The sequence below is a fragment of the Vicugna pacos genome, chromosome 11, assembly GCF_048564905.1.
Source record: "Vicugna pacos chromosome 11, VicPac4, whole genome shotgun sequence".
In the NCBI taxonomy this organism is placed as follows: Eukaryota; Metazoa; Chordata; class Mammalia; order Artiodactyla; family Camelidae; genus Vicugna; species Vicugna pacos.
This window is the reverse complement of record NC_132997.1, coordinates 29,486,268-29,557,519: the sequence shown is the minus strand read 5'-3', so window position 1 is coordinate 29,557,519 and position 71,252 is coordinate 29,486,268. Positions and strand designations below refer to the sequence as shown.

The following is a 71,252-nucleotide window of genomic DNA, read 5'->3' as shown; positions in this document are numbered from 1 at the left end:
ATATGATCATCTCCAGGTCCATCCATGTTGCTGCCAATGATATTATTTCACTCTATTTTGTGACTGAGTAGTAGTCATATACACCACGGCTTCTTTATCCAGTCAGCTGTGGATGGACATTTCAGTTGTTTCCATGTCTTGGCTGTTGTAAGAAGTGCCATTGGGATGCATGTGTCTTTTCAAATTGTAGTTTTCTCTGGGTATATGCCCAGGCGTGGGATTGCTGGATCATATGATCACTCTATTTTTAGTCTTTAAAAGATTCTCCATTCTGTTCTCTGTAGTGGCTGCACCAACTTACATCCCAACCAGCAGTGTGGGAGGGCTCCCTTTTCTCCACAACCTCTCCAGCATTTGTTATTTCTAGACTTTTTCGTGATGGCCACTCTGACTGACGTGAGGTAATACCTCACTGTGGTCTTGACTTGGATTTCTCTGATACTTAGTGATGCTGAGTGTCCACTCTTGCGAGGTGCTGTAGGAATCTGGGTTGGAGTCAAATCTGTATTTGATGATCTGGGCAAACTCCTTAACTATTTGTTTGTAGCATGGCTAAATATTTCCAGATGTCAGCACAACATGTAGGCCATGATGTTGTGATTGGAGCACTTTGTGCTGAAAGATTTTTTTAAAATATATATATCAGAAAAACACACAGAAAATCTCCCTTTCTGTCTGGAAGCCACATAAAGATCCTATATTATTTACCAACCACAAGCGTTTCTCCTTGGCTGGGGCACATATTCCTCCCAGCACTTTTTCCAGCTGCTCAAATATACTTTGGCAAAGTTACTCACTAGCTCCAAACACCAGGATCGCCCTATTCGTGTTCAGCGGCTCAGTGATTTGGCTCCCAGAGAAAAGGCAAAGGTGATGTCAGAATTCTCCTAACTGCCCGAGTGGAGTTAAATGATAGTCCCGACCTCAAGGGGCGGTTGTGCAGATGGAAGGAGGCAACGTGTAGAAGGCGTCCACCCATCCGGTGCCTGGTACCTATCGAGGTCTCGGTCAAGGCCAGCTTTCTGCCGTACGAGGCCATGTCACTCGCAACACACTGTCACATCCACCGGGGCCTCTGGGTGGGTGGGCTTGTTGGCAGTTGAAGAGTTGATCGAGAGTCTCGAGAACGCTGGGTAGTAAGAGAAACAGGCAGAAAGCCCTGCGTCTGAGCCGTAGCTTCCCTGCTTCCTGCCTGAGCTTGGCTGGGTCTCGGTGTTTCCACTTTGTTTAAAAAAAAATTTTTTTTGTAGGGGGGAGGTAATATCCATTTATTTTTTTTAGTGGAGGTGCTGGGGAAGTACAGGATTGAAGTACAGGTTCTACCTCTACCGCTGAGCTCTCCCCTCCCCTCCCCTCTGTGTTTCACTTGTAAATGGGAAGAATGCCTTGCTCAGAGGGCTGCTGGGAAGACCAGACCAGAACAGGGGCTAACGGTGAGTGACCAAGCAGCACTTATGATCATGGCTGTGACCTCTCCCGCTTCCTGGAGCAAGCTGTCGAGAGCAACACATTGTCAGATACCTTCCTGGGTCTCACAGAATTGCTTTGCTGATGCTCAATTTCGCTAATTATCAGAGAAATACAAATCAAAACTACAACGAGGTATAACCTCACACCAGTCAGAATGGCCATCATTAAAAATCCTACAAATAATAAATGCTGGAGAGGGTGTGGAGAAAAGGGAGCTCTCCTGCACGGCTGGTGGGAATGTAAGTCAGTGCAGCCACCATGGAGAACCGTATGGAGATTCCTTAGAAAATTAAAAATAGACTCACCCTATGATCCAGCCATCCCACTCCTGGGCATTTGTCTGGAGAAAACTCTAACTCGAAAAGATACATGCCTTCCAGTGCTCACAGCAGCGCTATTTACAACAGCAAAGACGGGGAAACAACCTAAATATCCATCGACAGATGACTGGATAAAGAAGCTGTGGTATATTTATACACTGGAATACTACTCAGTTATAAAATAGAATGAAATAATGCCATTTGCAGCAACATGGATGGACCTAGAGGTTATCACACTAAGTGAAGCAAATCAGACAGAGAAAGACAACTATATGATATCACTTATATGTGGAATCTAAAAAATGACACAGATGAACTTATTTACAAAACAGAAAGAGACTCACAGGTACAAAAACCAAATTTATGGCTACCAAGGGGGAAGGAGGTGTGGAGGGATAAATTGGGAGTTCAGGATTTGCAGATAATAACCACTATATATAAAACAGGTAAACAACAAGGTCCTACTGTACAGCACAGGGAACTATATTTGATATCTTGTAATAACCTATAATGAAAAAGAATATGAAAAGGAATATACATGTATATGTGTAACTGAATCACTATGCTGTACACCAGAAATTAACACAACATTATAAGTCTACTGTAGTTTATCAAAAAATTGCTCTACGGTAGGTGCTGGCCATTCATTCCTTCATTCACTCATGGAACAAGTATTTGTTGAGTACCTGCTGTGTTCCATGTGCTGGAAATGCCACACTCAGCAAATGAAGCTCTTGCCCTTGTGGGTATCTTATTGTCGTGAGAGGAGACGGACCATCACATAAACATAAGCAAGTGAGAGGTACAAATACTCGTACAAGTGGTCAACGGCAGGTTCCTTAGGGAGAATCGGAGTCTGACTTTGCCAAGCTCAGGGAGCCAGCGGCCTAGGAATTCCATGATCTTTATGCCTTTCCAGCCTTGTCCTAGTCGGCCTGGCTTTGCTGGAGGTTGCACCTGAGGTCCTTCCTCTGGTCCCGTGCCTCCTGTTGGGCTCTTGCCTGCCCAGACTCAGCGAGCTCTGTTGCTCTGTGGCTCCCCTCTTCTGTCTTGCTCCCCTTCCAGGAGAAGAGCATTCCTCGAGCTGTCAAAGGCATGCGCAGCTTCTCTTGAAAAATAACCCAGGAAACGAAATCATGCTTCCAGCTTAAGGAGGACATTGCAGAGAGGTCTGATTCCCCTTCCCAGACCCAGACACCTCCTTCACATCTCGTGCAGTCATCCCTTGAACTTGTCAGAGGCTGTCACACTGTGGTGTTTTGGTCAACACTGTACCATCGGCCAGCATCTCCATTCATCACCTGCAAAAGTCCATCTGTCAGCTCCGACAATCCCTCTGTTTCAGAGAGTGTCAGCGATCCTCCAGTAGTCATTCTCCTCTGTTTCTGTTGGTCACGGGACCCTCGAGGCTGAGCTGGGCACAAGGCTGAAAGCACAACGCTTCCCAGGCTTCCTGAAGCTACGTGGCCCCTGGTACGAGCACTTGGTACCTTGGCAGAGCAACAAGATGGAAGATGCCTGGGTCCCTGACATTGAGCAGTTGTCCTGCCAGCCCTGGAATATTGATGCTCAAGCAATAATCTGTGAGAACTAAAGTTTTCTCTCTCTCTTTTTAAGCTACTGTCATTTTGGTTTTCTTCGGTGAACCAAATCTGACATCCTAAAAATGCATCCTTCTCCGTGAAGGCGCCCGAACTTGCCTCTTCCTACACATCCCAAACATGTGCGATTTTGCTGTCATTAGAGCCATCCTTTGGCTCTGATTTGGGATCCAGCAATTTGCACGAGTTTATGGTCCCTTGACAACGCAAGCTCCCCGGGGAGCGGGAACTTGTCTTATCAGATGTGTACCCTCCCCATAACTACCACAGCACTTTTGCTTTTATTATCCGTGTATGTAATGAACGTCTGCTCAATGAATTGTTGGTAAATGAAGAATAATTCCCTGCTTCTCCGGGACTAACGACACTCTTTCTCGGAAGCATCTCTGTCCCACAGAAATATAACACATGCCACATGTATAGTTTCAAATTTCCTAGTAGCCGTATTTTTTAAAACGCCAAAGCAAACTGGTGAAATTAATGTTATGTTTCGTTTAACCGGATGGGTTCAATGTTGTCATTTTCATAAGTAATTAACAGAAAACGAATTACCAAGAATGTTTTACCTTCTTTTTTTTTTTGTTTTCATGCTAAGGCTTTAGAACCTGGTATGTATTCCACATTTTCAGCCCCTCTCAAGTTGGACCATCAGTATTTCAAGTGCTCAATGGTGAGTGGCTTCTGCCCTGGACCGCATAATTTTAGGGGCCCTGATCCACCCTGGGAGTGTGGGGAAGATGTGGACGGCTTGGAAGAACGAGGGGGCAGTGTGAGAGGCAGAAACGAGTTTTCATAGAACTTGTGGGTCCCAGGCCTCGGTGACATAGGCACCAAGACCCAGAGAGTCTTACTAACTGTTGAGTGACCTCAGTGTAGAAAGATTACCATGGGAAGAGAGAGAGCCACTGGCAAAATGAAGAAGGAGATGGAGTTGGGAGTGGGGGCACTTTGAGAGGAGCTTTGGGGGCCATCAAAGGCGTCCGGTAGAGGCCTTTGTGAATCACTTAGGAGTTTGCTGAGCCTCAGTTTCCTCAGGAAGCAACAGTCTGCGGGCACAGAGCAATCCCTTCAAAGGGGCCGGATTCCCAGTGGCACGAAACGGAGATGCTTGGGGGACCAGCTCTGACAACCTCTCGGGCCACCAGGCCTGGCACGCTCCGTGATGCCCCACAGGAAGGAGGGTTTTCTAGAGTCATTGAAGCAACAGGTGGTTTCCAACCAAGGGATCTGGCCAAGGAAGGGTTGATTCTGCAGAAAGTGAAAACTCAGAGGCTGAACGAGGAAAGGCAGCCAACCGTGCAGTGGGTGGGGGGAGGGTGCGGGCAGACATGAGACACAGAAGACAGCAGAGAGTGGTTGCCTTGCCTCCTTCTCCTGGAGTCTCCTTTGTGGGGCTCTGGGGTGTGTGAGGAAATCTGAGCAGATGGGGCGTGAAGGATCTGGGCAGCCCAGGCTGGGTCTGTGGACATATCTCACGTATATCCCTGTATAAGGGAGAGCCGTACGGATCGTTTGAAGGGGAAGCCGAAACACCACAAGAACCCCTTTAAGAGCTCAGCTTTCCAGTATCTTGGCCTGCACTCATCCAGGTAACCGCTTCGGGCGTCTATAGAACTTCCCATGTGGAGACCTGGTCGTAAAGGACGTTGACCATTCCCGCCGAGGCCGCTGTGGGAGGAGGCTGCTCTGCAGGCCAGTTTGGGATTGATTGGGGAGGGGTAATGGGTCTGATGGGAGCTGTGGTCATGGTGACGGTCTGAGAAAAATCTGCGTGTCTGATTCACCGGAGGATCTTAGACATTTATGACTTTGTACTTGGGACGCTGCCAGTCGCTCTGGACGTGGCTGTGCTTTGGGGTGAAAGCAGCCAGGGAAATAAAAGTGTTAGGTCAGGACTGACAGCCTGATGCAAACTCACCAGGCCAGCGCGGTGAGTAAGAGGTTGGCCAACCCCAAGGCCAAGCGTATCCTGGCGGGAAAATGAATTCATTCTCGAGGAGGAAGTCTGTAATTGGGTGAAGTTCATTCTCGTCGCCCCAGCTTGTAGAAACAGCTGCACTTTTACGATTTTTCCACCTAGAAGGCCGGTCCTTTAAGACCTAGCCTCGGCCACATGTGTCCCAACGATTCCTCGTGGTGACGCTTTCCTTGGACGGCCACAGCGGGGATCAAGGAGGAAGTTTCTGCCGGGGCACCTGGAGGGGCGCTGGGTACACGGTGTTCCACAGATGTTTTGTTTGTGCAGAGGAGGCGTTCACAGTGCTCTCACGGGAAGCCTGCCTTTCTTGCCAGAGTCCTAGCACCGTTTTGCTGCTCTTTTCTCTCTCATAAGAGAGAAAATCCAATAGAACATTCTAGAGCATTAGGTTTTTTTTTAATGGTAGTACTAGGGATTGAACCCAGGACCTCACACATGCTAAGCACATGCTCTACCACTGAGCTGTACCCCCACCCCACTAGAACATTAGGGATTTAATGCTTCATCCTGGCCCCGAGGGCCCTGAGCTGAATCTTCAGAACTCAGCCAGCTGAGTCCTCATCCGGATTCTGCCCCTTCCCAGCTGTGAGGCTATAGGCAAGTTACTTGTCTCTCTGAGCCTTAGTTTTCTTGTCTGACAAACAGAAATGCTGATGATTTTTCGAGCTCTTTTCCAGGGTTCACAGGATTCCGTGAAATGATGGACATTACGCCCTTAGCATGGTGATCCCCACGCGGCAAGCACTCTGGCGCGGCAGGCTGGGGAAGGATCTTCAAACATCTAGGCAGCCTTTTCTCTTCTGCCTTCCAGGGTGTATCACCTGCAGGCTAGCTGGCTGGCGCTGGAGCAGAGGGAAGAGAGGGGAGACTGGGATTGGATTCATCCCAGGAAGCCCCTCCACTGTTCGCTCTGGTGACCTCCCTTACTCAAAGGGTGCTGGCTGGCCAGCTTCCATGAATGCAGGGCCAGAGCTTGGATCTCAGACAAGGAGACTCAGTTCTGGGGACACAGCCCTTGTGGTGATGGACAGGGGTCCGAGCTGTAGGCCGGGGCTCCCCTTCCTCTAGTGTCTGCAGAACAGGGTGCGTTACCTGCAGAGAATTTTAAAACAAAGATTAAAATGAACCCAGATGGAGTGTATTTTTTTATTGTCATAGGCAATTTTAAACCATATCCGTGACCAAATAGTCCCCCTCCCCAAATTGTTTTTCTAAGTTCTAAACAATCTGTACAGTCACTGTTGAGTTTTGATAAAATGTATGTTCATTTTCCCAGCTTATTTTTACTACTTATCCCTTAATGAACACTGGATTCTTGGTGGAAAGTAATTTGGAGGTCCCTCACCCCAGTTACGTGGCTGGCTTCCCAATGCACACTTACCCAGCTCCACAGTTCATTTTGAAAGTAAATGGGTAATAATCTGGAACCATTCAAGTTCACTTTGGGTACAGTTCATGTCTCCAACCCCAGTGTTACAACATATTCCTTTTTTAAAAAAAAAAGGTGTATCAATTTAATGGACTGTTATGCAGTTATCAGCAAGAATAAGGTAGATCTGCATATGCTGACATGAAACAGTCTCCAATAGAGTGTTAACGAAGTAAACAATATACAGAACATTCAAACGCATTTTAAAGCGATGTGTGACGTCTGCATGTGGGTAAACCACGATGACCCAGTGGTTGTAAAGACATATTCTTGAACTGCTTCAATTCTGTCATTCTGTGTGACCGCTTGAAGATTCTGTTTATGCTAAAAATTTAACCGAGTGAAAGCAGAGTGTGAATTGCGAGGTGTCATATTTTTGTTTGGTAAGAGCAAATTTCAGTTCATACGTGAAAGGGTTTACTGAATCGGAATCATGTTTTTAACGCATGAGGCATTTTACTGAATGTGACTAATATCTTTAACCCTGTCATTTACTTTTTCTTTCTAAATTGTCTTGTTCATTTCAAAGCTAAAGAACGCGCCCAGAGGGTGATGGTTATTACTGATTATTCTATGATTCTCAGATGAATAATTTTGTGGCATGAAGGGAGTTTTAGAAAATGATGTGCTCTGGGTGTCTGATACACTCTGTGCCACTGACTTGTAATCAGAACTTAAAAATGCATTTTGGCGATTATTTTTATTTTATCCTGACAAGGTTTGCTGGGAGGAGCGATTAATTGACATTTGTAAATCGGACACCTTTGAGGCCATGCCCACCTTGTTAATCCTCTTCTTGTGACTCCTATAAAAAGAGCCTTTCATTCTGGAGATGAAAGATTAAACACGACGTGGCGTTGAGATGGCATCTCAGGACGATAAAGGAGCACCACTGATGGGGAGCACTTCCGGTTTTGGTAAAGGGAGAATTTGCTGAGCTGGCGGGGCATCTCAGAACCGGAAGCAGGGCATGGGTTCCATCTTGCTGGGAAAAGGGAATCCAAAGAGGAGACCGGGAATAAAGGCTAGGGCCCTCTCTCAGGTTTGCCCTGTTTTCCTGCAGATAGGCAGGGACATGTCACGCCACTCCCGGCAGCTCCTGCCTCTCCGCCTCCCCTTGGTGAGCTGAGTACCTAGAACTATAAGGGACCTTCCCCCACCTCTACCTGGGACTTCATCAGTGGAGGCTTCTTCCTGCAGCAAAGCTTCCCAGCTGATGGACTGAGGCTTGTACCCACCGGATTTCAGCTGAGTCAGCAGGATGTGACCCGCCCACCTCCCTGAGCAGCCGGGGGTCCTGGGCTTCGAGCTCATCCTTCAGCGGCAGCTTCCCACCTGGCCCCATGTGCCGCAGAGATGCCTTCTGCACGTGTGCTGTCTCGTGCAAACGGTCAGGAAGCACCGCCTCAGGGGCAAAGACAAAGCTACTCCTGGCCGTTTTGGGGGGGAAATGGATCTGTTCCACGCAGATAAGAAAAAGGTGGTTTGGGGGGATGTTATAGCTCAGTGGAAGAGTGCGTGCCTAGCATGCATAAGGTCCTGGGTTCAATCCCCAGTACCTCCGTTAAAATAAATACATACATAAACCTAATTACTGCCCCCCTCCAAAAACAAAATACAACAAAAAAAGGAAAAGGTGGTTTGACTTGTTTCTTCACCTGGTGAGAACCACCTGGTGGGGCTACCTGTGGCTTCCTGACTCAGCGGAGTGTGCTGTTACTTGGCGTCCTGCGGGGAACATGCAGCTCGCTGACAACGCGCCCCTCTGTGTCGGCAAGCTCAGGAATTGTTCTCTAGCTTGGGTTATGTATTTTTTTTCGCCTGTTTCCATCCACAGCCTCTCAAGACTGTCTCGCTGTGAAGTGCTAGAGACACAGCAGTGCTGGACACGGGGCAGGCCTTTTTCTTCCCGAAACTGAGGCGAGGCCCCGTGGCTTTGGTGCCCTGTGGTGCGTGAGACCCAAGAGGTAGCGTAATACGACGGTGTGGCCCCCCGTTCCTGGCCTTCACGCACACGCGGTTGAGGTTTCATATTCTCCTGCCACGTGTAACGAATGAGGTGCATTCAGCCAACAGATATTTATTGAACGTTTGTCGAATATTGAGTATTCAGCAAATACTTACTGAATGGTCCAGATAATGATGGCCTGTGTGCGGGGCAGGCTTTCCTCGGCCAGACACAGTGACGAGAGCTGTGACAGAAGCCAAGGGAGACTCCTGTCGACAAACGCCGAAGGTGTTTTGAAGTTACCTGAAGGTGGTTCTTTAAAGGAAAATGTAGAACGGAGTCCATCCTCCATGTTTGCACGTACGTGTGGCTTAACGCTCTAAACTCGTGGACCTGCCTCTAACATTTGCAGGGCCCGGGGCCGGGGTACAAACGGAAACCATCCTTTGCCCAGTTAGTCAGGAATATGAATCAAGCCTACAAGGGGTTCAATAAAATCTGCTCTGTCCTCTTCCTTTTAAAAATATACATTCCTAAAGGCAAAACTGAAAAATGTGTCAAGCTATAATATTTGCATGACCGGAAGTCGGCTGGCATCAAAGGTGACTGAGCTAATTATTGCTGCACGTGTTGGAACGTTCTTCAGTCCTCTTTAGATTACTGACAAAATGAACACACACGTAATTTGTAATTACTTTCTATTTATTTCCTTAAATATTCATTTGCATGATTTCATTTCAGCATGATCACAAGTTCTGTCATTATCCTGAACATTTCCACATACTTCTGTTCTATGGATGGCAATGAGGTGAAGCATTTAAAAAATGTGCATGTATTTAAAACAAGCCATTTTGGAGTATATTTTCATCAAAATGTGAAAGTACCTCTAAAACAGAAAAAACAATTTTTTTCATATACAGTTTCAAAGAAAACAGTTACTTTTTCTTATACAATATAAACATTAAAATTTAAAAGGCAGAAGTACACATGAAAATTCTCACACAGAAAAAATATTAAAACAAAATTACTAACATCAAGCAGAATTTTAAATGTAATTTTCTGAAAATGAAATGAAATCTTATTAAACAGCCTGGTAAACCGTTCACATTTCCAGCACTCAGCATTCCTCTCGTCACAAATAGAAAGGACCCGTGCTCTGCTTCAGACATTTTACCTTTAGACCTACTCAGACGCCCCCTGAAGGGTGACGGGAGTTGTGAGACACTGCGTTGTGGCTCTCAGCTGCTGCGAAGACAATGTCAGTGCTTGAGTATCCCCAGGAACAGGACTGGAGCCGGAAGAGAGCGAGGAGAGGGGTGCGTCGGTCTCCTGGGAAAGGACCACTTGTTAGGCAAGAATCTGTTCGGTCCTGCCGGCTGAGGGGAAGGAGCTGACATGGGGACTGGTCTTTGCTCTCACCTGCCTGCATCTGCAGCTCAGTCCTCTCCGTGCTCTGAAATACCGTCCTGTCCCCTGTCAGCTGCCACACTGCAACCCACAGACCCTACCGGCACTCGGAGCTTTTTCTTTTTTCCCAGTGCCACCTGAAAATTGGCACTTGCATCTGCATCAAGGGCCACTGCAGTCACTGACCTTCAGTGCATCCTGAAAGGAACTCGGGATGGAGATCAGGAAAGGGGTGCTCTGGGCTCTGGGAAAATCGGCAGAGCAGGCCTCCAGACAGATATTTTTAGGAGGAGATTTTGTGACCCAAATTCTTGTGTCTTCCTCATATCTAAAAAGGCACTAAATCATTAATGGTGACATCTGCTCCTCATGACTAGCAGCGAGCCTCTGCTGAAAAGTGGTCTGGACTGCATGTCCCCCTCTCACTAAAATCATATATGACACTGAGTTCCCCCCACCTCTCTGGAGCAGTTCCTCAGAGTGATCTGAGATGCCGTCTCCCAGGCTATCGTCCTTATTCTGCCCCAAATAAAACTTAACCCACAACTTTTACCTTGTGTGATTTTATTTCAGTCAACACCAGAAGCATAGGGCAAAAGAGACAGAGATGCTCTGGAAAAGTGGTTTCCTGGGACCTGAGCCATATTATTTAGTGTTATGAGTGAGGCTTTGCCAGCACAGAGCCTGGATCCCAAGTGACAGAAGGCCCATGTTTTAAGTGTTAATACAATTACATTGTTTCTTTTTCTTTTTCCTTTTCCTTTTTTTACTTTTTACTAGTGTGTCACTGTCTAAACCACAGGGACCAGAGTCCCTTTTCTCTGAGTCTCATATGGAACAAGTTCCCAGTGAAGATTTCCCACCCTATCCCAGCTCTGCCCAGACCACCTTCAGGATGGGTTCTGGACCGGCATCCTCCATCCAGGCTACTTTCAAGAGGCATGGCTTGCTGTACATTTCATGTCTGACCTGGCTGGCTCTTTTTAAAAATTCTTTCAAAATAGAGGTACTGGAGATTGAACCCAGGACCCCGTGCATGCTAAGCGCGTACTCTACCACTGAGCTGTCCCCTCCCCAGCAGCTGGCTCCTGAAGAGGTGCAAAATTAGGGTAGAAGTAAAGATTGTGTGTTTGGCCCGGAAGAAGAGCATCCTTTTGTGGTTTGCAGAAAGGTGCCGTGTGTGCAGGCCTTGTAAAGAGACATACTCTGCTTTCTGGGGGGCCTCTGCCCTGGTGTCATGCCAAAGCTGGCTGCACTGTGATCTTCCTGACTGCAGCAGAGTAGCTATTCTGAACCTGGCTGAGACCCTCATCTCCAGGCCAGGCTGGCACTGACTGGTGGCAGGCATGGCAGGTGCATGGTGCGGATTCTCAGTGGCGCTTTGGTGGTGGAATTTACAGATATGATTAAGGTACTGTGTTTTCATCTGTCTTGCCGCTGGTTTCAAAGCTGAGCTGGAATATTCTGCATTGCGTATGAAAAAGAAGTTACGTTTCATTGCAGTACTGCCTTAAAGGGCTCTCGTCCAACCAAGGTGGGGGGCAGGGGACCTCACTCTCTGACTGTGGTGTGGGGGATGGGATCGGGAGTTGGGAGGGGCCCTCAGAGATTAAAGAGGAAAAATTTAAAAAATAATGAGAGCAATTGCAGCAACTAACAGCTTTTTTTTGGTTTTTTTTTGGCTGTAGGTCCTGCAGAGAAGACAGGCTGACATGCAGGTTGAGCAGACAGCAAGGCCTACAGTGAGCTGGTGCCAGGCCAGGTAGGCCCTTCCTCCAGGCCCTTCCTCCCCACTCTCAGCCAACCTCTTGGCCGCCTCCCCATCCGCACCCTGCTCACACACGTGAGCCCGTGGTAAGGCTGACACGCAGGGTCTCCAGGGAGAGTCGTAGGATTCCACGCCCAGCCCTGCAGGGTGAGGGCTCCCCCCGTCCCTCTCCGGTCCCCTTGGCAAAATCTTCCAGGGTGAAGGTTCCAAGGCTCTCACAATGAAAACCCATGACTGGAATACCTCCCTCTATTCCTTTGTCTCCTCCTTAAGTTGAGCTTTGTGCCTGGCGGAAATGAGGAACGTCCAGCAACATGTTCAGACGATACTTGAGTTGCACTGGAATACGTGGTTCTCAAGGAGACCCCGTTTCTCTGGCTTCATTGATGTTTTGGTTGGATTTTATTTTTAAACTGCCTTAGTTCAAAACCTCTTCTCACAGAAACAGCAGGCTCAGTTCAACTCAACATTTCACTTTGGACACTTTGCTTGACTTCGTTCACCGCCCCATGCTGGACCTCAGTCTCCCCAGGACCCTCATGCTTCCTTCCCCCTCATTAGCATCAGTGGAGCCACTGCAGACAGGCTGGGGCCAAGGGGAAGGCGGACCCCCGTGGCTGGGCTGCAGGGCGAGAGCCAGTGCACGCCAATCACCGTGAATGGTGTTTTGCAAGCCCTGTGCTGCCTTAGCTCGCATTTGTATCACGATACACAACATCTCGTTATCCAACAAGGCCAGACATAACACTCAACGGTGGGAGATAGCGGCCGCGGGGAGGGCAGCATCTCCTCCGTGCACCTGTGGCTGCCTGGGTGTTTAGTCTGGCAGAAACACAGACCAGAAGGTCATTTCGGGGAAACATGACAGTGTCTGGTGTCGTGGACCGATGGGCTGATTCAGAATGTAAGGAGATTCTCTGTGCACTCCAAAGCAGAAAAATATTTGGATGTCTGCTGCCTGGCTAAATTATTCCTCCAGGAACTGAGGGGAGATCTTCAGGCTACGCCCAGTTTACCCTCATGGGCTTCTTGAGCTGAGGATCCTCCAAAGCTGGAAGCCAGGTGGGGAGGAGGGTTGCAGCTTTGAGACCCCCTGTGAGAAGATGTGGCTGAGACAGTGCAGCGGAGGCTGACCCCGAGTCCGGGGTGCCTGGTGTCCTGCTTTCCCGGGTGGGTAGGAGGGTGGCCAGCAGGATCCTGACAGCCACACGCGTGGTCAAGTTGGGTGTCAGGGAGCGGGTGTGACTTAGCATCATGGCACTACTTGAGTCATTGTTTTGTGACTCTGGGGGACTCGCTCCTGTTTCAGGTTCAGTAGAGCTAAGATTCCAGTTCGGGTTATGCTGTGGTACCGGTGAGAGAGAAAAGCCCTCTCCTGGCTGGAAGTCAGCCACTCCCGCCCTGCGTGGGAACAGGGGTGGAGGAGACGGAGACCCTTTGCCTGGTCACACCCACATCCAAATCCCGTGGGTCGGGTAGGAGCTCTGCTCTCCCTCAAGTCCCCACAGGCAGGAAGGGGTCAGGGCATTGAAACGTTCTTGTGTGCTAAAAGCAAACCCTTGCTGGGAGGAGGTGCAGGGAGAACTTCAGGCCAGAGACTCCATAGCGGGCTGTTCTGGAAACCCTTAAAGAATGGAGCTTCATGGTCTGGTTCTCCCTGGGCAGAGGCATGGCTGACGTCTAATGAATTTAATGCAAGTGTCTAACGAGGGAGCTGGACTAGAGGGTTTTAAGACCCCTCTCTGGACCTGAGAGTCTGTAGTCCGTCAGTGGGTGAGTGCAAGCTTTGTCTTCTGGGAGACTTGCGTTTAAGTCTCATGTCCCTGTTTTTTGCTTTGCTGTGCAGCTTGGGGCAAATTGCTTAACCTCTCTGAACCTTAATTTCCTTATCCCAGAAGTAGACAGCCGGTATAAGAAGGAGTCAGCCTCGTGGTAGGACCTGAGTCAGGGGTGGTTGCTTTCCCTCCTTCTCCTTCTTGGAGTTGGCAAAAGCCTGTGGGAACACAGTACTTCGTTTCTCAAGTGCGCTCCTGTCAATCACAGACCCAAGCTTCCTTCCCACACCAGGAGGGGAGGACGTTCAGCTACAGCGAAATTCACATGGAAGGCACTGGTTCTCTTTGAGGACAGGTGTGGCTCAAGAGTCCACTTGTCACCTGAGAGTGTCACCAAGAGTCCCTGGCCTCTGTCAGTGCTTGGGAACTTGGAGTGCCCGTGACCCCACACCCTCACAGGGGGCCGGCTCACCCACCGGCAGCAGCGCTGGGCTTTCTCAGGACACTCACTGGCACATGGGAGGCATCAGATAATAATATCCTTGTTATTCAGAGCAATGCCCTTCAATCATGCTCCTTAAATAATTGAAACAGAGGTTCTCAAAGTGCGGCCCCTGGACCAGCAGCATCAGCATCACCTGGAACTTGTCAGGGATGGACATTCTGCACCCCACCCGGGACCACTGAATCAGCAGTGGGGGCGGGGGCGCACTGTCTGTTTTCACAGGCCCCCCCACAAGGGGATTCTGATGCACAACAGAGATGGAGAGCCCCTGAATTAGAATATCTTTCAAAACCTGTTGTCTGTCTTTCAAGGGTATTTCTTTGGCCTGCCTGACGATGCTCGCTGGCTCCTAGATGTGATTTGGGAGGTTACAACTTGACCAGGCTCATCGAGGCTGGGCTGGTATCTATGAGCCGGGTTGGGTGACGCCTCCCCGAATGCGCGAGAAGGGCTCCGGAATCCTTGAGCCCCATCCTCTTCCCGGCGTAGACAAGGGCCTTTGATCAACGGGTCACGGGGGGCGGCTCTCCTTCCTTCGCAGGGTAGCAGAGGTGTGCAGACCCTGTGCTGACCTGTTTTCTTCCGGCCCAAGCAGAGCTGTTTCCCCTCGTCCTGGTTCTCGCGGTGGACAAGTGCCTCTGAGATCACACAGAGATGCTGCGGGAATTGTGTTCTGCAAATGGATGCCGCCAGCGTGGCCCCGCCGGCACTGAGCCGGAGCCCAGGCAGCGGTATGAGGACCGTATGGAGGCTGGAATCGTCGGGGAAACCTGATGCCTGGGTGTTGCCGTGTTCTGCCAAGCCGCCTTCTGAAGGATGTGCTGGTTTCCATCCCGCGGTCTGTTATCATCCTGTTCACGGATTCACTGAATGAGGGCACATCCAGGCCACAAATAGCACTTGACTTTGAGATCTAGGACCAGCTGTCGTTCCTGAGGGTGCCAGTCCCTCCACAAGGACTGTGAAATGTTTAGAGTCTGGGATGGCCTCTGTTCTGAGAACCAGACATTTCAAACAGCTGCCCAGAGTTTTTCTAATATCCTAGTATTTGGTGTTATAAATGGACTTGGCCTCGGGGTGAGTCCCTAGACGTTCCACCTCTCTTTTCAGAGGTAGCGTGATGTTTGTTTGTTTTTTTAATATGTAAATCATTTTTTCTTTTGGATGTTTGTTTTGGGGGAGAGGTAATTTAGTTTGTTTGTGTGTTTATTTATTTATGTATTTGTTTATTTATTAACGGAGGGACTGGGGATTGAACCCAGGACCTCGTGCATACTGAGTGTGCGCTCTACCACTGAGCTGTACTCTGCCCCCCGGAGGCAGTGTGGTTTTGGAGTGAAGCAGATCTGAATTTAATTTTGGCTCTGCCACTCGCTAGCTGTGTGGCCCAGGGAAAGTTACCGAATGTCTCAGAGCCTCAGTTCCCTTACGGCTCCAAGGGAGATAAGAATCCTTGCAGAGCTGCTGGGAAGATAACCAGAGGCTTACAGCGTGATGCCTGGCACGTGGCAGGTGATCTTTAAGCTGTAGTTATTATTGTGGGCTTTGCCTCTGGCAAAGCTTTGGGGAAAGAATCGATCTCACTGCATGGAAAAATCGCTTTGAAGTAACTGTTTCAAAATTTTAATGGAAGGAAGATGAAAAAGCTTTCAGAGCAGCAAGCAGAAGTCCCTCCAGCCACGTTTGGGTATCCCGTTTCCTCGTCCGTCACAGCACCCTGCAGGGGGAGTCCTAGAGGGCGCCCCTGCTGGGCACCCGGTGAGGGACTGGAGCCGCCGCGCCGCCCGTCAGCGGCTGTGGGGCTGGCTCAGGGTGCCGAGCTTGGCTGCTGCTTCCCACCCTGACATGTCTGCCCGGGACGCGGACTGACCACGCCAGGAGCTCCGGCCCGCGGAGCCAAGAGTTCTAAGAACTGATTCTTGACATTTCTCTGTGATCTCATCGGTCAGGTCACTCGAACCCTTTGGGGTGGAGAGTTGTCCATTTGAAAGGACATGTGAGACAATGTCCAGAGAGTTCTGTGGGCTTTGCAGAAGGAAAGCGTTGGAACAGAGCAACTTGGCTGAGGCTGACGGCTCAGACACCAGCCTGGCCCAGAGTGGGTGTTTGTATTTCCTGAGGGTGCTCAGCAAATCAGGGGCGTTAAGTCATTAGGTGACATCGAATGGGCCAGTCTTAAATATTCAGCAGAACAGCAGAATAAACTTGTAAAACCTAGATTCTTTTCAGCCTGGTGACAGTTTATTTCACTGGCACTCTTGGGGGCATGATTTTTACTGCGGTAAAATATACTTACTGCAAAATCGACTATTTTAACCATTTTAACGTGTACGGTTCAGTAGCACTAAGTACATTCACATTGTTGAGCAACCATCCCCACCCACCCACCCACCCATAGAAGTTGATCATCTTCCCAAACTGAAACTCCGTCCCCATTAAATACTAGCGCCCCCACCAAGCCCTGGTGAGCGCCATTTCTTCTACCAAAACTCTTGTAAAGATCAAAGGAGGCTTCCAGAAGATAGTAGAATGGGCTTCCAATAACCCTCGCCTTCAACAATATATTTAAGAACGCTGTCTTCTTAATGTGGGACCTCTAACTCTTCAGATATAGAAACAAAACAAAGGCTCAGACACATGCGGAAGTGTTTTGCCCCTTCGGAGTAACTGTGGATGTTTTCATTTTTCCCTTGCTGAAAAGAGCAATATAATGTTTAGAAAAGAACACTTGCAAAGAAGAAAGGCTTGGAACACACCGCTGCCTTCCTGAGTTGCTGACAGCTGTTACTCAGTGGAAACCTCAGTGGAAACAAAGAAATATTGCAGCATTGTTTTAACATGAACATTCGAAGTGGCTTCCTTCCAAAGCCTGGCTGATTTAGGGACCTGGGATCTGCGGCCAGAGCCTCCTGTACCGTCTTAACTTCTTCCCCATGTCTCTTGTTGATGCAGCTGTGGACGAGTCTGGTGTGCATCCTGAATCTGCAATTGCTTCCCTTCTCTGGGAGTCAGATGTTTCTAGGCTATGTTACTGCATATTCCTGGACTGTCGCCTCCTCTGTTTCCAGGGTGTTTGCTGGATTGAGGAATAAGCAAGCTTTGCGCTGCTGGGAAGCTTCACGAGCTTTGCTCAGAGTCCTAGGGGCAGGTCTGGCCAGCAGAGTTTAGTGCAAAACCATTGAAATTTGAATCGGGGGTCATTTAAGAGAAATTGAAGCATTTTCCCCCCAGGAGGGACCGTATCTCCACAGCATCAGTTTTCTTTGCAGAACTGGCGGCGTGCGGTTGGCCTGTTTTGAGCCCTGGAAGCCAGTCACAGACCTGCTTGCCGAGCCTTGAGCCTGACTCACCGGGTGCCCCGCTGAGTCATTTCACCGCTTATTTTTTCCCACCAATAATGGGGCTGATAACGCCTGCCCTGGTTGTAAGACTCAAATGAGAAAACATATGTGAAAGTGATTTGACATCATACGGCTCTTTCCAAGGGAAATGCAGCGGGCCTGGTGGTGACTCATATCGGTCCGTCCCAGCGAGTTTGGGGCAGAGCCTCCTGACGGGGTGCCCAGAGGTCAGAGGTGTGTATGAGGGGGTGTCGAACCCCTCAGCCCTTGAACTGGGACTCACCTCCTAAGAGTATTATCACTTCCTGAGCAGGCTGTGACCAATGACAAAAATGACTGGAGAAATGCTATTTGAGAGGCCTGGTGGGGAGGACCCACCAGCATTAATAAGAGGAGCTGAGATGGGTCCTGGGCGAGGGCTTCCGTATGACACACTTACACTAGTCATCCTGGCTCAAATGCCACTTCCTCCAGGAAGCCTTCCCTGAGCTCCAGGCTCAACATTTGCCCAAGTAACCCCCTCCCAGACCAGACAGAGAATGTTTTCCCCACCCAGCGAGTTTCTTCACATTCTTTTCTGGGGCTCAGCCCCGATACTCGCTCTCAGGCCTCCACTTTCCTGATTTTGAGCACTTTGGGTTGGTTTTGCCGGTTTTTGCGATCTGTGCAAATGGAATTGTAGCGTCATCCTTCTTTTGTGTCCGCCGCTGCGTCTGCTGGGAGGGAATAGCTCTTTGCTGTCCTGAGCCTCCTCTGAGGTGCCCCCAACCCCGACCCCATCTTAACTCACTTCCCAGGGAGCCTCTGCTCCGGCACCCCTTCTCCCGCCCTGCTTCCCAGTCCTTGTGGTCGGGGGAGGGTGGGAGGTGGCGGCCACAGCGACAGGAGTGGTGTCTCCTGCTGTCCTCGGAGGAAGTACCAAGGGCAGGAAGAGATGGCTTTTCTGACCCCGCCAGAGGGGAAGACCATGGCCTGGAGTTCGGAAGAGGCCGGCTGGCATGGTGATGAACTTGAATACCAGTTCTATGACCTTGAGAAAGTCATTTGACCTTGCTGGGCCTGTTTCCTCCTTCCCAAAATGGTGGGGTCGTTTGGATGAGATGTTCTTTAAGGTTCTTTTGGATCCGCCGTCTGTGGCCCTGAGCCCTCTCTGCTCTGGACCATCGATACATCCTCTGCTTGGATGTAGTTCCCAGGTGAAAAGTCTCCGCCGAGTGTGTGCTTATCCCACCTACGAGTCCAGCATTCCTGTAGACCTGGTTCATTTTATACCCTGGGTTTGAAAAATATTTCAACAGTGGGGATTCTAGACTCCTTGCACGGATTGATGGAGGAGGCGCCTTTTTTCTGCCAGCTGACCTCAGGTCCTTGCCCCTGCCTACGGGAAAAGGGCTATCTGGTGATCCTCTCTATAGAAGTTTCTAGAAAATGGATGAAAGGACACTTCTGTTTCTGGAGTATTCTGATGTCTTGGTTCAATAGTTTTAGAAAATCTTTAGACTCTGGAAAGTCTGTATTTTTGGATTCCGTTCAAAATGGGGCCCCCAGGGAGGAGGCAAGCTGTGTAACAGTGATGCTACCATTGGCGGCCAACTGTGGGCCAGCTGCTGGCCGCCACGGCTCGGAGTTTCCCGGCAATAAAGCAGGGAGCAGCCTCTGCTTTATCTTGCAGGGTTGTCTTGAGCAGCAGATAAAACGCAGCCCAGAGAAAAGGGCATCATTACGATGAATCTGGTGGAGCTGAGTAAACCTTGGGCGGGCAAAGGGTCAGGTGGCTGGTGAATTAATCCTGGGCTTTTGTTTCCTGGTCTGATCAGAGCCCAGTGCTTCTGGAGGGCCCCTCCAGTTCTTCTGCACAGCTGCCCCCCCTCACCTTTTCTTTCTTCTGTCCTTCTTTTCTCTTGAACACCTCCCCTTTCAGCCCTGCTGCTGGGGGGAGCCTGCTGAGTGCCGAGCGCCCCTCTCCCTCTGCACCCCCTGCACCCACGGCTCCCTGGCAGGAAATCCCGTGTGGCCCAGCCCCGGGATCTGACCAGCCCTGCCTCCCAGTGCCAGGGCGGGGACGCCCCAGGGGCCGCCGGTGTGCCTGCGTCTCAACCCTCCAGCTGGCCTGGGATGTTTAGAGCCATGGTGCACGATGGCCAGATGGGGCTTAGAGCTCCTCGCTGAGGCCCAGACAGGCCAAGCCGCCTGCCCCAGGTGCCTGGACGGCTTGTCTCCCGTCCACCTTTGCCTGAGCTCCTTAAGCCTACAGTCTCTGCCCCACATTCATTGATGTGGGTTTGCCTGGTTTATAACTTTGAGAATCTGGACAAAGCCTCACACAGATACTCATTATTTTTGATCCGATTGAACAGTTAATAGACATATGTTTCATTGAATGGAAGTCTGCAAGAATTGATGTATCCAGGAACATGATCTGGCATATGAATTGCCTGTATCTGGAAACGCCTGGATACCCACTGGCCCCCTTTCTGGTAATGCCTTCTGCCTCTATGTGTAGCAGAGACGGTCAAGGCGAGAAGTGCAGAGGAGGGAAAGGGGTTAATCTCCATCCTCATCTTCCTCCTTTGCCTCCTGTTCTCCCAACATCCTCAGAACATTCCCTGCAAGTCGCTAGAGATTTAAATCAAAATGTCAACCTGCTCTTCATTCCCGCTTACTGAGCTGGCCCCCGGGGGATGGGATGTGTCGCTTTTACAGTGGGCGACATCCTTCTTGACACATCTTCTGGGGGTGGCCTCATCCGTGGAGCGGCCATGGCACCGACGACAGGCTCATGGATCATGGGGGCTCGGATCTTACCCCTTCGTTATGTCACTGGTTCCCAGCTTCTGAAACTCAGCATCAAAACATAACCAGTTTTCTGAGTTGAGCACGGCCCCCAGGTTCTTGGGGAATGTGTAGAGCTTGGCACCCAGAAACCTCTCTGTGCTGGGTCATTAGCTGCAGCCAAAACGAAAAGCATTTCTGTCGAGCGGCCGGGCTGTGGGTGGCATCCTCTTTTCAGCAAGGCTGAATGCAAAGGGATTCTTTTCTGTTTCCAGCGTGGGATGGGGTCTGCCTTTCTCTGCTGTGTCTGTGTGAGATGGTCCGCTTAGTTCAACAGCTCTCTGGGTTGGCTCAGAAGATGGGCTTTGGGTCCCCTAGTTCCCGGTGCTGCCGGGAAGCTGTATTGCACTAAACCACGGGACTCATGCATCATTCGAAACCAGCCAGCTCCGTCTCTGTAGATCCAGATTAGACGTGGTGCTGCTCATTTGCTTAAAATAGAGATACAAGTCCCAGACATGGAGGAAACTGCCAGTGGTTACTTCTCAACCTTTTAAAAGAGATCTGGAGTTGCCTTTCAAGTGATAGAGACATAATTTATAAGGGTTTCCCCCAGACTAGTTTCCAAAACAGTGGGGCTATTTCATGGTCAAGTTTGCCTCACCTCCAAGGTCCACGGTGGTTCAGGATGTGGGGTTTCCCCTGCAGGGGTGGGATCTCACAACTTCCAAACCCCTAGGGCTGTGGGGTCTCTTGTCAAGTCCCTGAGCAGTGCTGATGCCCCCTCACCTCTCCGCAGAGTTACCACATCGGGGGGAGCTGAGGGTGTTCCAGCCGCCAGTCCAGACCCCCTCTGCTTCTCAGCAGGGCCTCGTGGAGTCTCCTCGTCTCCTTTTGTTTGGACCAATGTGATCCTCTTGGAATACTTGCATCCATGTGTCTTAGTCTGTTCAGGCTGCCAGAACAAATCCCGGTAGACTGGGTGGCGTAAACAACAGGATTTCATACCTCACAGTTCTGGAGGCTGGGGAAGCCAAGACCGAGGTGCACTGATGCACTAGGACGGGGCAGGAGGTCAGAGGTCAGTGCAGGCACTAACTACTACGGGGGCTGGAGAAAGCAGCTCGCCATGCAGGGTCTGTGTAGGTGCTGGTCCCTGGCTTTGGGGCCTCTGTGTGCTGGTGGCCATGTTAACTCCAGCATCCAGGGAGTGCATGGGGAGAGGGGGTTGCATGCTGCAGGCCGTGTGGGCAGGGGCAATGGGGCCCTGGCTTGTCTTGCTCTTGTTCAGCGAAGGGCCAGCCCCTGCCCCGGGCCCTGGCCAGCCCACCGTCTCTGCCCCGGACACAGCCCGCCCAGCCGGCCACGTGATCAGGGAGGCATTTCCACTCAAGTCCAGCGTGGGCCCCTCTGCGTGTGGCACTGGGGCCGCCCCCTCCTCAACACGCCTCCGCGGCATTCTCGCAACTCAACTGTTGCTCTGCCAGCATCCTCGTCCAGGCCCCCGCCATCTTTGTCCCAGATGTCGCAGAAGCCTCCTCGCTGGCCCCCCGGCTTCTATGGTTGCCCCCTTCCGCTCCACCCAGCATGCGGTGGAGTTTCCCATCGGCTTCCTGACAGCGCAGCAGATTCAATTTCGGGGCAGAAATGAGAACTGAGCTCTAAAGCTCCGATAGAGTCAGAGACAGAAAAATGTCCAGCAGTGCCACTCTCCGCACTTTTCTTGGTGGAGAAATGGTCTTCTTTTAGAAAAATATGGTGTTTACATATGAATGTAGTAAGTTTACTATTGATATTTTTCAATGGATAAATAAATATTAAAATTTTGTCCATTTAGTTTTGAAGACGGTCCATTTTGAAAGACGTAACAAGCATAAACAAAAGCTCGTATCTGGGGAGCTCCATAATAGAATTTTTTAAAAGGTTTTTTCAGGGAAAGGTAGTTAGGTTTATTTATTTGTTTGTTTATTTATTTTAATGGAGGTACTTGGGATTGAACCCAGGACTTTGTACATGCTGAGCACACGCTCCACAACTGAGCTATACCCTCCCCCTGATAATAGAGATTTTTAAGGGTGTAAAGGGCTCTTGAGATCCCAAAGTGTGAGAGCTACAGGTATAGAGTGTTTCTTAAACTTACTGCATCCAGAATCCCCCTCCGTCACCCCTTGGGGGTCAGGCAGCCATCGTCAGCGTCTGAGGGCAGAGGTGTCCCATTTGGGAAGCATTGGAATCCGTGCTCTCTTCTAGGGCGGGAAGGGCAGAACATCGAAGTGGATAATTTGCGGCACAGAGTCAGGGAACCTGAGCGCGGATCGTGGCTCTGTCGCTTAGTGGCTGTGTGGCTCTGGGCACAGGACCTAACCTTTGGGGCCACGGCCCCTCCTGTGTGTGATGATACACTAGCGCTTCTGCTGGTACCACCAGCCCTCCAGGTCTGCTGAGAAGACGCTGTGCGATCTTGCGTGCAGAGCGCCCGGTAAGGAAGTGCTTTCTAATATTACCACTCTGTTTCTAATAGAGTTGTAGTTTGTGTTACATGGTAGTAATTATATATTATATAGTAAATATACAATATAATCTTACTATGTAATAATGTTCCTACTAGAGTTGTATCTTAATTTAAAACAACCACCATAATAAAAGAAACGTTGACTCAAAGCCTATGAGAAATGGAGGAAGAAGTTAACCCGAAAGTGAGCAAAGAGGAAGACAGTGGTGCTCGGAAGAAATGGCTTCTCTGGGGCGTGGCCTTGAACCCCCAACTGAAAAGGCTGGAGGTGGGTCTTCACAGCTGGGCCACTGGTTGGCTGAGGGGGGCGGGGAGGGGGCTCGCCTTGGCCAGTCTTGGTATAGGCGGGATTTAAAACGAGAGTGATTTTTCCCCACTGCTTGCCTAGCCCAAGCCTTCGGGGGCCTGAGAGTGTGTGGTGGGGCTCTGCCTCCCCAGACGGAACTCTGGTGGCTGCACCTGAAAAACAGAACGCAAAGGAAGTGCCCCTCCGTCCCGGGCTGAGCAGCTCTGCGGCCTCTCCCTGGTGGCTGCTCCCTGCTGTCTGCTTCTGAGTAACTGCTTCTTTGGCTGATGGAGTGAAACTAAGAGACGCATTTGACCTTGGTCTATTTATAGCCAGGAAGTGTCATGAGTAAAACCAGAGCAGGGGAACCATACGAGGTCCCGGGGGATGGGTTGCATTTGTGTGAGTGTGTGTGTGTGCACGGTTTGGCCAAAGGCACGATTATCTCTAGAAGGAAGCCCGAGAGGCTAGGTCAAGAGGACGACCGGCCTTTCTTCCCTTCTCCGAGCTTAGTTTCACTGTCTGTACAGCGGGACCGCGCTCACGTCCTTGGTGTCCCTCTTGGGCACACGGCGGTGGAAGTGACATCATTCTAAACCGTTGTAAACATCAAGGGCTCTGGAAGGCATGTTTTTCTTATTTTCCAATGAGAAAAACCACAGAATTGCTGGCCGGGGAGGGAAAAAAACGTCAAAACCTCAGCAGCTCAACTATCCGCGGCATCCTGAGCCTTCTTGCAAGCTTCTCTCGTCATGGTGTGATAGCAGCGGAGAACAGTCAGCCGCAGGGCTGCGGAGCCTCCGTCTGCTGGGGACAGAGGGTTCTTGGCTCTCCCGTGCCCCTCCGCAGACGGAAGCTGCTCTGAGGTCGTGGGCGCCCCAGTTGGGGGCAGCTCTGGGCGAGGCTGCGGGCCGGGCCCCCTCACGCTGGTGTCTGCAGGGGTGAGCCTTTGGATGGAGCTGGACGAGGGAGACATTGGAGAGGCAAGAAAATGATCCCCCAGGGCTGCAGCCCAGGGTTGCGTCCCCAACCCGAGGAAGGTTTGTGAGCACATCCGGGCCCCACGCTCTCCGATAGCCCTTCTCTTGTCTTGAAAGCCATGCCCAACCTGGCGGCAGTGGAATGGGGGATAATACCTGCATGAGGTGATGTCTAAAAGGTCTGGGCCACCTTGAAATGACCTTCACCCCAGCTTGACTGGATGGCAGAGCTGAAGGGGTCCCACTTGGCCTGGAAGTCTTTTCTTCCACCACCAGGATGCTTTTTTGAGAATGAAGGGAAGTGCTATTAATAATGACTCTGGGGCACAGGAATACACTGAGACGGTCTGGGTGGAGGGGACATATGGTCACCCACCTGGAGCTCATGATGGCCAGGTGGAGAAGCTTACCCCGGGGGGCTTCCCATGGGAAGGAGGCCAGCCACTCCCCGAGGGTTAGAGAAAGAGCCCCATTCTTTCCGCCTGAGGAGGGGCTGGCCAGCGGACATCTTGGGAGAAGGGCCACAGGACGTCGCTCCACTGATGAAGGAGGCCTTCTTGGAAGTCTGGTTTGGTGTCATTATAATACTTCACATTTTCCTAGGGTTTCAGACTTTTCTTTTTTTTTTTTTTAACTAAAATATAGTTGATTTACAATGTTGTGTTAATTTCTGGTGTACAGCATAGTCATTCAGTTATACATATATATTCCTTTTCATACGTTTTTTCATTATAAGCTATTGGAAAGTATTGAATACAGTTCCCTGTGCTATACAGTAGGACCTCATTGTTCAATCTATTTTATATATAGTAGTTTGTATCTGCAAATCCCAAACTTCCAATTTATTCCTCCATACCCGCTGAAACCATAAGTTTGTTTTCTATGCCTGTGAGTCTGTTTCTATTTTTTAAATAAGTTCATTTGTGTCATTTTTTTAAGATTCCACATATAAGTGATATCATATATTTATCTTTGATTTATTTCATTTAGCATGATATTCTTTCGGTCCATCTGTATTGCTGCAAATGTTATAATTTTATCCTTTTTAATGGCTGAGTAGTATTCCATTGTATAAATATACCACAACTTCTTTCTCTAGTTATCTGTCAATGGATATTTATGTAGTTTCCCTGTCTTGGCTGTCATAAATAGTGCTGCTGAACATCTGGGTACATCATATTTTCAAAAACACTTTCACAGATCCACAATTTGATCAGAAAAATCCCGCCCAACAGTGCCAGGGTGGACGGGGCCCCTGCTCATTGTTGGAATGAAGAACTCGAGTTGCTGATGGGCTCAAAGCCATTGGCCTGCGAGGAGCGAATTCGTTTCCCGGTATCTGGTTGATCAAATATTCTCTCACCACGCCACCACCAGGACAGTGGTAAGGTCCAAGGGTCTCATAACACATTTCTACCAGACTAGTAACCTTTGAGAGGGTGCAGCAAATCAGGCAGGAGAAGCCTTGCTTTGCTGTGGAGCTGAGAAGCCCTTCCAGGTGGAGAGGGAAAGAGAGCCTGTCTGGATGTGGGGCTCAGCCATCCACGCAGGTCTCTGGGTGCCCTCGTGGTCTTACTGTAGCAGCCGAGCCCAAGACCCATCCCTGGTAAGAGCCGCAGCAGTGGGGACAGCTGGATGAAGGATGGATTAAATTCCCAAGCCTTCCGGGGAGAGTGACTCACTCCCCCTGTGATGCCATGGGATGGCAGAGAGCGGCCTTGGTGGTCATCTCCTCCAGGCCCTTTATCTAAAAGAGAGGACCTGACGCCTGGAGGAGGAGGCGGCGGCCAAGTGTGCCTACCTACTGCCAAGCGTCTCACTTGCGCGAATCTCAGTGAATCTGCAAAAACTTCTGAGATGGGAAATACAATCTGAGATCAACTCTGTTGCTCCAGCTGGCAAGTGGGGAAGCAGGATTTGAACTCAGTCCTCAGTCTGACCCTGAAAGCCCCGCTCTGGGTACCGCCCGTCCCCGCCTCCCCCTGAGGCTCTTCGTCTGGAAGAAGCCAAGCCCAGCTGAAGGTCCGCTGACCCCTGTCTGGGTCTTTTCTAGGTCAGCTCTCATTGTAAATATTTTCTCTTGGATTTTGCAGCCCTCAGCATTTCCTTACCAGGGCTGCAGCGTGGAGATAAGCCTGTAAGAGAGGACACTCCTTCCTGGCCAGGGTGAACCACGGTGATTGCTGATATTCTGCAATGACCCCAGGAGGTGAGCAAGGAGGCCACTGGTGTATGGGACCGGGCTCATTGTTCTAAAATCATAGAAAATCCGAATTAGCCAGAGGCCAATCAGGCCCAGAGATGAAGTGGTAGGATGTGGCGGCAAGTCTTACAAGCCCATCCTGTCCCAGCAGAGGCCCCCGAGGGCCCCTGGGGAGGCGGACAGGGCTGAAGTCCACTGATGGGCCAGCAGCAGCAGATGGAGGCCCACTGGCCGCCCACTTCTGTCCAGAGACAGTGCTGGGTGAGGCGGGATCCAGACAGGGGCGGGAGGAGAGGTGAGGGAGAGGCAGGTGGATGTGCCCCTGGGCGGGTGTCCTCAAGGCTCACTCTTAAGTGGTCCCCTCTGATCTGTTCTCTCCAGAGATGCTGGAGGATCCAGAGGGGAAGGGACAAGGGAATCTCTATTCCCAAAAAGAGAGAGCCCAGAGCCCCCAGGTCGGGGCAATTGGACAAGTGGTGAAGGGGGCAGGGGACTGTCCTTGAGGCAAGAGTCAGCCCTGTGACTACAGATAGTTTTGGGAAATTATCTGGCACCCTCTGCCGCAGCCTGCATTCATGGCCTGGTATTCGTGGAGTCTTTTGCCTTATTGCTTGGATCAGCATCTACCATATCCTTGAGAAACAGGTCAACACAGGTGGGTCTCTTCACCCACCAGGCCAAGGTTTGGAGCTCTGATCTGCACAGAGGCAAATCAACCAGGTTCCTGAGCCACTGCCAGCCCTCCTGCCTCAGGGCCACCCCAGTGACGCTCCTGTCCATTTCCGTCTGAGACATTCTACTGTTACCAAAAATGCAAGTTCGAGTGCCCGATGCACAGTGAGGCCAAACTGAAACGCTGGAGCTTGGAGCAGAGAAAGGGTTACTGCAGGGCCGAGCAAGGAGGTTGGGCGGCTCGTGCCCCAAACCCCAACCCTCTCCACTGCCCTGAACTCCCCGAAGGGTTTCCACTGAGCACTTGGAAAGGTGGCGGAGGGAGGGGGTGGTCCCGGGCTGTGTGATCAGCTGTGCACAATTCTCTGACTGGTTGGTGGTGATCAGTCCTTAGGTGCCAAAAGGTCTGGGGGCCACGTGCTCATGGTCATCAGTTAATTTCTTGTATTTGGTGGTGGGTTTTAGGATGAGGAACTCAGGAAATATGCATGAGATACTGCAATCTGGGTCCTTCAGAGAGGAGCTACCACAGAGGGTGTGGGGGAAGGGTCTGTCCCGGGAAGGCCCCCCAGGGTCTTGCTCAGTCACCCTACTTGCCATTCAGGGCTCAGCTGAAAGTGTCTCTTCTGCCACATGCTGCTGTATTTTCCTTCTTAACCTTTCCAGATTATGAACATCTCAAACACTTCCCCAAGTAGAGAGCGGGGCACCCCGACTCGAGATGTCAGCATACTTGCTCTGCTTCTGTCTCTGAATTTTTCAAAGCATCGTTTCATTTCCCTTCTACACGCTAGATTTTGGGTCTCTAAAAAAGATGGGCGTTTCAGACGTAACGGTATGATAGTTATAGACCTGAACCTTGCCATCACCCAATACCCAGTCCACATAGGAAGTTCTCCAGTTGTCCCACGTTTTTCTAAGAGTCGATTCTTTCGAATCAAGTCAACCATTTGAATTGGCTGAATTTTCGAAGGAGCGGGGCCAGCTGTTTGGGAAGAACCTCCCAGATATGGCCTCCACCTCCCTCTCCCCTCTGATGCGCACCTCGCAGCTCTGACCACAGGCGTCCTCAGTTACTCCCACGGCTGGACTGGCCTTTTGGCACCTTCTGCCTCGTGAGCTTTCTGAGGGCAGGCGTGCCACCTCCTCTTCATCTTTGTGTTCCTCCTGGTTCCCAGGGAACTGCATTGTGTGTAACGAGAGTTCTACTGATTCTCAAAAACATTACTGTATCGGAGGAATCTCAGAGCGAATTTTTTTCTTTGCCAGTTTAAAACTTAAAGTCTTGAGATTTTGAACCCCCCCCTTCCCTGCTGACTGGGAGTAACTGGCTGGATCCAGAGATATTGTCCACAGAGCAGAGGGTAGACCAGTGACCTTCAAGACCCAGGCTGACTCTGATCCTGGCAGCTGCCGGACACTGACTTTGTCCTCCAGCTTTGTCCTGGGATTTATCAATATTCTCGTGGTTCGACTCCACAAGCTGGCATGATCTGAGGAGGCAAATTAGGACATGCTTTCTGGCCACCACTTTTTACAGCTTGCCAAGGGGCAGGAAGGTGACCCCCCCTCACTGCGTTGCGTGTCGTTCAGTGACGTTGCCTGGAGCCAAAGGCCTGGTGTGTCAGGGTGGTGGCACCTCCAGCCCCTTGCCCTGCGCTCTGACCTGACTGTCTGAGCTCATAACCCCCAACCTGTTATTTCTGAAGATGTCGTCTATGTGCCGCACTGCAAGTCAGTGAGAAGACATGGGCTTGGATTATGGAATTTAGCCTTATGTTTCATTTGTTCAGCAAGCTTTTTTTGAGCATCGACCAGGTGCCATGGCCTGTCTTCCTAGGTTCTGGGGGTCCAAAAGTGGTCGAGACCCACTTTGCTGGGAAGGAGTTCACTGTTTAAAGAAAGAGACGGACCACCAGTGCTGTGGCAGAAGGGAGCCCAGGGACCATGGGAGACAGAGAAAGACACCCATCTCAGTCTGCTGGGTGTGGGAGGCCTTCCTGGAGGAGGCAGCGTCTAAGCTAAGTCTTAAAGGGCCTGTAGGAATTTGCTGGAAGAAGGGGAAGAAGAAAGGGAAGAACATTGCAGATATATTCCAGGGAACAGCATGTCAGATGGGAAGTTGAATTTACTGTGGATTTTAAGAAACACTTGTCATGTAATTCATATTTCAGAAATATTTTTAAAAAATGGCCTCATGGAGGTTGAATGCTTTGCCCAAGGGTGGAGAGGAGGGCAGGGTATTTAAAATTATGGTCACAGTTTCTCTGAAAAGCTGTTCAGCATCCTGACTTCATTCCATGCCCACGTAACACCCGTCCCTCCGTTAGGTAACTACAAAACCCTCATCTAAGCCAGTTGTGGAAGGGCTGGCCTGGAGGGTTCAGGGAGTACACGGTTGCTGCATTTGGGGAAGAAGGGTCAGGCCTGGTCTACCTGTGGGCAGAATCACCTGTGGCCCCTTCACAGCATCCCCGTGATGCTCCTGGAGACTGGAAACCCAGCTCAGAGAATGGAGCCCTTTCTCCTCCTGAGGTAGATACACACTGTTTTATGTTGGCTTCCTGACAAACTAGCAATGCCAGGCTACTGACCGACAAAAATTATTTGATGGTTTAAAGATTATATGAAACGCATGGTTCACCGTATAGACATGAAATGTTACTACGTGTGGTTAATCCAACAACAGCCTTGAGAAAGACCGAGGTTTTTCTTCTCTTCTCCCCATCGGATGATTTTTTTAAAATCCCTCAGAATATTAGAAGTAGATTCATGCTCTCTTTTGAAACCCTTTGACCCTGAAGGCTTTGGCCCTCAGGCCATCAGCACAGCAGTGGGCGCTTCCCTTTGAAGATCTCTTGATTAGAGGAAATAAGCGAGCTAACAGTGACCCAGCCCCCAGTGCATGTCAGGCATTATTCTAGAAACTTCCAACACCATCCTCTTTAACTCTCACCGATCCTGTCAGATACACTTGCTGTCAGCCCAGTTTTGACACAGGAGGGAACCTGTACTCTGAGAACTTAAATAACTCGTCAGGGTCACGGAGTAAGGAGCAAAGCCAGAATTCTGACCCCAAATCTGCTAAGGTTATACTTCATGCGTGGTAGGTGGTGCCTGAGATTGACTTCTCGAGCCAGACTCTCTGGGTTCAAACTCAGGCTCCAATAATTACTTACTCTGGACAAGCTACTCAGCTCATGCTTCAGTCTCCTAGTTGTAAACGGGAGAATAGGGGTAACTTTTTCATAAGAAAGAATTAGGAGCCAATTCAGGCGAAAGGCTCAAAGCAATGCCTGGCACCAACGAGCACCCCCTGAATGTTAACCACAAGTCCAGGGACTCCTGCGTGAAATCCAGCTCGCCTCTCACTGTGACTCGTCTTCTCTGGGGAGAGCGCAGCATGCTGGCATCTCTTTGAGGGCAGCACAGTTGGCTCGGGCTGAGCCCTTAGGAAAGCAGTGGGCCGGCCAGGCCTGGGCTTCTCCTCGCACAGCTGGGGAGGCCTGGCCGGTGTGTGGGGACCCCAGGACCCCGGAGGAGCTGACTGCCTCTGCTAGACCCTGGACCCACCTGAGAGGCCAACAATGGGAAAGCATAGGGCTTTGGAGACAAGGCTCTTGAAAATAATTGAAAGTTGAAAAACCTCTCTGAGTTCAGTGATGCCACACTTTTCCAAAGGCCGTTCCAGGGGACTCAGAGCATGGCAAACCTGTACGTGATGGGACAAACCAAAGCCGACCCCAGAGAGCACAAAACAAGGGCTCATATCAAACGCTCCAGTGCCCAGGAATTGGTGTCACGAGTGGGATCTTGTCTGCTGGGGTGTTGAGGGGACAGTGTTGCCAAATGAGGAACAGACAAGGACTCGGGGCCTGGCTTGGCTGAAAGAGCCAGGCAGGGTCCATGGGGCAGGCAGACAAAAGACAGGGGTGGTGGCCAGTCAGTTAATGGGAGCAGCTCCGGGCAGGGAAGCAGGTGGCATTGGGCATGAAGGAAGATGAGCAGAGCCACACTCCCAGGGCAGAGAGGGGACAGGTCCTGGGCCCCAAGGAGAAGGTGGGTCCCAGGCAAAGCCAAGGAAGACAAACAAGGGCGGAGCCAGACTGCAGGATGGGCCCACGTCAGAGGGGGCCGGTGGCGGGGGGCTGGTATCTCCAGCTCTGCCGGTTGCGGTTGGGGGTCCAGGCAAGAGAGGGGCTGGCTGCTGCTGTGACCACATGGCGTGAAAAGGGCACTGAGCTTGGGGGCAGAGGCCAGGCACACATCCAGGTCCTCCACTTGTTAGATGAACACGTAGGTGGATGTCCTTCAGCCCCCTGGAGTCTCAGTCTTCCCATCTATTCACTGAGGATGAGACTCTGCTTTACGGGGCAAAGCATCGCCATCAAAGAAACAAGGCCTGTGCAGGTGCTCAGGGACCCCAGCCCAGCCCCTCCCGCCACCCCAGTTCTTCCACCTCGTCACTTCCCCTCCCCCAGTCCTGTCTCATCTTCAAAGGCAGGTAAAAGTAACAACCTCATCTCATTGCACATGTGAAGATTCTTGGTGCCAAAAATGTTAGAGGAATTGAATCTGAGGCAGAGTGAGCACTCCTGGAGGGCCTGGGGGGCCCAGGAGGGAGCTGCACCCCTGGAGTACTGAGCCAGTGACAGCAATGTGGCGGGGAGCCACGTGCCCTGGAGAAGGCGTGGCTGCTATGTCGCTGTGCAGGGCAGGCTCCAAGATGCCGCCCGAGGACCAGACAAGGCCTCTGTGCGCCAGAGCCTGATGGCACCTGGGCAGCAGTGAGCCCGCGGGCCAGCTGCGTGCAGGTCAAGGTCTGTGTGTCTGGTGTAGGCCTCCACCTGCCATCGAGCCTCCGCCACGCTTAGACACAACGGTCTCGCTGGTGGGACTGAGCAGCAGGCCCCCCTCCTCCGGGTGGTACCTGCAGGGCGGATCTGAGCGTCCCTCAAGGTCTCTGACTCCTCGGATACAATGACAGTTAGAGGGACAAGGTAATGGTGATCTATGCGGAACCCCGCCAGCCCGTGAGGCGGGCGCCTTTAATGGCTATCTTGGAGGTGACATTCCATTAGGGGTGATTGAACTTAATTTTAATGGCAGGAAGACTTACTGCTTCATCATCCTCTCCGAGGCCTGAAGGTCAGTGGGAAAACTCTTTCCTCCTGGAATTGCACTCCAAAATCCCCGTAACACCGTGCCAATCTTGGTTAACGCTACAGCCCTGAGCTGTAAGGAACCCGTCTGCACAAAAGGGGTTTGTTTGTCAATGTGGACCTCTCAGTTCAGTGACCTCAGAGCCAGATGGTGTAGGACTGAATGTTGGCTCCACCGCTTGCTGGCTGTGTGGCCTTGGGCAACTTACTTAACCTCTCTGTGTCTCAGTTTCCTCATCCGATAATAGTATGTGCTTCCTAGGGTCGTCGTGAGGATCACACAACTTGCTGTGTGTAAAATGGTTCAAATGGTGCCTGAAATATGGAAACTGTCGTGGAGACGTCAGCCCCTGTCATCTCTAGGGAAGGGAAGGAAAGAAACAAACATTTACAAAACACCCACAGTTGAGCAGACAGTCGATCTGCGGCGGGGGGTTTGGGGAGGAGGAGGCGAGGGTGGAAAAGCAGACTGGAGTTGATGGGAGAGCCATCGGAATGGCAAGCGCATGGGTTTCAACCGCTTCCTGAGTGATGTGCCATTGAGTGGGGAGCTTCTGAACGTTTCCCGAGAGGGAAAGACAGTAGGAAAGAAGTATTTTTGGAGGCTCTTTAGTGACAGGGGGAATGGAAAGAAATAAATACATATGAGGCCGTTACGGAGGAAGGTCCTGCAGGACCTTGGGGCTAATTGGATGGGGGAGGAGGAGCGCGGGGTGACTTTGAGGGGCTGAGCGAGGTGATGGCCAGAGGCGGGCGTTGTTGCCAGAGCCCGGGAGGAGCAGGTCCGGAGGGAAGGGGGTGTATCGGTTTTTGGAGAGAGGGAGGAAGTGGCCATTGATGGTCCCCTTGGGAGGTGGGTCAGGGCCGGGGGTGAAGATTTGGGATGCCATCTACTGAGCTCAGCGGGGTTTCTCGGCTCCGGAGAGTGAGCAGAGAGAGAGGAAAGCTTAGGGGATGGAAGTCAGGCACAGAGCACCTGGGGGGCCTGAGCCGGTGAAGGGAAGAGCGGAGTGGGAGGAGGACCAGAGGAGGATGCAAGCCGGGGCTGTGCTGGGGGAGTCGGGGGCGAAGGAGGGGTCGGAGGCTGCGGAGGGGCCCAGGGTGGGGGGTGAAGAAGGCACAGCCTGGGTGAGTTGTTGGGGGAAGTGGGGCCTGCAGGAGGGAAGCCCTCAGGGTATGGGGGTGTCAACAGTGACAGCTAGTTTTAAGAATTCCTGCGAAGTGTCAGATGTGAGAAGACATCGTCTCGCTCCAAGGAGAAGCAGCAGGGTGCCGTTCTGTTCTCCGAGCTGCCTCCTGGAGCCCGGACCAGGGAGCAGTGAAGAGGTGGAGAGTTTGTGGCTCTTGGTCACGTCATTTTGAGCAACCAGACTCCCCATCTGTGAAGAGGGGCATTTGGAATGGGTGGTGCCTGGTGTCCCTTCTGCCCTCTCAGCCCTGAGCCCCTAAGTCGTTCCTGTGCTGGGCTGACCTCTGACGGCTGAGTCCTAAGCATCAGGGGTCCTGACCATTGGCATTGCAGCCGTCTACAGTGTGCGGGCCGTGTGACTCTCGCCGTGCCCAGAATAATTACCACGACATACAAATGTATAGACTGCAGACTGCTTACGCGTGAATGCGTGAGCTGGGTACCATACCTTGTTTGTACAGCCAAGAAATTTGAGGTGCAGAAGCTTGACCAAGTTCACACAGCCAGTCCGCGACAGAGCTGCAATTTGAACCAGACACTTAAATTCTCTAACTTCAATAATCTTTTTTTTTAAATTGAAGTATAGTCAGTTTACAATGTTGTGTTAATGTCTGGTGTCAGCATCATGTTTCTGTGACACATACACATGCATATATTCCTTTTCATACTCTTCTTCATTATAGGCTATTATAAGCTATTGACTACAGTTCCCTGTGCCGTACAGTAGGTCCTTATTCTTTATCTCTTTCATAGGTAGTAGTTTGTATCTGTGAATCCCAAACTCCCAATTTATTAATACTCTTTCCATCACAACACACTATTTTGAAATTTAAGTGGATTAAAAATAAAACGTCTGCATAGTGTGGAGAATTTTGTGTAACTCCCTAAGATGGCTCACACAATGGATGTGGCCACTGTGAGCTGGGACCCCCTACAGGACATGGGGACATGTGGCTTCTCCAGCATGGAAACAGTTGATTGTAACCTTTTGTTTCTTGTTTGCAGGTGGGGAAAGCGAAGTGTCTCCCGCTCAGCTTCATGCTGCTGCTTCTAGACTTGGAAGGTGGCCGTGATAACTTATGTTCCCCCAGAGCACAGCTGTCCCCATCCGGGGATGACGGTGGAGCCAACAGCAGTGGGCTCCGGCTTGGAGTCCCACCTGCATAACTCCTGGAACTGAAGGCTCCCTTTCTCCGGAAGGTAAGGGTCCCGAGAGGACTCAGAGAGTCTCCTGGGTGGGGCACAGTTTTGCACGACAGCTGCCACTCCAGAGCCCTTGGCTGGTCTGTCCTGGCCTCTCCTTTGTCACTGGGCTCCTTCCTCCTGGTGTAGGCTGGCTTGGATGTGACCCTGAGATGAGCCGCTGCCACACTGGGATCTCTCTTCCCGTCTTCCTGCTGTTGACCTCATTGTTCCACCGTCCAGCGCCGCCTGATGGGAAGAGAAGGCAGCCCCTCTCCCAGGTCCAACAGCTCAGACCCTGCTACCAAACACCGGTCCCTCTTCCTTAAGGATTATAATCCCAAGTGTCATTCACCCCATTTCTTTCAATGTCACCGGTCGTAGGCGACGTTGAGGGTCATGGGCAGAGCCCTGTGAGCCCAGGGCGCAGCCCACAGGAGGCACTGGATGGATAGCGGTTGAACCAGTGCACGACTGAGAGGCCGTGGTCCTCTGCCCTGCTCAGGGAAACCTGGGGAGGGGTTTGCTCCAAGGGGCTGACGCTTTCAGAGGCACACGGGAAGGCCAGAGCAGGACCAGGGAAGTGGATGGCAAGGTCGGTGATGGGCTTCAAATTCATGACAAGGGGGGAAGGACGTAGGAGCTGAAGACCATCACTCTGCAGGGTGAGGGCTCCTGGGCGCATCATCTGGGGGTGTCATGTGCTGGAGGGTGCAGCTTGCCTTCTAGGGATGGGGGGTGCAGTGTGTGGGAGGGGCCTGGGGGCAGACGCATTGGGAAGGACATCACGCTGCTCAAGGCACATCCAGGTGGGTGGCAGCGGTGGCGGGGTGGGATGAGCTGCCCCTCCCAGGAGTTAAGGGGTGGGGGTCGGGGGAGGACCAGCCTCTCCTGGAGAAGGGGAGTCCCCTGGGCCCTAGACCATGCTCTGAGGAATGCTTTGGAGGCAGCCATTCCACTACTTGCCTGCTGCGGACCGTCCCTGGATGACGGAGGAAGGGCCCATGCTCCCGGGCCTGCCCACAACCTGCCGGTGAGTGGTCTGGCTACTCCAGACAGCACTGGCATATTTGTCCCTTGCCCCTTTTGCACTTCCGTGGAGAGAGGAGAAAACACGCCACAGTGCCTGGCCCCTCCCCAGAGCAAATCAGCTGGCTGTCCACTCTGAAGGTGGAGCAACCATCAACTCCAGGGGATCCAACATCCTTTGCTCAGGCATTGAGCTTGTGAACCAGGACTGAGTCATCCTTCCTTCTGCAGTTTTTAATCAAGGGGAAATCGTGGCCTTGCAGAAACTGGCACTGTGACTGTGGACAGGGAGGGACCCTGGACTTGGCCTTCGGCAGCAAGGGCGGGAGGGGGCCAGAGGGCCACAGCTCAGTTTCATGCCAGGGACGTGGAAGTCCAGCCTGCAGCCTCCTGTCTCGTCTCAGAACTGCTCCGTGCCCCCCCCACCCCCATCAGGCCAGATCGTCCTCTGGCCCTGGCAGCACCAGGCTGGGGCGAAATCTGTTCCATGCATCAGTAACAGGACAAATGCCTTCTCCCCGTCTGCTCCCAAAGCCCAGGAACTGGCACCTCCCCAGAGCAATCAGCTGGCTGATGTGAGCAGAGCTCAGGCAGGTGGGAACTGGACACTTTGTGGAGACACTGGCGTCCGCCCCCTCCCGGCACCTCCCCACACCTCTCAGTGCTTTTCCTTGAAGTCCGAAAGAGCGGAACAGGCGGCTTCTCTCCTGGGGCGGCTGCTGTGCGAACTTCCAACGTGCTGTGCTCTGCGCTCATCAGATCAGAGGAATCAAGGGCGAAGCTGCCAGCGCTCAGCCCGCGGGGACAGGCGGCTTCCGAGGCTCCAGCGGGCTCTGTACATTCCATGTGCGTCGGATGCGCCCCTCGTCTTGCAGCGCCTGGGCCAGCTCTTGCCCATACACAGGGGAAGGTAACGCAAAACTGCGGCCAGGGCCCCCGAGGCTGCGCAAATGTTTAAAGCAGGGGTGATGGGACCATCCCGGGGGCTCCAAGAGACATGCAGGTAACTAACCAATGCGAAGAGTCGTTGCACGTGTGTCATTCTGACACGAAGTTAAGTCAGGCCGGGCCTGGGCCCGCGCTCCGGCTGCAGCCCTGAAGGCTAGCGAGGGACTCTTCTGGGCCTGGGAGCCGCCCTCTCCTCTGTCTTCAGAGAACTGCAGGAACCGCCTGTCTGTCGTTGAAGGCGGTTCCTTAGACACCCTGCCTCCGTGGCCGCATTTGCTCCAAAGCAGGCGTTGGTTCCTTGTTGAAACACCAGCAGCCCCTCGGTTGATGCCACCCTTTACAAACAGGCAAGAGAGGCCGTCCGCACGTGGCCTCCTCACGCGCCCTCTGGGCACCCCGGCTGCCCGTCCGTTCTTGACCTGGACCCGTCCCTCCAAAGTCAAATTTTGCCTTTGAAAAATACTCGGCAACTGCAAAAGCAGTAGGTTTAGTGGGAATCTGAGGAATTGGCGGGGAAAAGCTTCACTTAGTTTACTTTTCTTTTTGGACAAGTTCATTCATTTTCTTGGTTCATAAGTTAAAACGCTAAAAAGCCCCACTTCCACACTTGCTCGTATCAGCCCCAACGCAGGTGAACGCTGGTCTCGGTTTCCTGGGCGTCTTCGGCAAAAACAAGCAAGTGTGTGTATCTATGTGTCAAAAACATCGTTTTTCCTTTTTCTTTCCCTGTTTCACAGAAAATGAAAGGCCAATAGTCTATAGACGAACGGGGACGTCCTCAATCTCACTGACGTTAAGAAAAACGCCAACTGAAATGACAGTGAAACGCGAGTGCGGCAGGGCCAACAGATGTTAGTGTTCTGTGCGGGCTGTTTGGGACTTGGGTCTTTCCACGCAATCGTGTACCTTGGAGATCTTTCAAATTGGTGCCTAAAGGGTGTCCTGTATGCGCTGGGACCTCTGTAGGATAAATTCTGGCAAGGAGGATTGTTGGGTCAAAGGGTAAGTGTGTTTGAAACATTTATAAGGCTTTCCAGGCACCCTCCGTGGGACAGTGCAACACGCACAACCACCTGGGGACAGTTCAAGACCCTCCTTCCCCGCAGCCTTGCTGCGGAGGCGGGTCGTTGCAGTGTCGCTGTGGCTTCTCTCATGCAACGTGAGGTCGAGCGCCCCTCGGTTCTGTTAGGGACCGTTTTCATTTCCTTCTGAGTGGATGAGTCGCCTCTGCCTATTCTTTGCCCTGGAGGTTGGCTTGATCCGTTTTTCTTGATAATTCCTGGGAGCTCTTTCTCTGTTCAGGGAAGAAAGGAGTAGCAGATGCTTACCCCACGTTACTGTCTTTTGATTTTGCTTATGGTGTGTGTGTGTGTGTGGAAGCGAAAAAAAATTTTAGGTGGTCTCAAAACACAGAAGGGAAACGCCCATGGCTGATTGCGACGGGAGGCATGGCTCTCGTTGGCTACAAAACTGATGCCTGCAGAAAGGAGATTTCCAGGTGCACGGGCCACCTTGGGTCAGGGTCCTCAGCTTCAGAACTACTCCTAAGAACCAAACCGTGGAATGATCTTAGAACACGGGAAAAGGAATGGGGATCCATCGCTCATCTGCTCCCTTGGAGACAGAAGGAAGGTTGGAATTGGGGGGGGGCTGTGATGACCCAGGAAGAGACAGTTACCCCGGTCTGCTCTGTCTTGGTTGTGGTCTGAGGATGAGTGGGTGGGCTCAGTTCCAGCACCCCAATACCTTTGATGTCTCCCATAGAGTTTAGTCAACCAAAGACTTGGGGGTTCATCTGAGTCTCAGGGACCTTTCATGGGGCCAAGTTCAGTTTCGTCTTCACGTTGACCTACTACAAATAAGAGGAAGGGGAGAAGCTGTTACCAGTCAGTATGCATTGTGCTTGGTTCCATTTTCAGTCAATCCTCTAGACAGTCCTCCAAAGCATCCTCTCTGCTTTGATGGGTGAAGAGATGGAGGCTCAGACAGCCCACGGGCTTGCCTGACGCCCTTCAGTGGGTCGGTAGCCGATGCGGGGTCCCAGGAGGAGGATGGAAGAGTGTCTGTGGACGGTCCTTTCCTCTTTGTCAATGAAATCAGCTCTGCCTTTATCTGTTTTGCTTCTGGGCTTCTCATTAAGCTTTGGTTTGAAGAACGGACCTGCCGCTAAAGAGTCTGTGTTCTCAGCACTGGGTTTTGTACCGGCAGCACCACCCCTCTCCTATCCCTGCCTCTACTTCCGTGCCATGACTGTCGCCCACCTCTTGTCCAGCTGATTTGAGGGGTCCCAGCCCACTGAGGGACATTACGGGGGGGAAGCTCAGAGGGGGCTCAGGGCTGGGAGGGAGCAACCGCTCCACCTGCCCAGCCCCGCCCTGGTCCTCCTCCAATCCACTGCCACCGCCAGCTTCATGCTGCAAGACCCTGCGATGGCACCGAGATGATGTTTTTCTCAAGTGCTATCGTGGGGACAGCCTACCCCCAGCCACCCCCTCCCAACTCCCCGCCTCCCCACATCACAACAAAAGGAATCTCCATCCAACACTGCCAGTTACTCAGTGGTGTCTTTGGTAAGAATTAGAAACTCAGGGATTACGCAAACCAAGCTGAAGAACTTTTAAAGGGGCTTGAGCTCACTGTCTCCTTTCACAGATCACATTTCCAGGGGAATGCAATGACCTTCCATCAGGCTTAATGGGAAAGGGTTCAGCTTTGGGGGACAACAGAGGTGCAACAAAATGACCAAGGATGTGTCACCCGTGGTCCACGGCTGGGGAAGATGCTTATTCTCTCAACTTAATGAACACCTGGATGGTGGTCTCAGCACTGTACACATATCAACTCATTTAATCCTAACAGTTATTGTTCCCACTTTATTAGTCCTAGTTTCAGATGGGAAAACTGAGGCACAGGGAGGCTAAGGAACTAGACTGAGATCACAGTCAGTCTTTTGCAGGGCTGGGATGGGAGCCCAGGCCATATGGATTCAGAGCCCACGAGGCACTCACTATTCACGAAGCATCTCTCACACGCTCTGCCCGGTGGCACTGGGCCGTGGAGATCAGAATCCAATCCAACCTGGTCCCTTCCCTCTAGCAGCTTATTGTGGATGAGGAGCTCACATTTTGAGAGACATTTTGCCCTGGAAAGTTCTAGATCTCATCTCCTAGACCTCATTCCTCTCCGCAGCTGCACCAGCCTCATGCAGCTACAGGGATTACAAATACTACAGGGAAGTGATGGTTAATTTTACCTGTAAACTGGGATAGGCTATAGTACCCAGATTTGGGTCAAATATCAGTTTAGATGTCACCTAGAAGGGTTTTTTCAGATACGAGTAACATTTAAATCAGTAGACTTTGCAAAAAGCACATTACCCACCATAATGTGGGTGGGCCACATCTAAGCAGTTGAAGGCCTCTCTCCAAATGTACACATATGAAACATCTCCACACACAAGGGAGGGGGCTGGGAGTTCACATGAGATGATTCTTGCAACAGCTCTGAGGGGCAGGCATAGTGGCTTCAATTTGCCCATTTTCTAAAGCGTCACAGCCAAGAGCTGGCTCTTAGCCATTTCTAGCTGCAGAGATGGTTGCCCCCATCTGCAGGGGTGGGGAGGGGTTCTCTCCCATTCTTCTGATCAGATGAGCAAGATGTAGAAATTGCTAATGGGGGACCAGTGCGGGTACTGGTCGATACAGTGCTCAAGGGAGTAGCTGAAAGTACTCCCAGGGACAGAAATGGCCCCGAGGGATTCTGCTGGGGTCTGAGGGTGTCTGGTGAGAGAAATCTGCAAATAGCCCTGGCCACAACTCACCCCGAAATAGTACAACACCAGCCCGTCCTGTGATGCAAATCAAGAGGGAAAAAATAGCTTTTACAAAATGGGGACAGTGTTTTTTAGCACCATATTATGGTGAGAAGCACTTGGACCTTATTTGAAGTGAAAGTCAAAAGAAACCAGAAATTTGCCTCCCAACGAGGCCGTTCCATGTAACAGACCTGTCACCCAGTGAGCCTGGCTGTCCCCACGGGCCCCTGGCTACACTCTGGAAGCACTTTAGCAGAAGGTTTGAAGCCTTCCTGATTTAACGCGCTGTATTTCCTTCTGCTTGCGCCGTGGCCAGGAAAAGCTGTGGCCCGTGAGTGAAGCCTGTCTGCAAAACCCGTGACGGAGCTGGGCCCCCGGGCTTCACTGAGAGGAATACAGGTAGAGCTGAGACGGCCGGTGGCTCCTAGCTCTGCCCTCAGCCGCGCTCCCTGATGGGGCTGCCTTGGGGCCCACTCACTCCTCAAAGCATGGTTTCTTTGGGAAAATGCACTCCGCATGCCTGGGTTGGCTGGTTCATGGGCCAGATGAGAGTAACCAGGAATGCCAAGACCCTTCTTGGGATTCAGCTAGCCACAGCGAGTGATGCCTTGGTGGGAAGCAGGGAAGAGGGACCCGAGGTGCTCACTCGAGGACAACGCTCCAGCCGGTCGTTTGCATGTGTCGTACCAGGGCCAGAGGCAAAGGGTAAAGGACAGGAAGGATTCCTTACTCACATGCCCCCTGAAATGGGAAGATCAGCCAGAAAGCAAGTCTCCCCAAGTCAGAGAGGGTTGGGCTCCCCTGCCTCTCAGACCTTCAGCTCTTTGAAGGCATGTCTGTCTTAGATATTTTGGGGGGGCTCGGTCCACTTCACAGTTGAGGACCAAGCAGCTAAATCGATCTGGGCTTCATAGAATGAAACCAGCGTCTGCTCTGCTGCACCTGCTTTCTTTTTGGTTTGGTCCTCAGTGGCTAACAGAGCCTTGGCTCCGTTAGAGTCTTGGTTCCAACCAGGACCTTGGGATTGACTGTGTATTTTAGGGAGCTGCTCTCCAGCGAATGGTGTGAGGGTGTTCTTGCCCAGAGAGCTCAAGGCCTGCACCCTGCCTTGGCCTGGAGCAGCCCGAGAGGCTGGGAAGGGAGGCCGATCTCAGCCTCCGGGAAACTCTTCAGGTCAGGGCCAACCCTGTGTTAGGTGAATAGAGGCTGGAGGCGTGGGATGCCAAGGGGGACGTCTGCTCACGTTTGGGGGACAGCGCAGGGCTGCGGACGACAATGGAGAGGACACTAAGCACCACTGCCCTCTTCCTGCACCCGTCTTAGCCGTCCATGGTGGCCCCACGTTCGTCTCTCTGTTTACGAACTTCCGACGTCGACGCAGTTCTGTACGTACGCTCATCAAGTAGTCTCACAAACTTGGTCCGTTCTGGCCAAGGAAAGTAGGTCTGTAAGTACCCTTGAGTCAGACTCACTCATAATTATTTTGTCTAAGGGATTTCTCTGCTTCTTTCTCAGAGATCTCTATTTTTGTCAACTCTTAGTGACAAAACTTGGACGAGAGGCTCAGGTGTGGGCTTCCCGAAGAGGGCACGGGCGGGATTGTATTTCCTCCTGGTCCCCTTGGGAAGGCGGGATACTTACTTTCGTTGGTAATTATAATAGGAATGATGTTAACTAGCATCACTGGGCACTCATTCCGAGCTCATTGTGGTCCCAAGCACTTCGCATGTGCCACATCACATGATTCTCCCAGCGGCTCTACAAGGCAGTCTATTTCCCCCCATCTTTAGAGATGAAGGAGACTGAGGTTTAAAGGAGTTCTGGTAGCATGTCCAAGACCGCGTCTTAAGTCAGGCTCCCAGGAGCAGACCCCGAGCTGAGGATTCGTGCACAGGTGATGTGTCATGAAGTGCTTCCTGGAGAAACCTGGTAGAAGAGATAGGGTAGCTGGACCAGGAAGGGAGCCCAGCAGGGACGGGGGGACAGTTCCTTCCCGGGACAATTCCTCTGGGCGGTGGGCCCCCGCGAGCCCACCATGCTCAGTCTGGAGCCGCACGGACTCCCTTCAGGTGTTCTGTCCTCGAATATTTTCCAGCAGAACACTAAATATGTATGTTTTTCTACTTTGTCATCGCCTATGTATTTAAGAAAATGTAAGTCTTCTGGCTTTGAATCTTGGTACCAAGTTTCTCAAACTGGGCATTTTCTGTTTAGCTTTCAAAGAATATTGACAACGTACTTGTCCCTCGGCTTGCTGTGCCCATGGCTGCATAGACACACCTCCTCCGTCACGTAGAGAGCTGCCTAAATGCAGTTAGTCATACAGCGGGCATTCCCAGTGAGGAGGCTAAAGAAGCAATGCCCTTAAGGTTTGGATTGCTTTGTGATTTGTACCACCTGCAACATTCTGGAAGTGTTCAGACATTTCCTGTATACCTGAATCATGTCTGAGAAATGAGCCTCTCTGCCCAGTGGGCAGCAGCTCCCAGTAACTTTTAAAGACCTTGACTGGGAAAGCTGGGCTGCTTGTTCTTGGCTCACTGTCCTCACCAGCTAGACCCAGTACGGGAGAAGGATGTTAGCCAGTGACTCTCCCAGAATGCACCACCAGGACTCTGAAATCGCTCTCTTTTCTTCCCTCTGTCTTCATTGTCCTGTTGACCCATCACTAACCTCATCTTGTCCTCTTCCCCTTAGCACTTGTGCGGTGTGCTTCCTTTGAACTTTATTTAGGTCCAGTTCATCGGACTGGCCATGGTGATGCACTCATTTCAGTGAAACACATCCAGGGGGTTTATCCAGGGCATCTGGCTGAAAACCAACAAGCAAGCCACTGCCAAACTTTAGGCTTCCTTGCGTGGGAAAGTGGCAGAAACACGTTCTCTTTTTTATTTCCACAAAATGTACATCCCCAAAGCACACAGAGAAGCACATGCTAGCTAGAAGTGTCATTGTTTACTCAAGATGCCCTACAAAGGCAGAAAGAGGAAGAAGTGGACCTTTGACCGGCAACGCCAATCTGGAGGAAACTTCGAAGGAGGAAGCATCTAAGAACTGGGCCACAGTGAGAAGAACTTTCTTTGTGTCTTTGGGCAAATTCCGATCCTTGACGTCACCTGTTTGAGGCTTCCATGCACTAGCATCTTCTCCACCTCCCACCATAGCTTGTCCTGGGAGGGGAAGGAACTGGCCAAGACAGCCATCTGCAGGGAGTTCTCTGGGGAAGGGAGGGAGGGGGGAGTGGAGGGAGGGAGATGTTCGTGTGCAGCGAGATTTGAACTCATCCTTCCTGCCCCCAATTTCCACTCCTCACACTGAGCCACACAGAATATAAATCCTAGCATGGGAATAGTGTCTTGCACTCCCGCAGAGTTAAATTATTTTGAAAGGAGACTTCCAAAGGAGACTCCACATTCTCCTAATATGCGAATGACTCACTAAAGGAAACCATTACTTGTATTCAGCGGGTTTCTTTTCAAATGCTCGTTAACTTCACTTCCTAGGAAATCTTTACTTTCCACCTCAACGCAAGGATCAAAGGTGATTCCTAAAGAGCTGTCTTCCAATCGACTACAAATTCGGGCCCGTGACCCAGTGTAGACTTGAACCATCTTCTTCGTTCTGCCTCTGTCTCTCTTCCTCTGTCTCTGTCTTTCTCTGCCTCTCTCTTTCTGTCATTTTCCATTTCGCTTTGGCTCACCATCTAGTTCCATCCTACCCCGCATAACCTCAGAATCTGCAGATGAAGTTTCCATTTTAATTCCGATATTACAGGGCTGTCTATTCTGCAACTCCAAATTTTTAGTCCTAAAAATGGTACTTTCGCATAGATGTTTGAGACTTTTTTTTTTATCTAATGGACCAAGATGGCTGCAAATATAGTACAAATAGACCAATTAGCTCTGCACTGCTTCAAAAGTCAGGGTAAAAGTGAAAGCTATTTTAATGGATAGAACCCATTATCATTTATAAACTTGCATCTTTGAAAAAAATAGTAAATCTTATAGTTTCATAGTCGTACTGCTACTGTTTCCTGCCTTTTAAGGCATCTTCTAATGTTACCAGAATTTTCTGAGAACAAAAGAATTAAACAGTAAAATTCATCATGATACCCTTTTTAAAAAACTGAAATATGGTCCATGTACACCGTTGTGTTACTTTCTGGTGTACAGCACAGTGATTCAGTTACACACACACACACATACTTTTTCATTATAGGTTACTACAAGATACTGAATATAGTTCCCTGTGCTGTACAGTTAGGACCTTGTTGTTTATCTATTTTATATATAGCAGTGTGCATCTGCAAAGGCCAAACTCTCCATTTATCCCTCCCTCCCTTTCCCCTCGACAACACATGTGTAAGTGCCATCGTATGGTATTTGTCTTTCTCTGTCTGACTTACTTCACTTAGTATGATGATCTCTAGGTCCGTCCGTGTTCCTGCAGATGGTATTATTTCATTTTTTTTATGGCTGAGTGTATTCCATTGTATATTTATATACACCACATCTTCTTTATCCAGTCATCTTTTGGTGGACATTTAGGCTGCTTCCATGACTTGGCTGTTGTAAATAGTGCTGCTGTGAACATTAGGGTGCATGTATCTTTTCAAGTTAGTTTCTGTCTTTTCTGGATACGTGCCCAGGAGTGGGATTGCTGGGTCATGTGGCAAGTCTGACATCATGATACCTTTTACAGCAGCTTTTCCTCATCACCACCTGTTACAAGGTCCTTGTCTAGTTTGAAGGACTAGGGGAGTGACTTCCTCTAGAGCTTTTTCATTGGTGTCATTATGTTTCTAGTGTCTGATTTGTACCAAGACTTCACCAGTGAAGCTGATGAGTGTTTCTATCACTGTGTTTGGGAAAGATAACTTCCTTCCCACTGACAGCAGTCTAACTTTATCCGCATCTCCTTTTTTTGTTCAGCTCTTTGGTGCCTTGTGCAAATTACCTGACTTAACAGATGTTCACTTTTTGGTGACTTTTTCACACCTTCCTGGTACTGCCCCTGATGGAGCCTGGTTCCCTCTCCCCTCCCCACGGGCAAGAGACTTGAGCACTTGTAATCGATAAACCCTGTCAAATATATTTGCATAAATTCTTCTTTCTGTCTTTCAAGCTACAAGACCTACATTTCTCTGCATGTTTGCTTTGTTTAAATGAACTTGATCATGCATTGTAGAGAATGCTGCTTACTTGCTTCTGAATGGTGCTAGGTCCTCAGGGCCTGCACCCACAGGCAACCGCGTAATTTGTAGGGCTCAATGAAAAATAGAACTGCAAGGATCCTTGCTCAATAGTTACTTAAAGTTTCAAGTTGGTGACAGCAGAGCGTTGGACCAAGAGCTCACCTCCATGAAATCTTGTTATTCCTACATAAATAACTACTTGGGCATGATCTTGACAGTTTGCAAATTAAAAATAGCAAGGAAGCAAACTAAGGCTAAATAAGATAATTCTGTCACTTTCAGAGCCTTGAAAATCTTCCACTGACTTCGGATTTCTATTGTTGCTGTCAGAAAGTCTGCTGTCAAGCTAACTGTTGCTTCTTCGGAAGGATTTTCCTCCCTGATTCATTTTGCTTTGCGGCGGCGTTTCCTTACAATGTATCTAGGTTTGGGTATCTTGCTTTGACCTAATTTTGCTTCCTGAATTGAATTTTCTCTCTGTTTTAGAAAATTTGCAGCCACTGACCTTAAGAATATTGTCTCTTGCTCTATTTTTTTCTTTCTGGAGGTTCAATGTGATGCATGCTAGAACTTTTCATGTCTTTAACTCCTCCCCCCACCTTCATTTTGAAAACCACTTCATCTTTCTGTGATGCACTCCAGGTAATCTCCTTCTGAACCACTTCCTGGATCACCAGTTCTCTCTGCAGCTGTCTAATCTCATCTTTAAGCCCATAAAGTTTTTATTCTTTAATGACCACATTTCATTTCTAGACATTCTCTTTGGTCCTTTTTCAAATATGTCTGTTTTTATTTTTTAAAAGATTCTGATTATGTCTTATAATTTTGACCTCCACTTTCACATTTCAATCATTTTGACCCTAATTTATAGCCTCTTTCTGATCGTTTCATTCTCGGATGTTCTCAGAGTTCCTTGGGGTGGGAACCCACGCTGCTTGCTGTATCTGTTGACTCTGGTTCTTAGTGGATTCTTGCTCACATCTCCTAAAGCATTTTGTAGTTTTTAATTGCGAGCTTCTCTTTCAGAGAATGTTCACTGTGGGAACCTTGTGTGGCAGAAGTTGAGAATCTGTACAGGGAAGTTTTTCATTTGCTTTAGCAAGTGCCCCTTTGATATTATGAGACTGAGACTCTTAAAAAAATTTTTTTTTGTAGGAGGAGGTAATTAGATTTACTTATTTATTTTTTGGTTGAACTCAGGACCTAGGACATACTGAGCACATACTTTACCACTGAGCTATACCCTCCCCTGGAAATTAGGACTCTTTTGTGTTACTTAATTGGCTTGGGGCTCCTAGACCATACGGGTGAGGAAATTTAAACCCAGGCCTGTGGTTATGAAACTCAAGGTGACTTTTTTCCCTGCCAGAGCCCCCACTGCCCAGACAGCCAGTGTCAGCACCTGGCCCGGTGTTCAGCCAGCTCCAGTCTCAGGGATTTCCTTTACTGATCTCAGCTATGCTCTTAAAACCATGTTTGTTATTTTTGTAGGCATATCTAGGTATTTTGTGGCCGGAGGTTTTTCAGATTCTCCTCATGATATTGCCACAAATGATAGTCCCTGTCATTCTGAAGTTCTGTGCTCAGAAAACGCTTTCTCGCTGATTACGTATTTTGACATCACTCTAGATGTCAGAAACCTCTCAGGAAGCAGGCTGGGCGCCCTGACCAAGCTCATGGCACCTCTGTTGTGCTCATCAGAAAGTACTCCTGATTTCCATGAGACTGTGGTTTTGTTCTGCAAAGAAAACAGCTAATGTACTCTTTGCTAAAAATGACTGGGGCGCACAAATGGCTGGATTTACTTAGTACCAAAATTTGAGCTGTTTTAAAAAAATCTTAGGAATCCGAGGACTAGGGGAGGGTTGCTGGGCACTGGAGGGAAAACAGAGGAAGGGAAGTATGTCGGTTTCATGGGGCGTGCATGTTCCTAGCTTTGAATAATGTGAAGATTCATCTCTGCTGTTCCTTCCTTTGGCTGTTGAGTTTCCTGCCCCTTAAAGATCTGTTTTACCAGAAAATGAGAAAGTCTTCACCCAAAGAGGCACCAGAGAAATGAAGTCAGATTACTGTAAAAGGTTTCACGGCTGAGCCAGCCGGAGGGGAGCTGGTGGTTACTTCCTGTCTCACCCTGGAGGAGGGGCGGCCCAGGAAAGGGGTGTCTTTGCTGCAAGGATTCTCGGGGGTTCCCGCACCTCTCCAGGGACCTGCCAGGCTCCCGGCAGGGACTGTTCTGATATCCAGACGGGGAGCACACAGCCCTGTGGGCCAGCGGAAAGCCATTCCCTTATTCGTCCATCCATCACCCTGCCCTCTCAGAGTGAGGAGAGGGCTGTGTGGTGAGTTTGGGAAGGGGACTTTCAGGGTGACTAGTACCTGTTCTTCACCCGTGTGAGGGTGTTTGTGGGTGTTTTTTTTTTTTTTTTGGATCGAAAACCTTATTGACTCTGAATGCAAAGCCACATAATGTTCATTGTTTTTTGTTGTTGTTAAAATTCTGTTAACATGTTTTTAAAAAGAATGTGGTGCAGCGGCCCGACCTTTGCCAGTGAGGGAATTCTGGGCCCACTGGTCTGTTTATTTCTTCTGTTCAGGGATCACTTACCCAGCATCACATCGTAGAGGGTTTTGTCCTAGGTGCTGTGAGCCTAAAAGAGAAACTACCAATAGCCCCTGCCCTTAGGATTCACCTTCCCCAGCGCATCACGCGTGTGAGCAGGAGGTCCTCAGCCCAGCTGCCCGCCAGACCCCCTGGCCCCGCGGACCCCCTCCCGGATGCGCGCTCTGCGCTGGGCCGCCGATCGTCTTTCTTCCAGGGCCGATCAGACACCCGCCGAAGGGGCACCATCGCACCGACTGCCTTTGAGCCCTTGTAGCTGAGCTCTGCTGTGCGCTGGGCCCTCGCCGGGGTCAGGGAGAGACCTGGCGTCAGGAGGAGGCCCGGGACAGGTTTCCCGCCGTGTTTCTGGGGCACCTGGACATGCAGTGTCGTGTGGACTTTACGGTGAGTGTGGTTGGCTGAGCCTGAGTCAGCTCCGGGAGTCTAACTGCCACAAACAGAAGAGCTCGTTTTCTTGGCGTCCACTTCTCATTCCACCAGAATACAAGCCCCTTGAGGGCTGCTCTGGTCACCGCTCTGCCCTCAGCCCAGAAGAGGGCCTGGAGCAAATGCCTCCTCCACATGGGAGGAAGCTTCCTGTTGTCAGATTATTTACTATGTCTACATACAGAAAATAGTGTTGTTAGGAGCCAGAAAATGATACCACTGATAAATGCACACGTGCTACTTAGTCAAGAAATATTTCCAACCATTCTCATTCTTTAAAAAGCCAGAATAGAAAAAAACACTCTCAAGGGGAGGGTATGGCTGAAGCGGTAGAGCGCGTGCTTAGCATGCGCAAGGTCCTGGGTTCAATCCCCAGTCCCTCCCCTAAAAGGCAATAAACCTAATTACCTCCCCCTACCTGACAAAATAAAATAATTAAATAATATGGTAGTAAGTAAATATTTTTTAAAAATTCTTTTTCTTTAAAAAAACTGTACTTAGTTGTTTTACCCTAAAATAATATTACTGATGGCCTTTTTTCTTAAGAAATTTCATAGCTTCTTATGGTTGCATCAGTGAAATACCTAGAATTGAAAAGGGAACTTACTGGTTTGCGTTTTTAGAATGTTTGTATCTCCTGGGTCTCTGGTGTAGTTAAATGCTATTAATGTCTCTGAAAACTGATGCAACTTTCATGAAGCAATTGCTGTAACATGGCCTCTGTGTAACAGTTCCTCGTGTAGGCTTGAGAAAAAAAAAAGAAGAAGAAGAAGAAGAAGAAGAAGAAGAAGAAGAAGAAAAAAAGGCTTAGGTCTTGGAAAACATTAGAAAAGCGCCTCTGTCCAGGCCTACCATGTAAGCCCAGAGCTTTCGCTCCCCGAGGGACCATGACCGGTTTTGATGGGCAGTTCCTCATTTGTCGCTGGGCTTTGGGCCTCACTTCTGTTTTCTGACCACCGGCCAGCCCTGCGGTTGTCACAGGAGTCATGCAGTGGGAGGTGATGTGGGTGTCACTCAGGCTCTGGGGCCTCACACAGATGCCAAGTCTGTTGCTGGCAGGCTCTTCTCCCAGACACGGTGTTGGGAAGCCGTGTGGTCCAGCAGAGCCGGGGTTAATGACCAGCTCAGGGATGAAGGCTTCCTTTCTGTGTATCCTCAGTGTCACTGGCGGAGGAGGGGACCTTGCCTTGCTTCCTTCCCCCTTGCATGAAGGGTTACCAGTATACATCCTTTTCATTGGCAGGGCTGTCTCTGTACAAATCAGTCCAAGGCTACACTCATGATTGAAGCAACATCCAACATTCCCCAAAGATGAGGGGCTTCTGATTATCTGCAGCTCATTAAGAGGACCCCTCGCTAGAGGACAGCTCTTTGTGGGGTAACCACCACGTTCCAGGGAGCCTTCTGGGGTCCGGTGGTGCCGTGGTATACAAACCCAGACCCCGTCTCTGCTCTCACAGGCCCACACCTGGCAAATGGGTGAACGCAGATCAGTAATTCCATGTGTCTTGTGCTCACAGAAGATGGACCACAATGTATTGGAGTGGCTAATTTTTAAATTTTTGGTCAGATTGAATCCTTTTTTTTTCTTAATTGAAGTTTAGTTGATTTACAATGTTGTCTTAGTTTCTGGTATACAGCAGTTATTTGGTTTTTTATATATATATCTATCTATATATTATATATGTATTCTTTTTCAGTATAGGTTATTACAAGATATTGAATGTAGTTCCCTGTGCTATACAGTATGATCTTGTTGTTTATCTATTCTGTATATAGTAGTGTGTATCTGTTAATTCCCAAACTCCTAATTTATCTCTCCCTCCACCTTTTCCCCTTTGGTAACCATGTTTGTTTTCTATGTCTGTGAGTCTATTTCTGTTTTGTACGTAAGGTCATTTGTGTCACTTTTTTAGATTCCACATATAAGTAGTATCATGTATATTTGTCTCAGTCTGACTTACTTCACTTAGTATGATCATCTCTAGGTCCAGCCATGGTGCTGCAAGTGGTGATAGTTCATTCTTTTTCATGACCGTGTAGTATTCCACTCTGTATATCAACCACATTGGTCAGATCCTGTTCTACCAATCACCACGGCACGGTCAAATCTACAGAACACTGGGAACTTTGTAGGGGACAGAACATCTTCTAGGATACGGAGTATTTTGCAGCTCCCATCCTAAGCCCCACCTCCAGCCCCTCTTTGGGCTAGATAGCCACCTCTTTGGATTCTTGGGGGGCTCATCCTCCCCATCCGCAGTGTGACTTGACAAGAACTGGGATACAAATCAGTGAGGGAGGCTGCCTGCCACCCAGCAGGCTCCCCCAGAGGTGGGCTGGTTGGAAGCAGGGTGGGGTTCATGTTTGGTTGTGCAGAGCACATGCTAGGGTGCTGGAAGAGAACTGAGGTGAAGCTGAGATCAGAGCCTTCCCTGGTATAGAGATTCTCGGTGACATTGCTGATCAGCTGGTGGCCATGACAGCCTGTCTGGGAGGCCACCTCCACCCTCAGCTCATCTGAGGAGGTGCTGCAGGGCCGGGAGTGCCGTCTGCACTGACAACGCTTGTGTTTCTGCTCGGCTTCTGTCCAGGGACCCCTCTGGGCTGCTTGCTGGGGCTGGCCCTGGCAGATCTATGGTGTGGTTTAGGGGGCATTTCAGCGTGGAAGGAAGGGCACGGGCTGGAAGACAAATGGCCCTGGCCTCCCAGCCCTGCACTTCATGCTTTGTAACCTAATGACATTCTGATGCTACCTTTTAGTTGTTGCATGATGTGGGGTAACACTTGGAGAGGTAACAAATAAACCCTCGAATTTCAGAGTCTGAGCACTGATATTTACATCTTGTTCAGGGCAGTGGGCGACTCCCCTCAGGTGCTGACTCGGGGAGCCAGGCTCCTTCTGGCTCATTGCTCAGCCATCCCCTGGGGGCTTGGGGACCTCTGCGTGGAGGGAGGAGGTGAGGGAGAGGACACCTCTTACCACATGAACCACACAAGTCGCTTCTGTTCACATTTCCTTGAGTTGGAGGACTGCGAAGTGAGACCCCAGTGAGGATTCTCTCGTGTGGGAGGGGAGCGGAGTGCTGCTGGACCGTTAGTTAATCCATCACAATAAGGGGTCAACTTCTCAAGCCTCAGTTTCCTCATCTGTAAAACAGGCACGTAGAAGCCACCTCCGAGAGTTCCTGTGAGGATCAGAGCTAGTGTATGTAGTGTGACTAGTCTAGCACCAGACATAACCCTTGGCCGTGCTGACAGCCCGCGAGAAAGGGGCTCTCCCATGGGTGGGATTGGGGATTATCCAGTCTCGTCCCCCCCGGCTACTGGGAGGGCTTTGTCCATGCCTGGGCTTCTGCCCAAGGTTTCATGACGATGTGAAGCAATCTGCATTCTGTATTATAATTATTATGTAAACGCAAGTGTATGTCGTGATGATCATCACGTAATGTATGTTGTGATTATTAGGTCGATGCAAATGAACATCTCACTCTGACATACGTTCACGGCCTAATATTCCCGGGGCCCTGACCTAGGCTTTAAAATATTTCCCCATTGTCTGCTATCATTCAAAAGGCTTTTGTTATCAAAGCAACATAGGTCGTTGCAAAACTTGCCAACCTACCGACACCTATACAGCGGAGCTTAAAAACTTCCTCCCCGGGCTGGGTGTCCCCTCCCCTACCAGCCCAGCTTAGATCTGCAACTGTCGTTACCAGTTTTGGTAAATCTGTTCAGGAATACTCTGTTTATTTCCCAGTGTGTACAAATCCTTTCTTTTTCCACAAAAGCAAAATCAGGCTGCGCTGTGCTCTGACGCTTTCCTTTTCACAGCCACGTGGTCTCCCATCGTGGCCACAGTTTATTTAACCAGAGACGAGAGCTTTAGTGGTAAGTGAAAAGGCGCCAGACTCTTCTTTTCGCCGTGTGAGCTGTCTAAACTCCCCAGTCCCCTCCCCGTCAAATTGCAGTCCCCTCTTCCCTTCTCGCCGAAATCACAATTCCATCTGGCTACATCCTCCTGCCTCCCACTGGGCAGCCCTCACCACCCCTGGAAGTGGACAGGCTGGTTCCAGCGCTCTTGTTTGTTCTGTGTTGAAAACCCACAGGGACCCCTTCCCTGTACCTGTAGCTTCAGGCTGGTTCAACAGAGCCAAGTTGTCTTTGTTATGCCCTCCAGGCCACTGGGGACCCTTGGTTCAACGTCAGGGATTTGGGCCTAGACATGGTAGATCCGAAAAGGAGTTTCCGTCTGTTGCTCAGTCCCTTTGGATTAAGGCTTCTCAATGTTGTGAGAAAACCAAGTGGTTCTTTCAACTTTGCTGCGGTCGCAGATGGGGAGGAAGGCCGCTGAGACTTCAGAGATCTTGGTGGGTCTGCATTCAAATAGTGAAAATGCTTTAAAAAATTTATTGATGTGTAGTTGATTTACAATGTTAGTTTCAGGAGTACAGGCAAATGAGTCAGTTATACACACACACACACACACACACATTTACATATATTTTGTGTGTGTGTGTGTGTGTGCACCATACAACTGGCCCAAGCCAGGGGAACCATCTGGCTCCAGCCCTAGAATAGTATTTTCCAGTTTCTAGCCATCCGCGTGCCACCTTCTGCTTTCCTTTTCTGCATCTTTGCACACCACCTTTACCAATTTATTTAGACTCTATAGATTTGAATAATTGCCCTTAGAAATTTACAATCTATTTTAGCTCTGTCTGAACCCTAAGGAATGTCTTGGAGTTACCGGTTGGTTGTGTAAGCTACACTTTTTTCCCATAACATCACAAGAAATCCAACTCTGAAAAAATTACTCGTCTAGGTACTGCCTAACATCACGGTCTATACCGCACTTTGGCAATTCCTGCCCTGGTATCTTCCGCGTCTCTTCAAGCGAGATGTGGCCCTTTGAAGCATTTGAGAGGAGGCCCCTTGAGAGACCTTTGGGACACGTAGGATTTGTGATATCAGGCAACCACCTCTGTTTATTCTGCACCAGGACACGATGATATTTTTGGCCACAGTGATTCTCATGGAATGTTCTTCTCTTTTTCCAGAAAGAAAAGAAATGCTTCCATTTTTTTCAACCACCACGGAGGATAAGGAGTGAAGCATGAGGACGCATCCAGGGACCCTTGCTCCAGCAGATGGAAGGATCTTTTACTGCTTCACATGCCCCGGGCCAAGCTCACATTCGTCCTATTTTTAGACTTTCGGGCTGACTTGGTGAATTTGGGCTGCTTTTCAACAGATCGTATTAATGAACTGCAGATGGGCCCGTAATTGGTTCCTTTCTGTCACAATTATTTCACGTGCGGGCAAATACACTCGATGTCTCCTTGGTGAATTGTTACGCAGTTTCTAAAACCTCTGCGGGGTCTGGGAACAGGTTTTCTCTTTGGCTGGGACATCAGAGGACAGACTATTCTAGATGGATTTACTGAAGCGCTTGGATGCACGCTCGGCGTCCTTGGCAGTTACGCTGAGAATTCCGGGATCTTGGCTCTGCAGTCAGTTACCTGCAGGCACTGATATTTATTATGTCGGTGGTTGGAGGCGAGGGCTGCGTTACTGGATGATATTTAGAAACGTTTCCCCCACGTATTAACTAACATACTCACAAGCTCCATTATTCCAGGGCTCTGCCCACCCCTTCCCCTCTCTTGGCCACACCTTGAAGTATTGCCATATGTCCGGGACTCCAAAGGCATTTTAATTTTATGTTCTACAGACTTTCCCTTAAGAGGCTCTATTTTTCCCCTTTGGCCTCACGTGGAATCTGGGTCCAGTTTTCTCAGTGTGACAATATAAAACAATGGGAACGTGAGTCTGCACACGCAACGCAACAGAGTGAGATGCTGTCCGTCCGGACCTCAGGGAAGCACAGATGTTGCAGACAACCTTAGAAGGATTGGCTGCCGTCCTTATACTGCAGAGAACCAACAGCAAGCTAGGGTCTGGTCCAGGCAGCCATCCGTATCTTCAGGGAGCAAAGTAAGCAGGGGGAAATGACTGTGTCCAGATCGTGGACCGAAGTCTTGAAGGAGCAATTGACTTACTCCCAGCAGAGTCTCAGCCAGTGGGGAGTGACGAAAGACAAGACGAAACTTCCGCCACGTTCATCCTCCAAGCAAGCATCTGCCCACTTTCTGGTGAGTTACTCACTCAAGCTGAGTGACTCTAAATCTTGCCAGTCAGACAGCTGGTATTTATCCATGTTCTCTCCAACCTGGTGCATTACCCAGGAAGCCAGCTTTTCCCTCTGGAGCATCCTTGCCATCCAGGATGCACACGGAGGGGATGGTCACATCCCCTCCACATCAAAGGCTTTGTACCAGGACACAATTTAATATATGTGTTTACCTAGATCAAAGTGTATTTGAAAACTGAAGCTTCTGTATAAAATACAATAACTTCATTTTCAGGTCAGACAAATTTTACTACTATTATCTGCCCTTTGGATTATTTGGGCTTCTATTCATCAATGAGATTACAGAGAGTTACCTTTTTGTTTTTTTAAATTAAGGTATCATTGACATACAACATTATATTCATTTCAGGCATACAACACAATGATTTTGTATTTGTATATACTGTGTAATCACCACCACAATACGTCTAGTTAACATCCATCACCACATATAGTTACAGAATATTTTTTCTTGTGGTGGGAACTTTTAAGATCTACTGTCTTAGCAACTTCCGAATATTCAATGCAGTTTTATGAATTATAGTTGCCATGCAGTACATTACATCCCCAAGACTTATTTATTTTTTAATTGGAAGTTTGTATTTTTCAGTTCTTTTCAACCAAGAGTTAATTTTATTATTTCCATGTGTGTCATTCAACAACAATGTCAAACTTGGGTGATTTTAACTTTTGGAGTTGAGAACTGATGTTGCCCAAATGCGTTCTGGGATATCCTTCAGAAAGGGCTGACTCTCAGCTGTCTTACAACTCACTTATCTCTTACTGCATCTCCGAACTAACAGATGGGACAAACCATATTGGTCATGAGTCCTGCTGGCTTTGAGAGGAAAAGACTAATGGGAAACGGCATCTGAGGTCGTTCTGGTCCGGGGGACAGTTCAGCCTGGCCGCTCCTTGGGGATGGTGTAGATGATGTGTGTTGAAGGACCAGCCGCCCTCCCTGCGTCTTCCAAGCCCACTTCTGATGATGGTCTTGACTTTTCTGTAGCCCGTGACCTATGGAAGTGCAGTGCCCGTCCCAGGAAGAAAAGTCATTTCACTCATCCTGAATTAAATGACTGGGGTGCCTAACAGTTAAGTATCAAGTGGCCTTCGGACAGATGGCCATCCGAAAACTCTGTTTGTCTCACCTGAATTCACTTGAGCCACCAACAGCTCTAAAGTCCTACAACAAGGCTCTAGGAAGTCACTCGAGCTTTCATCATCTCTAAATGATGACATTTAATTGGCTAATATGTGTGGTTTGGTCTAGAGGATTTCCAATTTCTTCCAAGGAGTTGATTCTTTTCCTAGCTCACAATTTTGAGCGTTTACTGCCTTGAGAATTATAGTTGACCTGGGAAACGATAGGAGGAAAGGGGTGAAGTGATCATGAGTTAATTTTTTTATTTCTACTTTTATTTTTTAATTGAAATAGAGTCAGTTTGCAATGTTGTGTCAATCTCTGGTGTGCAGCATCATGCCTCAGTCATCCGTATACATACATATATTCCTTTTTATATTCTTTTTCATCATAGGTTACTACAAGATACTGGACATAGTTCCCTGTGCTGTACAGAAGAAACTTGTTTGTCTATTTTATATATAGTAGTTAGTGTCTGCAAATCTCGAGCTCCCATTTCACCCTTCCCCTTCTCCACCCCCCCCCCCGTAACCATGAGTCTGTTTCTGTTTTGTAAATAAGTTCATTTGTGTCTTTTTTTTTAGATTCCACATGTAAGTGATATCCTATGGCATCTGTTTTTCTCTGTCTGACTTAAGACTTCACTTAGAATGACCATCTCCAGGTTCATCCATGTTGCTGCAAATGGCATTATCTTATTCTTTTTTATGGCTCAGTAGAATACACTGCAGCTTCTTTATCCAGTCATCTGTGGATGGACATTTAGGTTGTTTCCACGTCTTTGCTATTGTCAATAGTGCTGCTGTGAACTTTGGGGTGCACGTATCTTTTCAAATTAGAGTTCCCTCTGGATATAGGTGGCCATGGAGTTTAATCTCTGACTTATAAACACTAAACGAGAGGCTTGGTTCCTATCAATTATCTTTAAAAGATTTATTCAAGCTCCCAATGGGCTTCCGTGTATTTGAAATGAATCACCGAACACCCCTCTCTCTTCTGCACGCGTCCATCCTTCCATTTGCCATTGGAATTGAGTTTCTTAACCAATGAGGTGACTTGTTGGTGCCGCTCTCATGACATCAGATTTTGATAGAAGAATATCTCCTGCAGACCAAGGGTCTCCACCCCCAGATGAACCTCACTGTCTCAGCTGGTCCTTTTCTCTGCTGTGTGGTGCATCAAGGGGCTGAAGGACAGAGGAGGGATGTGTCTGAGGTCTCAGGGCTTGAGGGCTCTTCCCTTTGAAGATTGGAAAGGGCTTTGCAGAAGAGGGTCAGTGTTTGGAGTGACTAAATAACTAACAGCTCCCACCCATATGAACTTTCATTTTTCAAATATATGTAGATGGTTATAATTAATAAAATGCACATTTATTTATTTGAAAGCATACCTGCATTCGTTACAGACTTTAGTCATTATATATTTTCTTAATCAAGAAATATTAGACATGCAACCACTATCCCATGAGAATGTGCCAAACTTTGGGGGTTCAAAAAGTGTCCTCACATTTGAGAACATAGGAGTTGCTAATGAAGAGGACGGCCAAGGGCAGTGCGGGGATGAACGCTTTAAACATCAGGCCCAGCAGAACAGAGGCCTGCATCCTGGGTGGGTTACAGAGCAAAAAGACAGAACCAAGGATGGGACCTGGAGACAGCCAACTCACAGAGGTTCACGGCTTGGCTGGTGTTTATGAAATTCCCGCTTAGTCTGCTGATTTTTTAATTTTTTTACCGGAGTTCCTGAGGATTGAACCCAGGACCTCGTGCATACTAAGCATGTGTTCTACCACTGAGCTGCACCCCACCCCTTAGTTTGTTGATTTTTAAAGTGAGTTTTTAACCTAAGTCCATTGTCCCATTGCCTAGCCCCAGTCTGGGTTTGAATAGTTAGCCCAGGAGAAACAGAGACACCAGGAGACACCTGGCCTTCCAGGGAGAAGGAGTGATAACTGCCTGGCGGGACAGCCGGAGGGGGCTCCCCGGGCCCTTCTCTGGGCCAGGGAGGAGGCCACCATGCTGGGTGTCTGGGCAGCGTCACCTGCTTCCTGGTGGGGCAGGGCCCCCTCACCTTCATCTGGGCACATAGTTGTTTTTAGCTTTTTTTGTTTGCTTGGGGGTTTTGGGGGGGGGAGGAGTAATTAGATTTATCTATTCATTAATTTTAATGGAGGGACTGGGGCTTGAACTCAGGGCCTCGTGTGTTCTGGGCACCCGCTGTACCGCTGGGCTACCCCGTCCCCACTGGGCACGCAGCTTTGTGCTCCCTGCTTCTCTTCTCTGCCAGAGCTGAGGCTTCGTGCGTCCAGGGCTGCGTCTGCCCGGGCCCAGCGTGGGACACGTTTGTGGAATGAATAATCGATGCGCGGATAAATGCGTGAATGGCTGAGTATGACTTCGACTTTACGAGTTTAGAGACTGAAAACATTTTGAGGAGATTTTCAAAGTCCAGATGACAATTTGTTAAATACGCCTTTCATTTTGTTCTCTTTTGGGCCCGCACAGATTTCTAGAGGTCAGAGTGCTCCGTGAAAAGTCCTGTTTTTTTCCCGTTGGTCATGGAGACAGGGTATGCTCACTGTGAAAAAAACTGAGTGAAGAAAAGGAACGAGGACCAAGGTGACCGGCCTTCCTAACCACACTGCCACGCAGCTCCCGGAACACCCTTGGCTCCCTGTCCTGCGTCTGTCCTGCGCAGCCTCCGCGGAGCTCCAGACCCCCTCCGGCCTCCCTGCCCTGCCCCGGGCCCCGGAGCCCGGCCCGTCGTGGCAGAGCCCGGGCTCCCTCGCGCTCCCCGCCCTGGCTCCCTGTCACGCCCAGCCAGTGGGACGCACCGGCCAGAACAAGGCCTGTAGAAGGCAGTGAAGCCGGGACCCTGCTCTTTTCTCCACCACATCCCAGTGGACTTCACTGTCTACTCCTGGCCCCTCCTGCGAGGTTCCAGTCCTGACCAGGCCCGGGACACAGCATCTCCTCCTCATTCTTCGTGCACAGGGCCGTGACGGCTTCCCTGACGCTGCTGGTCTGGGCGTCCCCCTCCTGTCTGCCCACTGACCTGTGCCCACGGCTCCCCGCGTGGGCCCTTCACTACGGCCGCTTCATGGGAATCGCATGGATGGACTCTGCGTCCTGCTGGGACCCGACTGAAACCACGCACACCTACATTTACAGACGTGCCATCAGACTGCATGGTCTAACTTACTATCTGCTTCCAAAAAAATTTTTTTTTTAATTTTTAAAAAATATTTATTGAAGATGATTTACCATGTTGTGTTAATTCTGGCGTACAGCATAGTGATTCAGTTATACATTTATATATTCTTTCATACCCTTTTTCATTATAAATTACTATAAGATATTGAATATAATTTCCTGTGCTGTACATTGTAAATCAACTATACTTCAACAAAAAAAAATTTTAATTAGAAAAAAAGTTTGTTAAAGTATAGTTGATTTACAATGTTGTGTTAGTTTCTGGTGTACAGCGTGGTGATTCAGTTTTATACTTATATTCTTTCATATTCTTTTTTATTATAAGTTATTATAAGATATGAGTATAGTTCCCTGTGCTATACATTGTAAATCAACTATACCTCAATAAAATTTTTTTTAATTAAAAAGTTTTTTTAACTTTCTAAAATTAAAAAAATTTTTTTAGGGGGAGGTAATTAGGTTTATTTATTTATTTGTTTGTTTTTCAATGGAGGGACGGGGAATTGAACCCAGGACCTCATGCATGCTCAGGCCACACTCTACCACTGAGCTCTACCGTCCCCCTTAAAACTTTTTAAATTGAAAAAAAATTGTTTATAGAAGCAGAGCTGATTTACAATGTTGTGTTACTTTCTGGTATACAGCAAACTGATTCAGTTATTTTTAAAGTCAATACTTTCTTACGGGAATCTTTTAATGTCAGGAGGTAGAATTGTGTCCCCTCATTATTTCACTTGATCATATTTTCAGTAGGGTTTGACTGAAGCCCTCAAGAGGCATGGTCCCCGCCCTTGGTGGGGCGACGCAGTGCTATTTGGGCAGAAAGACAAATGTGTGAATAACTGGGCAGAATAGAAGAAGGGCCATAAAGGAGACACCAAGCAGAGTTGTAAGAGCTCCAAGGAGAGAGAGTGGGGGGCATTGAGGCAGCATCGATGACACACCAGGGGACAAAGACTTCACCCAAAGGGAGCTGAGGCCTGGAAGACACTGAGGACAGAGAGGACGTGACAGCCCACGCCTGGAGCTGCAAACATAAGGCTTTTTTTTTGCACGGCGAGGTGTCTGCTTGAATTGAGCAGGATGGAATGTTCTTCCAGGGCACTTTCACTCATGTCTCCTCTAAAGCACTTTTCTGGAATGAATATCATGTTTTTTTTCTGCTTCCCCTCTGGACGATAAACTCCTTGAGGCCAGGGATGAGTCCTTCACATCCTTTGATAAACATCACACGTAGCACAGGGTGGGGATTCCAGCGGAAGTGCACTGAGTGAGTTGGCAGGGACAGTCTGTGATGGGAATGGAGACTGGCCGTCAGACCGTGGGGGTCGTGAGGGCCAGGCGGGGGGTGTGTGGGAAATGCTCTGGACCCGACTCATTCTGTGCGTGTGCTCTCTCTCTTCGAGGCAAACGCTTTGTGGCTTTGTGGACAGGGACACTGTCTTCTGAGATGCCAAGTTCCATTTTTCCATCTTCTTCCTTCTAACTGTGGGTCGGAGGTAGGAAGCCCAGCCCCTCCTCCAGGCAATGATTCGGGGGGAGAAAACCTCAGGTGCTGAGGTTTCATGGCTCACGTTAAATGATTCTGCAGAATCAGGCTGGTCTTTAAAACAAAGGGCAATACAGTTGGAAGAATCCCTCTTTTCCTGCTGCCCCACCCCCTTCTCCTCCTGCCAACCCAAGAAAAACCAGAGAGCCCCAACTTCTGCCCCCAAAACTCCCTGTCTCACTCATCCTCCACATCCTGCCTGCATCCTTCAGCTGGTGGCTGAGGGTGCTGATTGTTGGGTACCAAAACAGAAAAGCGTTTGGGATACTTGTACAGCCCTTGTACAAGTGGATGGTGGTGTAGCAGTGGCAATGACAACACAGAATCAGAGATGGGTACAGCTGGCATGAGCATGATCGGCTGTGCCCTGGCCGTGGGTGACTTCGCTAGCGGGCAGCTGACCTCGCTTAGAACATCTGCACCCATAGGGTTGTGCAAGTGGCAGGGGAACAGGGCGAGTGGAAGCCCAGAGCTTGGCGCAGGGACTCACCCCGTTTCATTCTTTCCCTCCCTACACACAAGTACTCTCCTTTTTCATTCCAACTTTCCAAAGGAAATTCGTGTGTATTTCTTCGTGAATGATTATCTTTAACGTCATCGGCAGTGCAAGTTCCAGCAGAAGTGTGTGCCTTGGACAATGTAGTTGGAGAGAAATCAGGTTTATCTGGCTTTTGAAACATCCCTATTCTCTTCATTCCCAAGCCCTGAAAGAAAGAAAGAAAAGAAGAAAGAAAGGAAGAAAGGAAGAAAGCTGAGTGTCAGGCTTCTATTTCTGACTTCAGTTGTTCCGTTGGCTCATTAGTCACGAAATGGACGTTAGATGCACAAGTGACCCCCTGAAGCATGCAATACGCTTTTCAGGGAGGAGAGGTGCTTCTCATGAAACCAGTTTGCACTGATGGAACCTCGGGGTGTCCTGTTACAATGGTTCTTGTCAACATCCAGCAAAACCTGTTGACTGGTGAAAATCCAGATCGTAAATACTGTTTACTCCAGAATAATTTGTAATTCCTTTCCCAACTCAAGTAACTATAAACTCCTGCAGAGTGCTTTATAAACACTCATTAGAGTATTTCCAAAGCCCTTTGAGCTCCATGTGATTATCTCCATTTGGCAGTTGAGTAAACTGAGTCACAGGAGTTGAAAGGCCTGCTCAAAGCTGTGCCAGGAGCTAAAGGCAGGGCGGGGCCAGAGCTCAGACTTCCTGACTCCTCATTTGGGGAGCGGTTCCACGGGGCGGTGGGGCTGGGCACACCTGGGCTCCCGACCACCCGGGGTCCCGCGGGCACACTGGCTTCCCAGTCAGCAGCTTTGTACTCAAGCCTGGGATTGGCTGGGGTCCCCTGGGCTCTAGACACATCGCTGAAAAGGCGATCACGTACCGGACAACCACCATGTCCTTTCCTCCCTGGCAGCCTGGTCTCCTCTACGCTCTCATCCTGCTTATAAGGGCCCAGGGACACAGAAGCCCAACAGTTAGACGTCGGTTTTCTGCTTTTCCATGTGTTCATGGCGGCAAAGAGCCAGGATTAGCTGGGTGCAGTAAACGTTCCCTGGTTTTTGGCTGCCCTGCCTTGGAACCCGCTTCTATTTGGGCTCCATCACCAGCCAGGAAACAGAAAATGCTGGCTCCTTGCTCTCCCGGACCCCTGGCAGGAGGGTACGGCCACAGGACCCAAGCCTGGCCAGTGGGAAGCACCCCCAGGACTCTGAGTGTGGGTTGAGGAGACGCCCTGGGGGTCTGCAGACTTCGCCAGGGGGTGGGTGGACGTCTCAGCCTCCAGCCACTGTGAGCAGGGGTGCCCTGGTACCAGCAGGGTGCTCGGGGTCTGGAGGAGCCACCGCTGCCATCAAATTGCGGTCGTGTCTGACTTGGACCACCAGCTGACAGCCTGCTGTGGTTTGCTTCCTGCTCCTTCCTGGAAACCTCTGCATTGATTTGGGAGTTGCCAGTTCTCCTTCAGCTGGTTCCGTCCCTGATGAAGTTAACTAGAACCAAGAGTTCGGTCTGATTGTGTCTTGAGGGGCACAAGGAGGGCAGTTTTCCTTTTCCTTTCTCCATCATCATATTATTCAAAGATGGCTTCCAAGAGCTGGGGTGTGACTCTCGATAAAGCAGAGACAGTAAGTCTGCCACGATCCAGACGAGCTCTTAAGGCGAGGAGTTCTTGCTTGAGGGAGACCTAGCCTGTGGTCCTCTGACACCCATGTCACACTGTCCGCCGGCACGCCACCATGCCGCCATCATGTGCCACTGTGACTGGTCTTCCTGCCATGGCCATGACCAGCATGGTCACTGGCATTACTGACCCGGGCACTCAGACCCTCCCCGTCACGACCAAGTCAGCATCCACATGCACCCTTCTCCTCTAGGCTCCTCTCAACACGCTACTCCCTATCCAAGGTCCTTACCCAGCTCGGATGTGGAACTGAGGCAGCAGTGAGTGGGAGCAAAGAGCATGCTGCCTGGAGCCCTGAGTGCTTCCATCTTTCACACTGTTTGGGGAAAGTTGTGCTGCCCAGGGCATCTGGAAATCTCAGAAAACAGTGTTTTTACTTGTGTCAACACCAGTGGGCAAAATAACGTCTTCTAGACGCTTAGAAGAAGATCATACAATAAAAGCTAATATTTGTTGAGTGTTTATTATGTAAAATCTCATTTAATCTTCCTAATATTCCTAGGGTGAAGGGGCTATTATTATCCCTAATTTAAATATGAGGTAACTGAGGCACAGAGAGGTTAAGTGACTCAGCCGGGGTCACCCAGCTCCACGGGGTGAAGATTGCCTGGAACTTTTTCTCCTGTGCTACAGTGCCTTGTGTAGGAGCCTGCATTCTCGTGGGTGACTTCCAAAGCTCTTTATCGCAATTCCATGGAAACATGATAAAAATAGAGCTTTCCAGGGCCCACACCCTGAGATTTTAATTCAGTAAATTTTAGGAAGGTGAGGGTTGGGGCTTGGAGATTGAACTGCAAACAGGCATCCTGAGTGATTCTGAAGGAATCTGCCTGGGGACAGGGGGGCACACACAGCCTCTCTCCGCACTTGGCCGAGAACGTCTGTTGACCACCATACACTTTCCCGACTTGGCCCCAGAATCCTTCTCACTGCAGGTCGTGGAGGTGGCTTCAGGACAGAGCCAATTTGTCATCCTCAACCTAGAGTGTCCAGGAAGGGAACTGAAGGAGTTGCGTTTTGTCACAGGCCACTAACTCAACAAAGAAGGGAAATAATGGGATATTTCTGTGCCTTGGGTTTCTTTCCACTGTTGGGGGGTGATGGTTACAGAATTTCTCACTTTCAGCCTGGAGACGATGGATTCTTATCTCTAAATTGCTCTATTAGTTAAGGAAATGCTAGCTATTTTAACATTGTATGACATTTGAGAACATATTATAACTGTCCCCGAAACTGTTCTGAGTTTTTTTTTAAAGCTATCCACATGACCAGCTTTTGCCGTGAATTGAATTTGCTTGTGCCTGGTGGACCTGTTCGTTAGGATGGCTCTAAACAGCAAATCAATTGTGTCTGAAAAGCGGCAGGTCGTGGAAAAGGGGTTCTGTTCCACCCAGCCCTTTAGATTCCAGGCTGGTGGAACCTCAGGCATCCTCAGTACGGGCATCCGAGACCCGCCACCCAGGTGCTCACATCCAGGAGACTGACATTAGTGAAAGACAGCTGAGAAATGCCCATTGGTCAGAAGTCACACTGGCCGGAATCCATTCCACTGGCCAGAACCCAGTTACCTGGCTTTACTTAGCTGCAAGGGAGTCTGGGAAGCGGAGCCCCGCCTGCCCAGGAGGAAGGGGAGGTGGGTGGGTGGGCAGCTAGCCAGAGTCCCACTGTGAGCCGGGAGGGGCTGTATGCGCCCCCGGGGAGGAGCAGCTAGGTGCCGCGGCAGCCAGGGTCGGGGGTGCTTCAGCCAGCGGGGTCCCATTTTGGACTCCGAAGTTCTTCCCATCGTAGACAATTGAAATACATTCCATGGGACAGTTTTCAAATTTTATATAGCACGATAACAAGAACAATGAGTGCTTGAGAATATCCTCCATCATCTTAACAATCTCCTGTAATGTTTTGGAGCTCTTTATATTTACGACTTTAGCAATGCTGCTCTGGCTCGCCTCCTGGTTTTCTTCATTAGCTGTTTATCTCCTAAACGGTTTCCTTAACCTCTAAGGGAAACCTGTTGGATTCTGTCCCTGGAATGAGGACCGGAGGGATGAACTAAAACCTGGGGGCCTGGGTCCTTTTCCTCAGAAGTCAGCATCCCTCATTGCTCACGGGCAGGTTCTGGGATCAGATCCTGGCATCTCGTCCTCCAAGGTGGGGGGGAGTCCATTCAAATGCATTTGCCTCCTTACACTTTGTTGTCCCCATGCGCACAGGAGGGTGACAATACCAAGCTCACCAGACTGCAGTGAGACGCAGGGGCAGTGCTGCCTGATGTACAGTCAGCATGAAGACTGCTCTACACCCTTATTACCATTATCAGCTCCAGAGGCCACGAGCCACCGCTGGAGCTCAGCCGTGCTGAGTGGGTAGAATTCATCCCTGTGGATCCGAGTCTGTACATTTACGCTCAGAGCAAAGATGTGGTCAGGGAGGGGGTGTGTGCTCCCACCGAACTAACCCTATGTGCTCTCCAGCTCTCCTGGCACTGTGACTCAGTTTCCCCACCGATACTAGGGGGCTAGGAAGACAGTTCTGAACTTGTTTGTAAAACCCATTGAGGACTTTGAAATACAGATGGCATTTAGTATGAGTTCAAAGCATCGTGTAATTATTTTATTGCCCCTTTTATTCCTGAGATCTTTCTGTTTGCTTGGCTGACAAACCCAAGCCAGAGCCATAAAATCACTTTTATGTGAGCGCCTTTCACACACATGGTGGACCGAAGGCACATTTCAGATAATGCGGAAGGTGCTCGGCGGGGAGGCAGGCGGCGACGGGCAGAACAGAAGTCCGGCCGGAGGGCAGCCCCGCTACTCAGTGTCACGGAGACCTGCGGGGGCGAGCTGGCTCAGCCCTCCCCGTGACCAGCCTCCACGCCCGCGGAGTGGACGAGCGGGCACGCGTTGGGTCGCCAGTTAGGGTGGTTCCAGCACCGCCTCAGCTGCGTTTCTCAACCATTGCTCTTTCTTGCGGGTCAGAGTCTGGGTCTCACGGCTATTCCTTCCAGAGCCCCGTGACCTGAACCCGCAGGACCAAAGGACCTTCAGTTTGGAAGAGACCCTAGAGGCCGGTTGGCAGGTGCAAATGCTCACCCGGCGGGGTGGGGGGAGCCCATTCACGGCATCGCAGGCAGGTGGTGGTGTGGGCTTTGCTGGCAGACAGGGGGCCCACCCTCCCTGTGGTGGGAGGCAGCCCACTCTACGGTTGGACGGAGCTGGTTGTAAAACGCTCTTCCTTAAGGTGAACAGACAGGTTGGCTCTGCTCAGGTGAATCCCAGGGAGCGCTGGTTTCCCGCTGGCCACGGAAGATGCAGGAAAGGGAGAGAATGCCCTGCTGGCCCCGGGGCCTTTTAAGCCCCTAAGCAGGAACAAGAGGGCACCTCCAGTCTGGTTCTTCCTGGATCTGGCTTTACAAACCGTGGCAAGTGGCGGCCCAGTCCCATGAGCCAACGCTTCGGGTTAATTTATAGGCGTTGAAGCTCCAGGGGCGGCGTCTTCGCTGCTGTTCTGACTCGGCGCCTGCTACCTTCAGTCCAGGTGGGAGACAGCAGCCCTGCGTTATGCAGGACAAGGGCTGCCTCTTTCAGCATCTGTCCACGTCACCAGGAGCTCAGAGTGAATGGTCTGTGTCTCAGATGCCCTGAGTCAATCATTTATTCAGTTGCCATTCAACAGAACCCTGTAGTGTAAACAGCCCTGCAGGATAGGGAATTCAGGTCCTTCTGCCTGAGAAACTTACAGACTCCTTAGGGAGATGTTTTACCTGGACGGGAGCACTGTCAACATCACCCCCAGGAAGGGTCCCATTTTAGGGTACTGGAGTGACTGCTGGAGCCTCTGTTCTTTCTCTCGCTTTTGGTCTTTGGGTGTCATACACACACACACACACACACACACACACACACACAGACCAGAAAAAAAACTTCCGTTTGCCTGGCAGCCCCCTCATCCCAGGCACCAGAGGAAGTGAGAGATGTGAGCGGGGGTCAGTGTGCAAGGCAGGCCACCGGACTCCGAGGGCAGCCCAGACAGGGAGAGCTGGTCTGGGGTCAGACAGTGGCAAACCACCTGGGGTTGGTGGCTGGACGCTTCGCAGGGAGCCTGTGAGAAATGCTCTGTACGGTGCTATGGAATAAAGGAATAAGTGAGTGAGTAAATGCACCTGGGATCCACCCCATGTTTGTACAGGGTCCCAAAGCCAAGTAATAACTCAACTCTGTTCTCATCCTCTGTGCAGAATGCAGTAGTCTAGATGGTTCGGGGAAGGGGGTTTTTAAAACCAAAATATTCTAGAGACATCTCTTGCCATCTGTCAGCCCTGGGTGAATCCTCAGACCCTTTCCCCAGAAGAGATTTTCTAGAGCAGAGGACTTTAGAACCAAGGTCCTGTGGGATTCTCTCTCTCTTTTAATCTCTCAACAAAGATAGATAGACGAATTTATTATTATCCATTTATATTGGTCAGTGGCCAAGAAAACCCAGCAGTGAGTGTGCTAAGGTTTAGGTAATTCCTTTAAAGGTGAGCCCAAAGCACTTGGGGAAAATTTTCTATTCATAGTGCAGCAAGCAGAATTATTATTCCATTTAACAGATGGAGGATTTGAGGCTCTCATTCACTGAGCAGGTTGAGAACACAGCTGGGAGAGGAGCTGTCTCCCTCTCTGCCCGCACAGGTGGATGAGTTATCATACGAATGTCCTCTGTCACGTGCTCTTGGGCATGCCTTCCTGAAGTCAGTCTCCCTGGTCTGTGTCCCTCCAGGATCCAGATGGACAGGGCGGGGGGGGGGGGCGGCGGATCCGAAGGCACCCATAGCATCACCCATGTCTTTCTAAGTGTCTCCAGAGGGGAGGAGGGTGGGGGTCCCTCCATTGTGGTCCCCACAGCATCACTGCAGTGCTGCTCAGACCTCTTGACTGTCCACATTTGTCACACACCCTTCTCTTTGCCATCATGCTCCTGGACCACCAAGTCATACGTCACCTTACCCAGTGAGTCCTGCACCCAAGGTCCCCCTTCCCAGCCCAGCCTCCTGGGTGGCCTCAGCTCCTTTAGCCTCTCAAGGGCAATTCAACCCTGGATGCACATTAAAACTAGCTTTTAAAAAACACACGGGCTTGGGGCTGACACTCAAATTTTCTGAGGGGTGGTGGGGTATCTGGGAGCTGTCTGTGTAAAGCAAGAGTTTTGCGCCCGGTGTCTTCCTGTTTCCTGGGCTGGCCCCGCTGTGAGGACACCCAGGGGACCTGGTGTCACAACCCGGCTGCAGGAAACCAAGGCTAAGGCCCAGGGCAGCCAACAGGCAGCCCCTCCCCGGGTGAGGCCGCAGTGGGGCCCAGCAGGCTGTCTCGGGTCAGCAACCGAGGCGCTGGCCAGGGTGGCCCCGGGGAGAGGCCAGTGTGGCTGCACACACACCTCTCGGCGCCAGCTTCCTGGACACCCTGGCTTTCTTAAGCAGGAACTGCCTGGACTCCTCTCTTTCTCCCCAAAGAGGCCCAGAGAAGGAGTCATACAGGGGACAGTCGCAGCTGTGGGAGGCTGGAGCAAGAAAGCTAATAAAACCAGCTTTATTTATAATGTTCCCATGTTTGTTATTTTGTTATCCCTATTCTGTTTCCTCTGAGCAACGTAACAAGGAAAAGGATTTAAAAAACCCAAAAAGCCAACCCTGCTCTAAGTATGCATGAACTTTATGGCCTCACTCTGCTCTCTCCCCTCCTCGGTCCCCACCGGGCTGGCCTGTGAATTCCTCTCCCAAGCTGCAGTGTTTTCCATCCTAACTTTTATGGCATTTCCCTCGATTAATGGTTAACATATTCATTTTCTCCCCTCCGCCCTCATTATCAAAGAGGGCTTTGAATAACTATTAACTCTCCAGTTAACAGACAGACACAGGTTAATCATCTACAAACCCTCGGGCAGGAAAGTTATTCTTTATAACCTGCTCCCAACGGCAGGAGAGCCCCAGTCCCCTAGCAGCTGACCTTCAACCACACCTGGCCGTGGAAGCGCCCCCCGCCCCACGGTAATCACGTTACAGGGATTGTTAGTAAGCCAAGGTCACGAAGCCCCGAGCGGGAGTGCCTGGGTGCTGGGTGTCCAGGCAGGGAGGGCGCCGCTCCATCCAGCTGCTCTTGCTCCAGGACCCTATAAAGAGACCATGCCGCACTGTTTTAAAAAAATTGTTTTGCCAGCGAGGGCTAATCGTTCTTTGTTGTACATTCTTTGTTGCTGGGAGACTCAGAGCCGCCGTACAAGCTGTTCTTTCTTGGAGCCATGGTTCAAAAGTGCTCCTGACCCAAACACACACGTGTTGTAATCCTGCCCGCGGGGATTGTGTGGGGCCGAGAGGCAGCCAGGCAGCGCGCAGATCCCTCAGCCAGACCCAGATGCTGGGAGGGTGGACTGCCCTCTGAAGTTAGGTGGGTGGTGCCCTTCCAGGGAGGGGGAGGCAGGGGCGCAGGGGGAGGGGAATGGGGGAGGGAAGCTCGGGGGCGCTCCGCTTCCCCCCAGGGAGAGGGGCTGAAGCAGCTGAGACCAGCCCAACATCTGGAGTGTGATGGGTGCCCAAAGGGTGGGGAGCCGTCTTGGAGAGAGCGCCCTCTCCATTCATTCACAAAGCCGATCTGTTGGAGAGGAGAGGCCCAGGCGGAGGAGGCCTGCCTTCCAAACCCTCGCTGCGTTTGGCTTGCTCTTTCTCCCCTGCAGCACCCCACCCCTTCTTCTTAAATAAGACCTAGGAGAGAGGACAGAGGCGCTGCCAGACTTATTAGGAAAGGCGCAGTCGGGGTCTTGGCGAGCCCGGCGCTGCGGTCCACGTGGTCCTCAGCGCGCCTGCTTACTGTCAGCGGCTGCACTCCTGGCCTCGCCGCCTGGCCGCCTCCTCCTCCCTGCTGGCCACCTGGCTGCCCTCAGCGCCGGCCCCGCCGGCCCCGCTCCGGATCCAAACACTTCCACATTAGGCAGCCTCCGCCCGTGACCTGGGGTGACCTTTGCGCTGGCTCAGCGCCAAGCACCCCCACCACAGGTGCACTCGCCAGTGTTCTGGGTCACCCTTGTGATCCGGGGTCCAGACACTTGGCAAAATTCAGCCAGCCTTCTTCAGTGCCCCGTGCCCGGCTCTATATCTCTACGCTGTTTGGGCAGACCCCCCTGGGGACGCCCGAAAGGAGCTGCTGCCTCTTGTTCACACACTGATTATAGCACCCAGCGAGGGGTGCTGGCCCCCCAAAAGGCGCTGGAGGACTCTGCCTCCCTCTTCATCCTCAGCCCTCTCTGTTTAAGCTGGTCTGATTTCCCTTTTGGACTCAAGAATCTGAGAAGTTATGACTCCTATACACACACCCACAGCTAGATTTGTGCAGCCATATATGGCAGCCACCCGCCGGGCGTGACTACGGAGCAGTGGAAGCGGAGCTGCTCCAAATTGCGATGTGCTGTGAGTGGAAGTCACAAGCTGCATTTTGAGGACTTAGGTTAAAAAAAAGAATGGAAGGTATCACGTTTTGAAAGGATTTTGGGAAAAGTGGGTTAAATAAAAATGTGTTATTAAAATTAATTTTATCTGTTTCTTTTCACGTCTTTGAAAATGACTACTAAAAAAAACCACATGTAAGCTTTGCACTGCATCGCAGCTGGACCATACGGCTCTAGACCGTCCACCGAGGGTGGTTCCTTCCATCCTAATATTCTGCATTTCCCTAACAGCCAGGCGGATGGAGGCTCTGTACCTGCTACTTCCTTCCTGTCCCTCCCCTTCCTGCCTTCCTGCCTTCCTGCCGGCTTCCCTGCAGAATTTCCAGCCATCGTCCAGGATGCACGCTTAGAGCGTTTCATCCAGGCAGCCTCTGGATGGGGTGGCCCCCGGCTGCAGAGCCATCACTGCCCCAGCTCATGCCACCTGCATCCTTGGCCTGCTCGACTGTCACTAGGCAGTCACTCTCCTCCAGGGCAGTCTTTGTACCCAGCTTCCCTGGCACACAGCCCACGAACACGTGTGTGCACTCAACCAAAGGCTGGTGAGCAGCCCGAAAGAGTGGAGCCACTGGAATCCAGTTTTATTTATTTTTCCATTGTGAGGGGCAAAAACAGACTCACCGAAGTCACAGTGCTTTGGTTGCAGCTATTGGCCCTTGAAGGAACGAGCCAAATCTGGCCTTCGGACCTGTTTGGGACTATTCAAAAGACATTTTTAGGCATTCTCATTTTATTAAGAGTGTGAGCATTTTAGGTCAAGTAAAAGTCATGGATCACAATTTCATTTACTCTCTGTGACACATTTCTGGGAAGCCAGGATGTTGTGAAGTGGAAACCCGAGTCTGTGTCGTCTTTACAGCACGTGGGAGCTTGAATGGGACTGGTCCACATTCACTTGTGCTATGAATGCTTTAATGTGAAGAAACAAACAAACCAAAAACCCAAAAAAACCAAAAAAAAAAACACCCAC

The 71,252-nt window shown here is 50.3% G+C and overlaps 1 long non-coding RNA gene across 1 annotated transcript; it reads left to right on the top strand.

Annotated features, from left to right (window-relative positions):
- Positions 1-26,131: 26,131 nt before the first annotated feature.
- Positions 26,132-53,784, top strand: LOC140699727 (uncharacterized). The gene is made up of 3 exons (XR_012077973.1): positions 26,132-26,301; positions 34,324-34,518; positions 53,592-53,784. It is a non-coding gene; the product is annotated as an uncharacterized lncRNA (long non-coding RNA).
- The last annotated feature ends 17,468 nt before the right edge of the window (positions 53,785-71,252 follow it).